Source organism: Mesoplodon densirostris, chromosome 4, assembly GCF_025265405.1.
Source record: "Mesoplodon densirostris isolate mMesDen1 chromosome 4, mMesDen1 primary haplotype, whole genome shotgun sequence".
Classification (NCBI taxonomy): Eukaryota; Metazoa; Chordata; class Mammalia; order Artiodactyla; family Ziphiidae; genus Mesoplodon; species Mesoplodon densirostris.
The window spans coordinates 85,884,323-85,955,109 of record NC_082664.1 but is presented as its reverse complement, the minus strand read 5'-3'; the positions used below and the strand labels follow the sequence as shown (position 1 = coordinate 85,955,109).

The 70,787-nt window shown below is 50.8% G+C and overlaps 2 protein-coding genes across 4 annotated transcripts; both read right to left on the bottom strand.

The window, feature by feature from the left end:
• Window positions 1-37,046: 37,046 nt before the first annotated feature.
• CHST14 (carbohydrate sulfotransferase 14) lies at window positions 37,047-39,171 on the bottom strand. Its single transcript, XM_060098299.1, has one exon. The coding sequence runs from the start codon at window positions 38,971-38,973 to the stop codon at window positions 37,843-37,845; it is 1,131 nt and encodes a 376-aa protein (XP_059954282.1). The 5' UTR covers window positions 38,974-39,171; the 3' UTR covers window positions 37,047-37,842.
• A 2,370-nt stretch (window positions 39,172-41,541) lies between these two features.
• On the bottom strand, window positions 41,542-64,837 carry BAHD1 (bromo adjacent homology domain containing 1). Of its 3 annotated transcripts, none has more exons than XM_060096611.1 (7): window positions 64,663-64,837; window positions 48,927-50,369; window positions 46,778-47,160; window positions 45,636-45,795; window positions 45,156-45,232; window positions 44,311-44,411; window positions 41,542-43,824 (listed from the first exon to the last, which is right to left on the bottom strand). In XM_060096611.1, exons 2-7 carry the CDS (start codon window positions 50,353-50,355, stop codon window positions 43,635-43,637), a joined length of 2,340 nt encoding a protein of 779 aa, XP_059952594.1. In that variant the 5' UTR covers window positions 50,356-50,369; window positions 64,663-64,837; the 3' UTR covers window positions 41,542-43,634. The 3 variants fall into 3 exon arrangements, with proteins under 3 accessions (XP_059952594.1, XP_059952595.1, XP_059952596.1); XM_060096612.1 differs by having other exon boundaries at window positions 46,778-47,157; XM_060096613.1 differs by having other exon boundaries at window positions 44,311-44,402; window positions 64,663-64,836.
• Between the last annotated feature and the right edge of the window lie 5,950 nt (window positions 64,838-70,787).

The following is a 70,787-nucleotide window of genomic DNA, read 5'->3' as shown; positions in this document are numbered from 1 at the left end:
TTAAGTCAATCTCCCAAGGCAATAGAAATAAAAGCAACAATAAACAAATGGGACCTAATGAAACTTACAAGCTTCTACAGCAAAGGAAACCATAAACAAAATGAAAAGACAACCTATGGACTAGGAGTAAATATTTGCAAATGATGTGACCGACAAAGGCTTAACTTCCAAAATACACAAACAGCTCATATAACTCAATAACAGAAAAACAACCCAATCTAAAAATGGGCAGAAGACCTAAATAGACATTTCTCCAAAGAAGACATACAGATGGCCAATAGGTACATGAAAAGATGCTCACATCACTAATTATTAGAGAAATGTAAATCAAAACTACAATGAGGTACCACCTCACACCAGTCAGAATTGCTGTTATTAAAAACTCTACAAATAATAAATGTTGGAGAGCGTGTGGAGAAAAGGTAACCCTCTTAACCGCTTTTGGGAATGAAAATTGGTGCAGCCATTATGGAAAACAGTATGGAGATTCCTCAAAAAACTAAAAATAGATTTGCCATATGATCCAGCAATCCCACTCCTGGGCATATTCCCAGACAAAACTGTAATTTGAAAAGATACATGCACCCCTATGTTCATAGTAGCACGATTTACAATAGCCAAGACATGGAAACAACCTAAATGTCCACTAACAGATGAATGGATAAAGAAGATGTGGTAAATGTATATACAATGGAATATTACTCAGCCATAAAAAAGAATGAAATAATGCCATTTGCAGGAACATGGATGGACCTAGAGATTGTCATATGAAGTGAAGTAAGTCAGGAAGAGAAAGACAAATACCATATGATATCACTTATATGTGGAATCCAAAATACGACACAAGTGAACATATCTACAAAACAAAAACAGACTCACAGACATAGAGAACAGACTAGCGGTTGCTAAGGGGGACAGAGGCTGGGGGAGGGAAGGACTGGGAGTTTGGGATTAGCAGATGCAAACTAGTATATATAGGATGGATAAACAACAAGGTCCTACTGTATAGCAAGGGAACTATATTCAATATACTGTGATAAACCATAATGGAAAAGAATGCGAAAAAGACTATATATATATGTAGAACTAAGTCACTTTGCTGTACGGCAGAAATTAACACAACATTGTAAATCAACTATACTTCAATAAAATTTTTAAAAATGAAAAAAGAAACAGGGCTTCAAACCTTTGGACAAAAAAAGCAGGAACCTGAATCTGCTCTGCGGACCCCAGCAGGCCTGCTGGACAAGAAGAATGGATCCAGCCAGACCTCCAGACGCCACTGATAGCTCTGTGAGCACAGGTGAGGATACAGCTGCGAATGGGGCCCAGGCCAGGACAGAAGCTGGAGTCTCACCTGGGGACACCAGTGGGTCACAGAAATTCATCAGGCTGGGTCAGAAGTTCCTGTGCTGAACTGGGACACTGATTCCAGATTCAAGGGAGGTGTGGCAGAGGCCTGAGTCAGAACCTTGATGACAACTGGGGGAGGGCATGGTTTGGGGCACATGTTAAGGATGGAGATTAGTGAGGTGGGGGAATAGGGAGCCAGAAATAGCCACAGAGTTGTGAAGACTGGGAAACAGGGATGAGAATGGGGATGGGAGTTGACTACCTACTAGGGTTATTGCTAAAGCTGCTGAGTGAGCTTGAGCTGTGATGAGGGTCAGGGGTGGGGCTGAGGAAAGATCTGGGGGAGACTGGGTCACTGGGGAAGACAAGGTGATGGGGGGGGAGGAGGAGGGCAGGGCAGGAGGACGAAGACCAAGAGGGCAAACCCCAGGTCCGTACAGATGGACACTCAACAGGTGAGGGTGTCAGAGCCAGGAGAGTTCATGACTAGCCCCAAAATAGAGGTCTGCGGGACAGAGGGGAAGGGCAGAGGCGGGTGGGTTGCGGACGTGGGGAGAGGTCAAGAACTCCTGACCTCCTTGGTGGGTTGGAGGGCTGCTCTGAGACTTGCTCGGAAGAAGCCTTGGCTCTCGTCACCAGCTGAGCTCACTGAAGCTGTTGACCCTATTTAACACACTGCTGTCCAATCCAAGCAACATCGGAGCGTCGTCTTAAAACTCGGGTCTAAAACATTCTGTTCCGACCTGGCAGAGCGCAGGCCCCAGGGGCGGCCCCGGGCGGCCACCCAGCCGGCGGCACCGCCCCTCCCGGCCGCCGGGTCCAAGCGGGCGCCCAGTCTCCGCCTAGTCGGTGGCGACGGAACAGGCAGTGCGAGATCCGCTTTGGAGCTTCAGGCACGTTCCCGCCGGCTCAGCACCAGAAGGCGGCGCTGCGAGCGGACAGAGCGGAGACCTTGACCCTGGCCCGGCCCCGGGGGAGAGCGCGCGGGGCCGGGGAACTTGTCCCGGCTCACTCTCAGGCTCTCGTGGTGGGGAGTCTGGGCGGCTGGCGGGCGTGAGGCCAGAGTCACGAGTAAGGGGCCGCAGCGCGGAAAGCTCGCGGAGCGCACAGGGTCCCGTCACCCGCCCGGGTTACGGGCCCCTGTGGCCAGATCCCGGAGGGGGACCTGGAGCTGCGCGGCGCACGCGAGTCACACCAGGCCGCGGCGGGGCGCGACAGCTGGGAGGCTGCTCGGTGATCCCTGCCCGGCGCCTCCCACCAGCATTGAAGCTAAGTGGGAGGGAGTAATTTGTACTCCAAGGAGGGGTTTTGCTGGTCCACTGGCGAGGCAGAACCGGTGCCTGCTGTAGCCACATCCCCACCGCACGCGCGCCCACCTGGAGGTGCAAAGACACCCTGATTGTTACAGAAACATTTGTGTTGGAGCACTAACCCGAGCCCACAGCGTGGAGTGAGGCAGGTTCTTCCGCCAGGCGTGTACACACGCGTAACACGACATAAAATGTGTCGTTTTTTTAAGCGCGTTACCTGAACCCAGGACTGTGCAAGGCACATGAGTAACCCAGATTTGGATGTTTGCAGCCTATCTTTCCTCCCTGTGTCACTCTTGAAGCAGGACTTAGCAATTCCTCTCACCCCTCTCCAAAAAAATCCACTTACACAAGAGCTTTAGTAAATCTTGTAGGTTTTTTTTTTTTTTGACGGCTTACAGGGGAGACCAAGGAAAGAGGGGATTTTATACATACAGCACAGGGTGCAGCGTTTCATTCTGTTAGACATCTCTTCCCTTAGTTGCCTTTTTGGCTGTTCCTCATCCACCCTTTCTCTGAGAGGCCTCTGAATCTTGCCCAACCCCAGGCACTCCCTCCAAGATCTTCCTCTGGGATTCTGCATCTCTCCCCCTTCCTCAGGCAGAGAACAGCTGGGTCATGCCTTCCTTAACTGCTCATGGGAACACACGCTCTCAACCACACCAGACAGCCTGCTCAACAAAGACCCTCTCATCACCAGCATTCACGCTCTGCAGAGATCAGCAACAGTTTTTATTTCTGAAACACATGTCTTCTCTCATCCAGTTGTTCCAAAAATCCACATGGGGTTGTTCCCATTCTACAGATAAGGAAACTGAGGCTTAGGAAGATTAAATAACTTCCTCAATAGGTAATAAAAGCTGAACCAGGACTTCCCTGGTGGCACAGTGGTTAAGAATCTACCTGCCAATGCAGGAGACACAGCCCAGAAATCTGTGCATCTTCATCTTTTGTATTTGGGGCAGTTTAAGGCTCAATTGGGAAAAGAGTAAAATGTATATTATTTTCTGAACCCTCAGAGGGAAGTTGACCTGACCGTAGATGCCACACTGATTTCCGAAGGATCTGGGGGCATGCTGATGCAATATTTGAGATAATGTAAGTGAAAATACTTTGCAAATTAAAAAATAAAATGTAACCATGAAGTTCTATTCACATACTGTCCATGATTTCAGCAGCAGTATCTTCATCTGATACCATGGGACTCTCAAAATCAGTGTTAACGCTATGATGTAAACTTAGGTTAAGTCATATTCTCCTTAGACCTTGTGTTAAAATTTAGGTTTTTATTTCCCTCATTGATTTTCATTTTGAATAATTTCTTACTGAATTTTAAAATTCTGTTAGGAAGAATAATATTAAGAATAGCTAACATACAGTACTGACCCTGCGCCAGGTACTGTTCTAAGTGCTTTATACATAGTAACTCATTTAATGCTCACAACAACCCTATAAGGTAAGAGGTATTACTCCTGCTTTACAGAGCAGGAAGCTGAGGCACACACAGGTTACTCACCCAGAAACATACAACCAGGAAGTGGCAGAGCTCCTATCCCCGGTGTCAAGCACCATCCTGCTCTTTGTGGCAGAATGCCCTCTCCTCCTTTCTGCATCCAGCCCATCTGCAGATACTGTTCTCCTTTGGTGCAAAACCAGACCCCAGAGGGAGCTCAACGGTCTTTCAACTCCTAAAGCACGTTGTCACTTCCACTCACCTGGCTCTTTTCTTATGCTGCCTCGCTTTGTTAGGTATGTCTACATATATATTTGTCAGCTCTCCCCACCTAGTTCTGAGGACCAAAAAAAGGCTCTAAAACGTCTTTACATCTCCCCTCCATGCCTATGACATCAAGCACAGTGCCTTCATAGTAGATGCTTAAGAAATTCATTCATTTGGTCTACACAAATTTGAGTGTCTACTCAAATTTGACAGAAATATGACAGAAACTCTGTAAGGCAGTGGAGATTCATAGGTAAGAAGACTTGGTTCCAGTTGTTGATTGATTACTACTTTCTCAAGCACAGTGTGTACTTAAAAATGAAGACAATAGTTTATTCTCAACTCTGTTCAACCTGTGATCAAGATGTAGGTGAGGGGACTTCCCTGGTGGCACAGTAGTTAAGAATCCGCCTGCCAACGCAGGGGACACGGGTTTGAGCCCTGGTCCAGGAAGATCCCACATGCCACGGAGCAGCTAAACCTGTGAGCCACAACTACTGACCCTGCGCTCTAGAGCACGCGAGCCACAACTACGGAGACCGCGCGCCTAGAGCCCATGCTCCGCAACAAAGAGAAGCCACCACAATGAGAAGCCCGCGTGCCACAACGAAGAGTAGCCCTCTCTCACCGCAATTAGAGAAAAGCCCAGGTGCAGCCACAAAGACCCAGCACAGCCAAAAATAAATAAATAAATAAATAATTTTTTTTAAAAGCTGAACCAGCCTTCAAACCTAGGCCGTCAAGCTCCTTCTTCTGTCACAAGCAGCCTCGTAGAGGGGCAGTTTAAATAGCCGCATCTGATGTGATGTCTTTTGGTGCATCTATGAGTATTTGTCATGGAATTTTTGCATGTGTGATGTCCCTTGCATCATTCTGTGGTTCTTTGATATGTGGACTTGAAGCAACATTTCTCAGATATAGAAATTACATCAGAAAGTTAAACTGGGTGACTTAACTATCCGTATTTATATTATTATTACTCAAATACAAATGTAGCTGAGATACACGGCCCCATTTAATCCTCACAACTCCCTACACGATTGGGACGGTGGTAAAGTGATTCCACCTCCTCCAGTGTGAATTCCTTTATAGAAAATTCTGTTGCCAAGTTTAACAGTCTCTTCTGGTGCTAAGGATGAATACCTGAATGAACATGATCTCCTGTACAACAGCTATTATCCACATTTGCCTGTCGAGCCCTTGAAACATGGCTAGTGTGACTGAGAAACCACATTTTAAATTTCATTTTATTATATTTAATTTACAGTTAAAAACTGATACTTGATACAACTCTTGGAGAAATTTTAAGCATCTTTGGAGCAACTTAGATATGTGGATCTACTTTGTTAATTGTACATTTTATAAAATCTAAATACAGATTAAGTATCTGTGATGAAAATTTAGCATCCAAATTGAGATAATGTGATGGCAAAATACACACAGAATTTTGAAGACTTATGAAAAAAGAATGTAAATAGCTCATTAATAAGTTGATGTTGATTACATATTGAAATGAAAATGTTTTGGATATATTGGGTTAAATAAAATATATTAATAAAGTAAAAAAAAGAAAATTCTGACATATAGTACTTTAAAATAAAATGTCTCTCCCCAAATGCCACAGATATCAGATTAATTATTAATACTATATATAAATGCTATATAAATGCTACGTGTATATACTACTATAAATACTATATAAATATTTATATGGTACTATCCATGTGCCAGGCATTGCTCTAAACACTTTACATATTCACTCATTTAATAATTACAACGACCCTGTAAGGTAGGTCCTATTATTTTTCCAAAGATATTTTTAACTTGAAGTTTAATTTACATAAAATACAACACACAAAATTTAAAGTACAATTATATGATTTTTGACTAATGTATATACTCATGTAACCTTCACCTCAATCAAGATATAGAACATTTCCATCATTCCAGAAAGTCCCTCTGCCCTTCTCAGTCTTTACCATCCAAAGAAACCACTGTTCTGATTCCTTAGACCATAGATCCACTTTGCTTTTTCTAGAAACTTCCTATAAATGGAATCATAGAGTCTGGCTTATTTAGTATAATCCTTTTGAGATTCGCTCATGCTGAAGCAAGTATCAGTAGTTGTTCCTTTTATTGCTGAGTAGTATTCTATTGCATGAATACATTACAATGTGTTTCCAGTTTACTCGCTGATGGACATTCGAGTTGTTTCTAGTCTTTGGCTATTGTGAATTAAGCTGCTATGATCATTTGTAGACAAGTGTTTCAGTGAACGCAGATTTTAGTTTCTCTTGAGTAAATACTTAGGAGTTGAATAGAGTAAGTGTATATTTAACTTTATAGGAAACTACCAAATAGTTTTCTAAAGGTTGTAAAGTTTGATATTACTATAAAAAACAGGAAACTGAGTCCCAGCCAGATTAATTAATTGACCCCAAATAGCTTGCCCAAGCATATGTGTTCTAGAGTTTCTCTAGTGGGGAATGAATTAGAAAAAGGGAACCCTGGGGCTGGGAAAAGAAAAGGTTGTGAAGTGGGAGGGAAGAGGGTGCTAAAACCTGGGGATCCAGCCCTGAGCGCCCTCTCTCTGCCCTGGGGGAGGGGCCATGTGCGGCCAGAGGACTGGGTTGTCCAGGCTGAGCCCTGAGGATCCAGCCTGGGGGGTGGCAGATGACATCCTTCTCACCACACTTCTCTGCCCCCCTGGCTCGCTACTGCTCGCCCAGACTCCCCCACCAGGAAGCAGCGGGCGGGCAGGGCTGTAAGCTGCCCTTTACACCCGGACTCCCGAGACACACGAGGCTAGAACGCTTTGCCTAGGACGATTCTCTGCGGATCCTGAGGGCGGGACCCACTCTCTCCACCAAAGGTAGAGGGCGGGTTTCCACCTCTTGGAGGGGATCCGGGAGCCCCCTCCGCCCGTGGCGGGAGTATTTCAGACTTGGCTGCCTCCGCCGCCGCCAAACCCAGCGGTCAGCACAGCACTTGCTGGATTCTTCGTGTCTTTTTCTCTTTGCTCTACTAAGTGATTTTTCAGGAAGCAGCTCACACGGAGGAGTGAGATCACATTTATATGGTAAAATCAAACATCTCAGCTGAATTATCTTTTGGCTGGAAAGACACCAACTTGCAGATTCTAACAATAGAGTTGTCGACATTGAAACAGGAGCGGAGGAAATAGGTTTTTTATTATAGCGAGGAAATAGATTTTTAAATGTTGGCATTTGATATAGACAGCCATTTGAACCAGAAAATACCATCCAACATACAATAGGTAATTGAATAGAAAGCAAACACATTTTCATCAGTGAGATGGAGACTGCCCTTATTTTTAACCTGAAGATATACACTGAGGAGGCCAAATTTACCTGGCAACTTTCTACCTCACTTGTCCTTTCATTCTAATATTTTGATTTACTTGAAAGGAAGAAGTGGAAATGCATAACAGGTGCTCATGATGAAAAGAGATGTAAGTCAGAGGCCTAATCAATGGACAAGTTGTCCTCAGACCCTGGACGGGTGCCTAGGTTAGACCCTGCAGAGGCTCCAGAAGAGGCAAGGGCCGTGGGTTTCACTGGGGAGACAAGATTTGAGCAGAAGAAGCAATCAGTGAGCCATACAAGACGGTCTGCACCATACAGTTATGTCACTAGTCATGAAAATTCACATTTTCCTTAGACCATCATCATCCCACCAAAGCTGAATTAAAAGTTCACTGAGATCTTGTTACTTCTAAAAATTTAACTTATTGCATAGACAATACATTAACAAGGCTAAAACATCAGGAGAAATTTGAAACATTTTCACAAAAGTCTCCCTTCTATGGCATCTCTTAGCCACCGGTTCCCATCTGTTCTCCTCCATTGTTATTAGTCTGAGTTTCTTTATGTGCCGATAAGCACAGAGGAATAATCTCTCTTTTACACAGTGTAGCATACAGTTCACACTGGTCTGCATCTTGCTTTTCCCCCTTAATATATAGGTTGAGGATCTTTCTATATCAGCTCACAGAGAGCTTCCTCATTAAAAATTTTTTTTTCATAATATGAGAGTGTTTCACTGTATGAATGAGCCATAAATTAATTATCCAGTCCTCTTATCTATGAACATTTAAGTTGTTTCCAACATTTTTGCTATTACAAACAATAATGCAATGAATAACCTAGTATACATGTCACTATGCACATAAGTTATATCTCTAAGGTAAATTCCTAGAAGTAGAATTGCTGGGTGGAAAGTTAAATGCATTTTCAGTTTTGAGAGATATTGTCAAGTTGCTCTCTGCAGAGGTTGTCCCACATTATCCTCCTAATTTTCTCCAAAGCCTCACCTACAGCATGTGTTATCATGTTTAAAAGTCTTAGTGAAATACGTTTTCAGTGTAGTTTTAATTTACACTTATTTGATGAATGAGATTGAACATCTTTTCATACATTTAAGGCCCACTGTATTTCTTTTCTCTGTGTGGTCTTTTATATTCTTTGCTCATGTTTCTATTGGGTTATTAGTGGGTTTTTGTTTTTGTTTTATTTCTAAGAGTTCTTTGTATAAGAGGAAAACTAGCTTTCAACAATGCAAGTTGCAAAAATTTCCCCCAATTTTACATTGTTTTCTGACTTTGCTTATAGTATTTTTGCCATGTGGGGATATTTTCTTTTTAATGTGGTTAAATATATCAATCTTTTTGGTGTGTGTGGCTGCTGGAATTTAGTTATAGATAAAAATATTTTCCCACTTTAAGAGAGGAGCTTATTAAAACAGCTCAACATATTATATTTTTATAAGACTATTTACAACAAGGCATTTATTACATAAAATTGATCCCTGCCCCACATTAGTACATTAGATAAATAAGAATGATATGATCAAAAGTGACTACTATTTAAAATAGATAATGTCTGTATTCAGATATTTTTAGACATTTTTATTTATTACAGTCTAGTCATATATAGAACAGAAATTTAGTACCTTAACTAATTGTCACATTCAGAGCTGGAGAGCAGATTCAAAACTAAAGACATGAGAAGACCTCAATTTAGGGTATATTTTCAAAAACCTATAATAATAAATTAAATTAAAAAATAAGTAAAAAGGGAATTCCCTGGTGGTCCAGTGGTTAGGACTGTGCGCGTTCACTGCCGAGGGCCCAGATTCAGTCCCTGGTTGGGGAACTAAGATCCCACAGGCCATGAAGCCTGGCCAAAAAAATAAAACTAAAATTAAAAAAAAATTTTTTTAGTTAAAAAATAGGGTACATTTTCACATCAAAGAAAGAGTGTCCATGAAGGGGATTGATGCCTATAATATATACAAAAGTATTAAGATAAATATTTTAGCACAGAATACTCAGGTAAGGCACAGTCATAACAAACTCTGGATCCACCTTAATCCATCAAAAATCAGTATATACTTAGCAGGGGCCTGCCGTGGCAAGGCACTGCCAGGCACTGTGGGGAATATAAAGAGATTGAGAGGCATTGTTCATGTTTACCCTTCAAATTTTCACATTATTTTTCACATATGTATATGATCATTTAGGTATTAAGGCATCTTTCTAAGGTATTTAGCTGGCAAGTCATCCAGAAACTTTGGCCAAAAGAGAACAAACGTGAGTAACCATGGGATTTTTGTTACTAAAATTAAAACAAGAAAACAGTTGACATTTCAATTCTTCTTTACCGACTTGAAGGGCCACAAGAAGGAGACCAGACTGCTGCCTCCCTCATATTGATTTATCTTGCCCTCTCTCTGTATCTGCCCCCCACAATGGAGTGAATAGAGGTGAAGGTTGGTCATCTTGCCACTCTCTATGGCCAACTCTTTCCATCTTATGGGTACAGTTTTATGCCATTGCCTTTGATGCAATAGTGTAGTATCCCTATAAAACACAAATGATTACACAGTCTTTTATTATTTCTATTATTTTATGCCATGCATTTTAAGTGTTATTTAATGTGTTTTGGGGGCAGTGATAATGGGTAAAGATTTGTGAAGTCTGAAAATACATCTAGATTATTTTGCATGCCTTTTTGCAGCCTTATGGAAATAATTACCATTTAGAAGATAACAGAGATAGAGAGCTATAGACCAGATTTCATGCTCCTCTTTCATAGTGTAATATATTTCTAGAAAGGGGCTTCCCATTCTGGATCTGTATTTCCAGCTCCCCTTATGGGAGGGACCACGTGCTAAATTTGTATTGGTAGAATATGAACAGAAGTCATTTTATACCATTTTCAGGCCAGGTTTAAGAAATGTGGGTGCCTTCTCCAAGTTCTTTCTTTGCTGATTGGCTGCAGAGAGTGACAAGGCCCTGGGAGATGGCAGAGCCATGTGAGGGAAGGAATCACCAGAGGAAAGACAGGTACCCACTGAGCAGGAACGTTAACACCAGACTGTTATATGAGGAAGAAATAAACTTCTGTTGTGTTCAACCTCTGAGATGTTGGGGTTTATGTGTTACAGCAGCTAGTGTTACCCTAAATAAAACAAAAATCCTTTCATTATAAGTTGCGTTTTTTTGTAATATAACTCCAATATGGAATGCAGATCACTCCTCTATTTCTGCTATGTAAGTTTGGTCCCTCTGTCCTTATGGAGGTTATAATTTAGTTGACTGTTCTGTCTTTAGCCATGTTCTCACTTAGTGACCTCAATGAACAATAGAGGGTCTAAAAAGAAATTTGCAGACAGACGCAAAGCTGAAAGGGATAGCATGATGTTCAATGAGAGAATCAAGATCAAAAAGTTATCTAGGGGCTTCCCTGGTGGCACAGTGGTTGAGAGTCCGTCTGCCGATGCAGGGGACACGGGCTCATGCCCCGGTCCGGGAGGATCCCACGTGCCGCGGGGTGTCTGGGTCCGTGGGCCATGGCCGCTGAGCCTGCGCTCCGCAACGGGAGAGGCCACAGCAGTGAGAGGCCCGCGTACCGAAAAAAAAAAAAAGTTATCTAGATTGATCAAAAGGAACAAGATGGAATTTAGGCATGCATTAAAATGATATGCTTTCATAGACAGTGGTTTGAAACAATTGTAATGATTCAGACATTACTATGAATTGGGATAGGGAACATTTGATAAGTAATGGAAGAAAAAAGGGATCAATTCTATTATGTGTAAGGAAAAAGCAGTTCTTGTGAGATGCAGCTTACTCTCCAGTTACCTGAATAAAAAATCTGGGGCAGAATGTTTTAAATTGTCATCTATATACTTTAAGTGTATATGGCTCAGACACAGAGACTTCCGTCCACTTGGAAGACCTTGTTTACTTGAAAAACAACAATAAAACACACATCAGAAAGACTGATTCAAAAGATTCAGAAGATTAAAACCTACAGTTTTTAAAATTCATTAGAACTCACGTTTGTAGAAAAAGGAGAACTCATTCTAAGTCAGACTCTGTCTAGGTGTCTAGGGGAAACGGAATAGAGTTCTGTGTGAAATTACCATAACAATAATCACTCATCTTGGGCTTCCCTGGTGGCGCAGTGGCTGAGAGTCCGCCTGCCGATGTAGGGGACACAGGTTCGTGCCCCGGTCCGGGAGGATCCCACATGCCGTGGAGTGGCTGGGCCCATGAGCCATGGCCGCTGAGCCTGAGCGTCCGGAGCCTGTGCTCCGCAACGGGAGAGGCCACAACAGTGAGAGGCCCGCGTACCGCAAACAACAACAACAACAACAACAACAAAATCACTCATCTTTATAGTGCTCTAGAGCAGGGGTTTCCAACCCTTGGGGACTGGTACCAGTCCGAGGCCTGTTAGGAACCAGGCCGCACAGCAGGAGCGAAGCTTCCTCTGCTGCTCCCCATCGCTCGCATCACCACCTGAACCATTCCCCCCATGCTCGCCTCCCAATCCGTGGAAAAATTGTCTTCCACGAAACCAGTCCCTGGTACCAAAAAGGTTGGGGACCGCTGCTCTAGAGCAGTTCTGTCCAGTAGAAATATAATGTGAGTCACATATGTAATTTTAATTTTTTTAGCAGCCACATTAAAAAAGTAATAGAAAGAGGTGAAATTAATTTTAGTGTTAGATCTTATCTAACTAGTCATTTCCACATATATTCCACATGCAAAATTATTAATGAGATATTTTGCATTCTTTTTTTCAGACAAAGCATTCAAAATCCAGTGTATATGTTGCACTAGCAGCACATCTCAGTTCAGACCAGCCACATTCCAAGTGTGAGTAGCTCCGTATGGCTAGTCACTGCTGTATTAGCACAGTTCTGAAGAGTTCATTGTCTTGTTTAATCTTCACAGAAACCCTCCACCATAGGTATTATTATTCACATTTTACAGATAATAAAACGTTTACAGAAGTGAAGTAATTACCCCAAGACACCCAGCCGTAAGGGAAGATTCACTTTCTGATGGGCAGTGTATCTCAGGGTTAAGTGGGCCAGTGTGGAGTCAAACAGAACTCTGGCTTCAAATCCTGGCTCTGACATTTTCTTAGATGTGTTACCTCAGGCACATTTTTTTCAACATGTGATTTCATTAATCGAAACCTGGTGATAATAAGAACCCTCAATAGCTATTGTGGGATTAAATGAGATAATGCCTGTAAGGTCCTCAGCACAGAACCCACCCATAGCAAGTGCTCCCTGGAAGTTAATGGTTATCACCTTGACAACAAGCCCAGTGCTCCTCCCACCTTCCCACACTGCTTCCTGGGAGCCTCATCTTCCATTCACCCAGGGTTCATTCTCCATGCGTGACTTTGACCAGGAACCAGGGAACTGAATGTTGGTTCTGACTCCAAGACTAGACTCATCCCAATACATCACAACTGCTTTTTTTGGTCAAACATATTGTTGTCATCTTCCAACAGCACAGGGTGTGATGACTTGACAAACCACAAAGTAAATCCGGAAGTGTTGAAAGGCAGCCATGGAGTCTCATTCTGAGACCCCTCCAAAGCGCCCCCTCACAACTGTGGGCATTGTAGGAATACCTGTCACTTGGTTCTGGGACTGTTCCACCCCTCTCATGCCCTTTGCAATCTGCACAGCTGAAGGGAGGAGATAGAATGTCTCTAGGCAGGAGCTGGGGCGTTCTCACAGCCTCCTCCCTGCCTGGCACCAGTATCCCCACTTATCTGCAGTGTCGTAACATGACCCCTTCCCCCAGAGCCAGGTTGAACTTCCCGCAAGCCAGTAACAGAGTGTTTTTTACCACCCTGAACGAAATACTTTAATAAAATATGGGGTTGGAGTATTGAACCCACAAGTAGTAATATGGTGGTGCTCACACATGCAATGCACGCTGGTTAGTGACTGCCCCCCAGAGTGCTTTCTTTGCCGTCATAGAGCAATGGTTTTACCGAAGACAGGCTCTCAAAAGATTGACACATAATGAAGTGAATCTTAGTTCATTCACTCATTCAACAGATATTTATTGAGCCCCTACCACGGACCAGGTGTCATGCAGGGTGCTGGGGACGCGATGGTGGGCAAAAAAGACAGAATTACCGCCTTCAATGAACTTATCTTCTAGAGGGGGATGTAGATAGAAATCAAATATAGAATTACAAACTGTAGTAAGAGCTGGAGGAGAGGGAGCAAACCGCAGAGAGATCTGATCTGGTCTGCAGGTCAGAGGAGGCTGCCCTGAGAAAGTAAGGACTGAGCTGAGGAGGCTTAGACTATGTGAGGGCCTGAGGGGATAGGGGAGGTATCTTGGCAGAGGGAAAAGTGTAGCAAGGATTGTGCTGGGGTCATCTCAGGTCTAGGATAATGGAGCTGGCTATCAAGAACCTCTTTTATACAAAGGCCCACTGTGTATCCTGCGGAAATGGCAGAGGGATTTTGGGGTTCAAGATTGGACTCCGGAGGTTCCAAAATCATCTCTCCTACGGAATTCTCTGGTGATTCAGTGGTTAGGACTCCACACTTCCACTGCAGGGGGCCGGGGTTCGATCCCTGGTCCGGGAACTAAAATCCTGCAAGCCACACAGCGTGGCCAAACAAAACAAAACAAAACACAAAATCAACTCTCTTAAATAAGAAAGAGAAAGATGCTGCCCCAAACTTCTGAGAGAAGGAAACTGGGTGGGCAGGTGTGAGAGGGTTAGGCCACTTGTACACACCATTCCAGGGCACTAGCTGGTGTCCCACTCACAGGCCAGACAGTTCAGGGTTTGCCCAGACTTGAGAAAGCTGAGCGTGGTGACAGTGGAGGAAACATCCTCCCACCCCTGCCTTGATGGCAGCAGTAGTTGAATGTCATGAGGTCCAGGGTGGTGGCCCTGGCTTCTTTTTGTCACCGGGTGGCTGGAGCAATAAGGAAATGGCAGCTACAGAATGTAGTAGGGTGGGAGAGGCAAGCACAGCGCGGGCAGCTTCAGCTGAGCTGAAGAGGTTGGATCAGGGGTGCTGGGATGTCACCCAGTGATGTCAATGTACTGGGGGCTTGGCACGAGAGATCATTGCATTTTTAATGCCTATGACTGACCTCCAGGTTGTCAGGTTGTGAGAACATAATGATAAAGCTCAAAAAATGTCCAGACTTGGGAGGTGTGTTCCCATTCTCCCCCCCTTCTCTCTTCCTCTTCTCTTCTTTTCCCTTCGCTTTTCTTTTCTTCCTCCTTCTCCTTTTTCTTAGGGTAAAACCATGAGTTTTGGACAAGTTGAGTTGGAAGTACCTTTGAGACATCCAAGTAGTGATGTTAATTACCAGCTGGACATGTAACTCTGTAACTTAGAGGGTGAGACCTGGGCTAGAGATCTGTGTGTGAGCTCATTGACATACATGGTACTTGAAACCCTAGGCATGAATGCATGGCTGGGGGTGAAAGCAAGAGAGAAAGGGGCCCAGGAAAGGTCTTGAAGAACCTCAACATGCCATGACTGAATGAAGATGAGTCCACAAAGCAGCCAGAGCAGTAGGGTCAGAGAGTGAGGAGGGACACCAGTAGAGGGGGTTGTCCAGAAATCTAAGGGAGGAGTGTGTTTCAGGAAAGAGTGTGGTCCACAGGGTTGAATGCTCCTGGGAGGTCAAGAATGGAGCCTGAAGATGCCCACTGGATCTAGTCAGTCAGAGGTCATTGGTGATCTTGGGGAAAGATGTTTCTATGGAGTTATGGGGGCTGGAGTTTAGGAATAAATAGGAAGTTCGGAAATGGAGACAACAGGTGTAAACAACTCTTTCTAGAAGCTTGATTATTCTGTTAGAGCATGCAGTTGTGACGTTGAAATCTGTGCATTAGGATTCACTGAAGGAGGTACCATATTTCAGTGGAAAGAGAGCCATCATTTGTCAATGGGAAATCACATACTAACAGAATTGGCACCCCCCTTAATGAATCTGTGGAGCATTGACTCTGGTGGGATTGCTACATATATCATGGCAGCAACAAGACAAATGTTCTTCATTTTGGGTATGCACCTGTAAACCTAAACAGCATGATCTGTACGTGCAGATGGTTTTGTAAACAATTACTGATATGGGGGCATTTTTAGCCCATTGATCTACTAGGAACAGGAAGTGACAGGAAAAGAGACTAATCACACGATGATGGATGTGTGCATCAGAATTCCTGACTCACAGCATGCATCAGCAGCCAGGTCTCAACACCATTGCCTGTGACACTTCAAACGGCACTGAGGCCACCTTAAAGCCAAGGGGGAGGGTCTGCCATGGCAACACAGGCATGTGGCATTCATTCAACTCTGACAAATGCGAACTGCGAAGGCGAGAGTGTGGGACCAGATTTTTGGAGACTGAAACATTTACTAACACCCACAGCTTTGATGCCCAAAGTCAAAGGCAGAGGAGTATTTCAGTCATTTTTGATCGCAATACTTCAGACATTTTGACCCATTTGAAGACACTGACAGCACTCACTTGGTTCTGAATAGGAATCAGCACTTTTTAAAAATCTGTGTGCATACGCCTCAAATCTCTTAACTCTAATTTCTGACACCCAAAGCGTCCATTTTAGAGGCGGATACTCCTCTTTCTATTTTATCCTTTTTACCTGGAAAGAAGTGGATCCTAAAAAGTTGAAATGCATGTCAGGAGAAGGGAGAATGTTTGAAACTTTCATATCAGTGTTCATTAAGGTAAGTATCTTGACGGCACATCATACTGATGGCAGAGACGCCATACACTGAGAGCGTTGGTACTCACTTAAAAATGGCTTCAGGCACATTTGAAATGTACTTATTCATAGACTGTGCATAAATTAAAGGGAAGGGTTTTCAGAAACAGTTATCTGATGGTGACAGTTATCTATGTTCAGACATCTGGTGCTTGTCTCTCCTCATGCCTGAGCTCCTCGTTGGGTTTAAGAAAGATGCCAAAGCTGCCGAAATATCTCTTTTGCGCCCAAATTCACTTTAATAAATACTTACGTCTCCATGTCTTCGGGAGGAAGAGAATGAAGCAGGTGGGCCGAGGCAGGACACCAACGTGGGCAGCACCAGTGGACCCCGGGGTCTCCTTATTACCAGGGAGAGAAGGTGACCTCCTGCCTGGGGTGATTTTAGAATGCCTGGAAAGGACCCTGGTGGGGGGTGGGGAACGATGACGAACTGCAACCACAAAACTCCTCCACCTGTAAGTCAGGAATCCCTCTAACAGGAGCTAGAGATAAAATGTAAATGCTTATGGCTCTGCAAGAGATAATTCAGAGATTTTAATTCACCCTCAGGTGTAAATGGTGCTTCCAGAAATCTGGTCAAGCCTGAAGGAAGGAGGGTGGGAGGAAGACCCAGGCAGTAGGGCAAGGGCTGCCTCAAGGGCCGAGGTGTCCTCCGGGGGCAGGCAGACAGGATCCCCATTTTGGCTTTGGTTCAGGGCTGGGTCTGACTGGGAGGGAGGTGGGGAGAGAAACTGTGAGAGATGGGAGTGGGTTCTTTGTACTCTTGGGAGCAGGGTGGTGGGTTGTCGGATAGTGGGCACATCAAAAAGATACCACCCTTTGGCTGCCTTCTCTGCAAGCCTCAGGCACTTCTTTCACAAGGACACCTCCAATGTCTTTTCATCAGTCCTGACAACTGCCATGTCAACACAGGACCTTAAAATTTGTTGCAAGACACCATTTTGGGGTATGCTCAGAAGAATCAATCCTGTCCACTACCTTCACTTTCTGAGAGAATCAAAGTGATAGTTGGTGGGGACCAAACCAGATTTAGGGGAAGGACCCCACTGAACTCTTTTATCCCTAGTTTAATATTATGGTTTTAGCATTTGCATATATATCTTCTTAAATAACATTGAGGATCGTAAGTGTTTGTGTCTGTGTATACACGGACTTACCATTATTAACTTATAACTTTTATTTCTTTAAAAAAACACTTTTTTATGAGAGGCAATATAACCTAGTGTTTAAGGGAGTAGGTCCTGGAGCCAGATGGCCAAGGTATAAATTCCAGCTCACGTATTTGCTAGCCGTGTGACCTCGAGCGAGTTACTAAACCTCTCTGTGCTTCACTTTCCTTATCAGCAAATTAGGCATGATAACTGTACCTGCTTCCTGGGGGTGTTATGAAGATGAAGTGAAATCATACGTGGAAAGTCAGGCCAATGCCTGGCATGTAGCAGCACCTAATAAACGTCAGCCACTTTTGTTGGTGGTTTAGGGTTTTGCTTCCTATATCCTTCCAGCTCCTTAAGCCATAGTTCAAGATGTTCCTCTGTCTTCTGTATTTCCTGCAAATTGGCAGCTGGTTATCTCAGGTTTTGTGATGTTAGTGGCTGTTGATGCTGAGTGCCTAGATCCATTAATTCATTGGGGATAGCGAAATGGTGATATTCTATAACTTATTTTTTATTTATTAATTGGGGTACTTTATTTTAAAAATGCTTCCCTTCAGATAATACTTGGTTACCCAGTGGTAAAAGTCAATAGAAAGGCAAAATAAATGCTTTATTCTTTCTTTTTATTTACCACTTTTGAAAATAACAACTATGATTTTCTGAAGATGACTTTTTTTAAATTTATTTTTTAAGGTTTTTTTTTTTTTTTTTTTTTTTTGCGGTATGCGGGCCTCTCACTGTTGTGGCCTCCCCCGTTGCGGAGCACAGGCTCCGGACGCGCAGGCTCCGGACGCGCAGGCTCAGCGGCCATGGCTCACGGGCCCAGCCGCTCCGCGGCATATGGGATCCTCCCAGACCGGGGCATGAACCCGTATCCCCTGCATCGGCAGGCGGACTCTCAACCACTTGCGCCACCAGGGAGGCCCTAAGGTTTTTTTGATGTGGACCATTTTTAAAGCCTTTATTGAATTTGTTACAACACTGCTTCTGTTTGGCTGTGAGGCATGTGGGATCCTAGCTTCCTGACCAGGGATCGAACCCACACCCCCTGCATTGGAAGGCGAAGCCTCAACCATTGGACTGCCAGGGAAGTCCCTAAGTTCATAGCAATATGAACTCAAGTTTGAACGTAGCTAAGTTTCAATCAGTTATAATTATTATCATTTTTGAAGTTAAAATTGTCCCATCTTTGGCTGGTGGGAGGCTTTTTAGGTTGGCTCCTGAGTCTTTTGACATGACTGAAGTAGACTTTGATCACTTCCTTGCTACCCAATAAAACAAGATGTCCAGGATGATCTTGTATACTTCTTACACCAGACTTGGAATCAACCATCTCTCCAAGAAACTGTGGTTTCTTTTAGTAGAAAATGGTATTTCAAGACTACAGTCTGGGTACTATAGATGCTCATTGCTCCTAGGTTGGTCACTGTTTCTAGGCCTCTTCAGTTGACAGAGTTAGGATGGATAGATCAATTGATAGATCAACCAATAGACAGATATAAACTATCTCATGAGTTCCTACTGATACTTCCAATTCAAATTCAGGACTAAAGGGGTTTTTTTTGTTTGCTTTTGTTTTTGTTTTTTGGCCCTACAGCTTGCAGGATCTCAGTTCCCTGACCAGGGATTGAACCTGGGTCAAGCAGTGAAAGCCCAGAATCCTAACCACTAGGTCACCAGGGAACTCCCCTGTTTTTTGTTTCTTTAATCTTAGGGGGTTTTATTAGTCATGTATACTTTAGTAAGAATTAGCTAGACTCTTTCCAAATTGACAGATGAGAACAAGTTCTCAAGCAAGCTTAGGAAGAAAAGGGAAATTTAGTATAAGGATACACAGAGCCCAAGGACAGAAATACAGACAGACCTCAGGAAAGTGGTGAAACCAGGGACAAGAAAGTTATCAGGGATCAGGACAACCCTGCTCTATGGGAAGCTTCTTGCTTTTCTTTCATCAGATCTACTTTCTCCACTTCATCATCCACGTGGTTGGTAAAAGGTGTCCAAACACTTCCAGGAGATGGGCATTTTCCTGTGTTACAAACATGGCTACTGGGGGTGGAGACTAGGGAAGAAAAAGGCAGGGCTGTTCCTAGGCAAGAGGGATTCTCAATCACCTGGAGTCCATGTCATGAGAGGTGTGAGTGCATAAAGGCTGTGGGCACAAGGGAAGGCAACCATGCTCACGAAAAGAATGCAGGACAGGGTTTTCACTTAACCTTTCCTGTATCACATCTGTATCTCTTTTCTTCCACTCCAAGAAGCCTGGTTCACAAGGATACAGGGCAGGATAAAATTAGAATATCACATAATTAATAATCTACTTTAGGACTTCCCTGGTGGCGCAGTGGTTAAGAATCCTCCTGCTAATGCAGGGGACATGGGTTCGAGCCCTGGTCCAGGAAGATCCCACATGCCTCGGAGCAACTAAGCCCGTGCGCCACAACTACTGAGCCTGTGCTGTAGAGCCCGCGAACAACAACTACTGAGCCCACCAGCCACAACTACTGAGCCTGCATGCCACAACTACTGAAGCCTGCTCGCCTAGAGCCCATGCTCCACAACAAGAAAAGCCATTGCAGTGAGAAGCCCACGCGCCGCAATGAAGAGTAGCCCCAGCTTGCCACAACTAGAGAAAGCCCGTGTGCAACAACGAAGACCAGCACAGCAAAAAATAAATAAATAAATAAATTTAAAAAAATAATAATAATCTACTTTATCCCACTTCACACACACAATAGTCTCAGAGTAACATTAATACCACCACTATCAATGTAATTACTGAGAACAGTTAAAACTCAGTTTTCATATGTGTTCTCCCCATTCTCCCATTTTTACAGTTGTCTGTAGCTACATTGTATGAGCATATGGCCTTTGTGCCCTATCTTTTCTGTTTAACCCTAACTCAGTCTTAGTTCTGTGAGTAACCCTTTATTTAATGCTCACACCAGTCCTTAGGTTGATGTTTTTCTGGTCATTTTTATTGTCTTAATTGTGAAAATTTAAGAATATCCATCAAAATTATATTAGTATGGTTCTCCAAAGAAATACAACCAATAGAATGTGTGTGTGTGTGTGTGTGTGTGTGTGTATTTATTATAAGGAATTGGCTCAGGCAATTATGAAAGCTGAGAAGTCCTAAGATCTGCAGTTGGCAAGCTGGAGACCTAGGGGAGATGATGGTGTAAGTTCCAGTCCAAAGCCAGCAGGCTCAAGTCTCAAGAAAAGCCAATGTTTCCGTTTGAATCCAAAGGCAGGAAAAGACCAATGTCCCAGCTTAAGGTAGTCAGGCAGGAGGAGCTCCCCCTTACTCTCAGGTGGGTTGGCCATTTTTTCATTCAGACCTTCAACTGATTGGATGTGGCACACCCACATTAGGGAATGTAATCTGCTTTAATCAGTCTACCAATTTAACTGTTAGTCTCATCCCCAAACACCCAGAATAATGTATGACCAAATAGCTGGGCACAGTGTGGCCCAGGCAAGATGACACACAAAATTACCCATCACAAAAGTAGAGGGCAGGAAGACTTTTTGCTGCCCCTAAAATCAACAACAAGTCATTCATTCTGCCTGCTAGTTCACAAGGCCAGACCTAGTAATGGTGCTGGTATTATATGAAAGGTTGCAATTTACAGAGCATTACATGTATTATACCATCTAAATCTCCAAACAAACCATAGTCTACAGATCCAGAAACTGAGGCTTCGAGAACTAAAGCAATTTACCTAATGTCATACAGATAAGTAATGAAGTGGGGATTTGAATACAGATCTCCTTGATTTCCAACCCTGTGCTCTTAACCACTATGCTAGATATCCTGGAAAGAACACAGGCTTATAAGGATAGAACGTGAAGTTTTTTACTCTGTGGCACACAGTTCAGCTGAGAGATATTTACATGTGTTCCAAGCCTCACAGTCTCTTTAAGTATCCTTGGAAAAAAACAGGTTTAAAATAGTAGATAACTGAGAAAGAAAAAACCTGTCATGACCATTTTTTTTTTAGCCATGCTGTGTGGCTTGTGGGATCTTAGTTCCCCAACCAGGGATTGAACCTAGTCCCTTGGCAGTGAACGCGCCAAGTCCTAACCACTGGACTGCCAGGGAATTCCCATGACCAATTTTTAAATTTGCTTACTACAGTTCAAAACTTCAGGAAGCTCATTTCTCCATTTCTAGAGTTCACACAGAATACCAAATAGTGGTATGTGGATTATAAAAGCTATGATACTTAGAACTAAAGCAAGAGAAAAATAGTTTTTGACAAAATATATATATAAAAGAGCATACATAAAATATATGTACAGTTCAAAGAGTAATAAAATAAACACTCATGGACGCATCTTTCTACCTGAATTATATCTACTAATTTCTACTACTTCTGGAAATTAGAAGTAGATGGAAACATTTAGTACATGTGTTTATCTGCAGGAGAGAGTCAAAATTGCAAAATTGATTTAAGAGCTGGTCTGAACCTCCTAGAGACTTGTCTTTCCCAAAGTGGATTCAGAGGAACCCCAGACCTGTGAAAAAAGGGATTCTATAGTCAAGTAAGTTTGGAAGAGAAGTGCATATTCCCCTGTCTCCACCTTCCACTCAGATCTACAAGGGACACATTAACATATCAGGAAAAAAAGCCCTGTAGTAATCTTTTAAATTCTGTGTAATGCTGGATTTTCCCAACATATTTGACCACCAAAACTTTTCAGGAGGCCTGTTACCACCTGAATGCAACTTGTATTCCCCTGGGGAAATGCCAGCACAGGTGCCCACTGGTGACAGGGGCATGATTGGAAGCTTTCCTGACCAGTGATGCTGATGAGAGCACAGTCTGAATGGTCAAATACCTCTAGACTCCTGAGAAAAGTTAGAGGTTCAGGAGTTAGTGGGGAATGGGAACAAAGTCACAGCCACTCTAGTCAAAGAGATGGGCAGAGACGGGAGCCAGCACAAGATGAGCAAATTTGCTTTGCTGCTCCAAGTCAACATTACCTTCAAGTTGGCAACTTAGGTGGTGGTTTCCAGGAGGCCTATGAAAAATAGTGCATAAGATCCTGTTATTGGACTTGTGTTTTAACCGGTAAGAGTCTCTGTCTTAGTTCAGGCTACTGTAACAGAAAACAATAGACCACAGGCTTAAACAACAAACTTTCATTCCTCACAGTTCTGGAGGCTGGGAAGTCCAAGTGCTGGCAGATTTGGTGTCTGCTGAGGGCCCTTTTCCTGGTTTGCAGATGGCCACCATCTCACTGTCTGCTCACATGACAGAGAGAGAGAGAGAGAGAAAACTCTGGTCTCCATCCCATCATGGGGGCTCCACCCTCATGACGTCAACTAAACCTAATTACTTCCCAAAGGCCCCACTTCCTAATACTATTACATTGGGGATTAGTGCTTCAACACTTGAATTTTGAGGGGAGTACAAACATTCAGTCTATAGCAGTCTCATTAGCAATGATTGCATTAGCAATTATTGTACAAAATTTTGGTGTCCCATTATGCAACAAAAGCAAAAGCAAAAATAGACAAATGGGACTACAGCAAACTTAAAAACTTCTGTGCAGCAAAGGAAACAATCAGTAGAGTAAAAAGGCAACTTATAGAATGTGAAAAAATATTTGCCAAGCATATACCTGATAAAGGGTTAATATCCAGAATATATAAAAGAACTCATACAACTCAACAAACAAACAAACAAAAAAACAAATGACCCTTTAAAATGGGGATAGGACTTGAGTAGATGTTTCTTCAAAGATGATATACAAATGGTCAACAAGCACACGAAAAGATGCTCAACATCACTAATCATCAGAGAAAGCAAGTCAAAACCACTATGAGATATCATCTCACATCCATTAGGATGACCACTATGAAAAAGGAAACTCAAACAAACAAACAGAAAATAACAAGTGTTGGCAAGGATGTGGAGATACTGGAATGCTTGCACACTGTTATTGGGATTGTAAAATGGTGCAACTGCTCTAGGAAACAGTATGGAGGTTCCACAAAAGAATAAAAATAGAACTACCACATGATTCAGCAATCCCACTTCTAGGTATATATCCAAAATAATTTAGAACAGAATCTTGGGACTTCTCTGGTGGTCCAGTGGCTAAGACTCCATGCTCCCAATGCAGGGGGCCTGGGTTCCATCCCTGGTCAGGGAACTAGATCCCACATGCCACAACTAAGAGTTCACACACCGCAACTAAAGATCCTGCATGCCGCAACTAAGACCTGACGCAGCCAAATAAATAAATAAATAAATATTTTTAAAAAAAATCAACAAAACCCCTCAGAATCATGAAGAGCAATTTGCACACCCACATCCATTTCAGTATTATTCACAATAACCCAAATGTGGAAGCAACCTAAATGTCCACCAATAGATGAATGGATAAACAAAATATGGTATATACATACAATGGAATATTATTCCACCTTACAAAAGAAGGAAATCCTGGCATATGCTACAACACAGACCTACCTTGAGGATATTATGTTATGTAAATAAGCCAACCACAAAAACACAAATGTTGCATGATTCCACTTATATGAGTTATCTAAAGTAGTCAAATTCATAGAAACAGAAAGTAGAATGGTGCTTACCGGGGGCTGGGGGGAAGGGAAACAGGGAGTAGTTTAATCAGCATAGTTTCAGTCATGCAAGATGAAAAAGCTGTAGGGATCTATTGTACAACAATGTGCATTTATTTGACAAGATTGTATTGTACACCTAAAAAATAAGAGGGTAAGTTTATGTTATGTGTTTTTTACCCACACACAAACAAAAAAAAACACGCCTTGTCTAGGAACCTCCTCAGATGCTGCTCTGAGTAATATTCCTCAAGCAGTATCCTCCAGCCAGGCCCCAGGAGACTTATTTTCCAAGTTTCTTCTAGAAAAGGAATGCAAAACTGAGTTTTCTGGGTACTTCAAGAGCCAGAATGATGGAAGAGAAACCGTCCTGACCTCAGGGAGTCAGGCAGGGCAGTACAGGGAGCTGTATTTGCAAGTACGGACATGACAGCCTAGGGTACACACTGCTGGGGTGGGGAGGAAGCCGCCCTGAGGAGGGGCAGAGCTGGGGCCAAGAGCCACTCTACAGACTGGTGTGCAGCCTGGAAGCAGAGGAGGGTCACCAGGACAACTGGAAAAGCCCCCGCAGCAGTGGAAAGGCAATGTGAGCAGCTGGGACTCTTAGAGAGGGAGCCTTTAGTTCTGGGAATGACACTGCTAGAATGAATGGGACTCAAGAGTCCAACAAGGGCTACACATCATTCTAAAATGCCAACACTGGTAAATTGCTTGATATTTAATCCTCAAGAGGGTCAAAGTTAATCATCATTTTTGACTCCTTTGAGACAGACCTTAAAGTTGAACCCTTTGACACTTTGTAGGTTTTCAAATTTTTAGGTCTTACTACAGGGAAAAAAAAAAGTATATATATATATATATATATATATATATGTATATATATATGTACACACACACACACATATATATATACACACACACAAACACTTTTTTCTGTAGCATATATATATACACATATATTATATATAATTTTTAAACTATGGCACTATAGAAAACATGACTTAAATGCCTTCCAAAGTAGATTGGGAAAGGAGGAATATTTCATGTATACCAGATGCTCAGCCCGGCCTACGCCCTTGACTCCATGACAGGAGGGCACCCCCAACTGCCACCCATGATTAGTGCTTACAACACGAGGAAGCCATATCTTGGAAAAGTCAAACTGTCCAAAGCGCTCACCGGAATAACACCACCCACACACTTCAGTCCTCACAGTATGGGAAAGTGACTTTGGACAAATCAAGGAATCATACACTTGACATTTCTAGAAATTACTAGATAATTTGCTGTTTAATCCTGTATCTGGGAAGCCTTTGAAATAGAGTCACTCTAAGGCTTGAGACCCTAACTCAGTTATTCTTCAAAAGAAAAAGGGGTAAGCTAGAGAGGGAAACATGAAGAGTTACCAGTAAGTGCCGGAGCCCAGCATTTCCCACCCTTGAGGAACATACCCCCCTTAAAGGAGAAGAAAAATTGCCCAGCTCTCTGGCGTCCACTTGTTACTCAAGTAAGTATAAAACCTGAAGCTGAGGAGACTTATGCTAATACTTACTATACTGCTGTAAAAAACAAAACAAAATTACAAGTTCAAACAAAATCACAACTAAAAACCATTCAAATTAAAGTCATTAATTTTATGTGATAAATGATATTGTGTTGCTACACTGAATTCTGCCCACCTGACTATGGTGCCGACCGCAGGACGCAGGTTCTTTGAGTTCACCTTACTTCCTTCTACCAACTTCCACACTATTTTTTTCTTTTTTCTTTTCTTTTTTGTACTGTCATCAGGGAACAGTTCTGGTGGAGCTGCTTGCGTCACCTCTGCTGTGAACGCAAACTTGGAAGCTGAGATGACGTGGCAATACTGGATTATAAGGTAGTCGTTCAAACCATCAGGAATGTTATATGATAATTTGTTTAGGTTAGCATCAAAGCTGAACATTCAAAATTAGAAGATGTCCCAGAATACATCCTTGTGTCTTAAATATTTTGACAAACAACTTCCAAAGCCTAAACCTGAGGCCCTTAACTTTTTTGTACCACAGCTCCCTTTGGTGATCTGGTGAAGCCTCAGAATAATATTTTGCATAAAAAATGATAGGATTGCAAAGGAAACCAATTATACTGAAATTTGGTTATCAACATATGAAAAAATGAAAATGTGGTATTGATATATGCTTCTTTATGAATATATTATTCACAGGATCTAGTGGCAGATCTGGTAACTCATAATTTCTAGGTAGTGATAAATGTAATTGATAGTTTGTGATATCTTCAATAACTGTAAAGTGGTATTAAAAAGTGATATAGGGCTTCCCTGGTGGCGCAGTGGTTGAGAGTCCGCCTGCCGATGCAGGGGACACGGGTTCGTGCCCCGGTCTGGGAAGATCCCACATGCCACGGAGCGGCTGGGCCCGTGAGCCATGGCCGCTGAGCCTGCGTGTCCGGAGCCTGTGCTCCGCAACGGGAGAGGCCACAACAATGAGAGACCCACGTACAGCAAAAAAAAGAAAAAAGATAGCTAGTGGGAAGCAGCATAGCACAGGGAGATCAGCTCTGTGTTTTGTGACCACCTAGAGGGGTGGGATAGGGAGGGTGGGAGGGAGACACAAGAGGGAGGAGATATGGGAACATATGTATATGTATAACTGATTCACTTTGTTATAAAGCAGAAACTAACACACCATTGTAAAGCAATTATACTCCAATAAAGATGTTAAAAAATAAAATAAAATGAGACCTCTTGGAAAGTTAAAAAAAAAGTGGTATTAAAAATATCTGTGATTTCTATAAATGACAAAGTACCAATTTTACTATTTTATAAAACTATGAATTTATAATATTTTATATATTTCAGAAGAAGTTAGAGAAAATAAAGATGTAACTTTCCCCCAAGTTCTTGAATTCTGTCCACAGACCTCTAAGGTCTGTGGGGTCCCAAGGACCCCAGACAAGGACGCTTGCTCTAAATCTTACCCAAATAAAATGGTTAAAATTATGCACACATATTCAAGATTCACTGCAGGCTTAGATGATTAAGGAGCTGCCCAGGTACATGGATTATCCATCTCTCTCCCTTCACAGAGCAACTGGCCAGGACCCAAACCCAGCAGACCTCTGAACCTCTGTGGCACCATACCATGAGAAACTGGACTGTCCTGGCATGATGATGTTCTTACCTGGATCTTCTCCTTTCACCCTCTTCTCTTCAAAGATTCACTGCAGGGTGAGACGTGTATCCTCCCCTTAGCTCTCAGGAACTCCTCCCTGGGAGGAGTCCCACATTCTATAGTGCACTTGTGTGGCTCCCAAAACAGCAGGAAAGGCCCTAAAGAGACTCTGATAATCTCCTATGAGGAAGGGAGTAACCACACAGAGCACAAGGACCTCCTTAGTCGTTAGGCAACTGGTCAAGAGGAAGTAGGGCCAGGAGACCTTCTGAGCAAGAGGCACCCAACCAGTCACGAGGTTGCCCTCGTTACACACCCTCTGGCTGGGAAGGGCTGAAATGCCCTAGGATTGCTAGGCAACAGGAAAGAATTCACTGATGATGGTACCCAGAAGACTGTTACATGCTTGGTAGTCAGTGGCATGTGGTATGTGTATGTATGATGTGCCCCATCACTTCCCCTGGAGGTCTAGAAGGGGGCAGAAAAAGTCAAATTTCTAAAACAGCTTAAAGGGGCTTTTGGGGGTTCCAGCCAGGCTATGAAGGCTAGGGTTCACCACAGTATGTTGAAGGCACCCCTCCCCTGGGATGTCCCTCTTCTTCCCATACTATTCTGACTTCCTGTCAAAATCTGCTCTCCATACATGGTCAAGGTGCTAAAAGGGACTGGTAAACAAATCCATCATAAGAACCCAAGTGATAAGACTTCCCAGCTGCTCCCTGCAATGTGGAGAACGAGCACAGACTGAGAACCAAGCTCTCTGCGTCAACCCCGGCTCAGCCTCTCCGTAGCTGTGTCGTGACAGCCCTCTCTGAGCCTCAGCCTCCATTTCTGTAAAACGGAGCAGTAAAATCCATCAGAGAGTCACTAGGAGCATCAAGCATGCAGGCCAACCTGAATCTAACCAGGAAGAGACCATCCGAAAGTCCAAATTGAGGGACATTCTGCAAACGACTGATTTGAATGCTTCAAGATGTCAATGGCATGAAAGACCAAAAAGGGGGAAAAAAGGTGGAAGACTGTTTTAGATGAAAGCAGACTAAGAAGTCATGACAACGAAATACAGGGAATGATCCTTGATTTGGTTCAAAAAAGAAAAAGTCAAAAGACATTATCCAGACAACTGGGAAAATTTGAATATGGATTTAATACTGTTGTATTAATGTAAAACAGCTTAGGTTTGTGGTATTGGGTTATGGAGCAGAATGCCCTTTTCCTTAGGAGATACATGCTGAAATATTTTGAGAGTGAAGTATTACGATGTCTGTAGTCTGTCCTGAAATGATTCAGCAAAACTTATATACACAGAGAGATAAAGCAAATGTGGCAAAATGTGAAATGATGAATCTAGGTCTATGGGTGCTAACTGTACTATGTTTTACAACTTTCATGTAGGTTTGAACATTTTCAAAATAAAAGATAGGAGAAGAGGTATACAGACATCTCTTCACAGAGGGCCTGGCACAAGGAAATAGTTAATCAGCTATGATTGTTTGACCTTTGCATCTACAAAGGGATGATTTCATAAACCAAAAGAATGACTATAGAAAATGGAATGACAGGCTCTGGCACGGGATGGTGGCAGGACTCCGTGTGCTGGGGCCTCCCTGCTCTGCCTGCCCCTCAAGGGGTGATGACAGTGTCCCTGACACAGAGCGAGAGCTCCTCCTCTCACCTCTGGGAGGAGGACATCCTGGCTGGCCCAGCCCAGGCCATCGGCCATGTTCACAGCCTGGCCTTGAGACTTCTCTGTGGAAGGTAAGAGATTAGAGCTGGAAAGGACACTTTTAATCCCAGGCTTGATGGCTGCAGCCTCCCAGGTGAGGAACTTGGAGAGCAGATGGTACCTTTGTGAGAAAGAGAAAGAGGTGCTCCTTCCTCTGGGAGACCCAGCCCGTGTCCAGGCACTGGCCATCCAGTCGCACACAGCAGCCCTGATTAATCCCGTGTACGTAATATTAGCTTCCATTAATTGAATGCCAGGCATGTTCTGTGACTTATTTTGTTTGTTTGTTTGTTTGTTTGTTTTGCAGTATGCGGGCCTCTCACTGTTGTGGCCTCTCCTGTTGCGGAGCACAGGCTCCGGACGCGCAGGATCAGCGGCCATGGCTCACGGGCCCAGCCGCTCAGCGGCATGTGGGATCTTCCCGGACCGGGGCACGAACCGCATTTCCCGCATCAGCAGGCGGACTCCCAACCACTGCGCCACCAGGGAAGCCCTCTGTGACTTATTTTGAAACCTCACTACTCTTCAGGACAGATGTTATTTTGCTCATTTCAATTGTGGGGGAAAAGGCTCAGAGGCTTGTTCGACTGGCCCAGCTAGTAAGTGTCTGAGCAAGAGAGCAAGCATCTGAATCTAGGACTACTGAGCTCTCATGCCACTGCCGCTCTCCAGCCTTCTGTTTGTGCAGAGTTTTATGCCATGTCGAACTTCGTTCCTCGTGTGGTCTGCAAGTCCCCATAACTCCACAAAGTAGAGAAGGTAACAAGTGAGGAAACTGAGAGAGAAGGGACTTGCTCCAGATCATCAGAGGCATGTGGCACAGTCTGGAATGTAGGAATCGGGTCACTCTGTGTCCTTAAGGGACTCCCTCCCAAATAACCATTGGAGGCTGTGACCCACCTCCTCCGGAAGCCTGAATGGGTTAGGAACAAATGAACACGGCCCTCTTTCACCTCTGCTTTAGGGAAGCCATTTGACGGTTGAAAGTTCCTCCCTTTGGGGAATTCACATGGTCATGCTTTGACTCCCAGGCTCCTCTCTTGGTTTTACTTTTCATGACATCTGTCTCTCACCTATGTTCCTGCCAGTCTGCATGGCACGCCTTCCCTCCTATATCTCAGCAAGCCCAGGACCCAGCCCTGCCTCAGCTGCTTCCTCCATCTCCCAAACCTGTGCTATTGCTTCCTTAGTGGAACATCTCTCCTTCCTTCCAGGCTTCTCCTTTTAAGAAGCAATATGCTAACCACCAGACAGATGTTCACTATGATTCTTGATTTCTCTTACTACAGAAGTTCTTCTTCCTCTATTCCCCTTGCAGCCCATCTATCCATCCATGTACTTCCTCATCCATCCATCCACCCATCCATCCATCCAACTACTTATCCATTTAGCCATTCATCCTCCCATTCATGTATGTACACACACACACACTTACTCACACATCTATCCATCCATCCATCCATCCATTCATACATCCATGTATTCATCCATCTAATCATCTGACCTTGACTTATTCAACCTTTATTGAGCACCTACTATGTGCTACAAATACAAAGAGAGACAAAGTCTGGCCCTTGTCTTTGGGAAACTCCCGGCCTATAGGGCCAGGGTAGACAAGTATCACCATGGGTTGAAAGCTCCCCTAGAAGTATGTACTAGGGACCATGGGACTTCAGAGGAGGAAGGGGCTAACTGGCCAGTGGCTGAGAAAAGCCTCAGGGAGGGCCAGGCACCTGAGCTGTGACCCTGAGTCCCCTTCTTTGTTCTGTTCCTCCTCTGTGCCCATCATTTCCCCAGTCCTCCATCTATTCACTTTGTTATCTGTATGTGCTTGGGCTGAGGGCAGTCTCAGTGGACAAAAATCGAAGACTCCTCCCCCAAAGTTGCACAGGTGCTGGCTTTTCCCTCCTGGCTTTCCTGCTTTAGTTAGGCCAGTCTTCTGTTTCATCTATCAGAGCAGGTTTCTTTTTATCACTGGACACTTGCACTCAGGCAGCAGGAGACCCCCCACCACCACCTTCCAGGGGATGAGCCTGCCACTGAATCCAGCAGTTTCTGTAGAAGAGGCTCATTATAGTTCCTCTCACTGGGAGGCGGGGAGGGGTGTGTGTGTGAGGGAGGCATGCCTGGACTTCCAGGGATCAGCTGGTGCCCAGTTTGGCTTAGCTCCTCAACCGGAAAGCCTTGCCCCATTCCCCCCACCCCTGCCTAGCCAAACCCACTGTTCTTGGGCCTTCCTACAGGGAGCCTGTGGTCCTCAGCAGCACTCAGGGGCCAGCCTGAACCCCAGCTCCCATGGACTCCTCTGTTCTGATGGCCCCTCTGGTCACAATGCCTGGACTCTTGGGACTCTGCTGGGGCTCTGGTGGGGGTTTCAGGGGCAGCTCAACTCGCCAGGGCTGCAGATGGAGAAATGATCCAGTGGATACTTGATGACTTCCTGCGCCCTGGGCTGCTGTGAGATTGAAACCTGGCTCCCTCTATCTGCAAACAGTCACTGAAGTAGTGGCCCAGCAGGTCTGGGGTCACTGCAGGGCCAGTGGTAGGAGTAACACAACAGGTTCCTCCTTCCTGAGCTCCTCAAGCCCCTCATGTTTTTCTGTCCCCCAAGCCCCACCCAAAGGCTGAGGCTGGCAAAGCTTTCCTGCTGGAGGGTTGAGGGGCAGAAGAAGACCTGGCGTGACCTTGGTTCTCCTTATCTCCTCACAATGGCATAATCAGGACTAATGCTGTGATTCTCTTTGTTTCTGTGGGGACTCCTGTGCAGAGGGGTCCAGGACCAGGCAGTATGAAGAGCTCAGTAGGGGGATTCTGCAGAACACCTGGTGCTCCTGGGCATGAAGATCCCTAGAAGTTCCCTTTAGGGGAATTTTGCTTCCCTCTCGGGCTGCCCCTGGCATTTAAGTCCAGCTGGATGATCATGTTGGGAGGAAGCCTAGACTGTATCCCCTGGGAATTCTGGGGCTCCAGCAGCCAGACTCAATTTTTGGGTGAATCTGCTCTCAGCTGAAAGGATGTGAGCCTATGAGAGATGGGAGCTAAGCTAAGGTGATCATCAATATCCACCCAATTAATGACAGTGACACAAACCAAAGATAATCAAAACCTGCAGTGAGTTAGGTAAACTGCAAAGAAAACGTCCTGAAAATTACAGTATGGGCATTTGGGCATGATGATGGCACATGTCTTCCAAAGCCCAAAAGAAGAGCAGGGCCAGCAGTCCTGCTATAAAGCCAAGGAATGGCCATGGGGAAGAGTTTAGTTCAAGATCCCCCAGACATCTAGAGGCTCTTGCTAGGCCAACAGCTGTTTTCTGTTTATTGAAAAGGTCGTTATGTCAACAGAACCTATGGGGACCAGTGCCCGTAAGCTGGAGTAGCCAAATTGGGTCTGTGAGGCAGCCGGGGAGGTGCCCTGCTCACATCTCCTTTCAAGAGAACCTGCTGTGAGAAGTGTAATTGGTGGATAGTCCCCAGCCGTTGCACCTTTCAGTCTGCTTCAATGTTCATGTCCCCCCATTTCTGCCCAGTGGAGGACTCCTCCAATAGGCAACCTTTGCCACTAGCCTTGCTGAGATTTTCTTAGAGCTGCACTGTAATCTGAGACTCTCCCCACCCAATTCTTCCTTCCCGCTCTCCTTTCACAAGTGTCAGGAGACACTTCCGGCCTATTCCTGCTCCCTTCCCCCTTTATCCTTCACAGCTGTTTTCTCCTATAAATCTCTTTTATTTTATTTTTGGCTACGTTGGGTCTTCGTTGCTGTGCAGGGGCTTTCTCTAGTTGTGGCGAGTGGAGGCTACGCTTCGTTGCGGAGCACCACCTCTAGGCTGCACGGTCTTCAGTAGTTGTGGCACACGGGCTCAGTACTTGTGGCTCATGGGCTCTAGAGCGCAGGCTCAGTAGTTGTGGCGCACGGGCTTAGTTGCTCCGCGGCATGTGGGATCTTCCTGGACCAGGGATCGAACCCGTGTCCCCTGCATAGGCTGGCGGAATCTTAACCACTGTGTCACCAAGGAAGCCCCTCTCCTGTAAATCGCTTGCACGTCTAATTCTGCCTTGGCATCTGCTTCTTGGAAGACCCGACTGAACATCTACTATATTCATGGTCTAGGGTTTCCCTGGTGGTGCAGTGGTTGAGAATCCACCTGCCAATGCAGGGGACACGGGTTCGATCCCTGGTCCGGGAAGATCCCACATGCCACAGAGTAACTAAGCCCGTGAGCCACAACTACTGACCCCACGTGCCACAACTACTGAAGCCCGTGCACCTAGAGCCCGTGCTCCACAATGAGAGAAGCCACCGCAATAAGAAGCCCGTGCACTATAACGAAGAGTGGCCCCCGCTCGCCGCAACTAGAGAAAGCCCGTGTGCAGCTACAAAGACCCAACACAGCCAAAAATAAATAAATAAATTAAATTAATTTAAAAAAAAAAGAAACAGAAATACTATATTCATGGCCTGGATCTACTGGAAAGTAGATTCTCAGGGTGGGCAAATCTGGAGGAGTTTATAATAGCTGGAGAGGTCTGTGGAGTGTTGGGAAAGAGGGTTGGAGAAGGACACAAAACTTAGAGAAAATGAACACAATGCTTATCAGCAAATGCAATGAGCTGGATAATTCGTGATGCATTCGACGGAGCTGGATTTTCATCTCAACGCCACCACCTCTTTGGGCAAGTCATTTAGGATTACTTTCTTCATCTATAAAATGGGAATACTTTTACTTACCTTGCTGGGTTGTTGTAAGAAGGAAGAGGATGATGCGTGTAAAGTACTTCACAGCACGGCTGGCACAGGTGCTCTCAATTCAGAGTACCAATCGTTAATTCTTATTTCCCTTTAGGAAGAGAAAGAATGTCTTTCCTCTTGTTTGAAGCCAGGCAGGGACTGGTTCGATAAATAAAAGCACTGGATCCATCCTGGGAGGGGGCCCGCAGGCTTGGTCCCCTTTCAGCCTCTGGGAAAGGTGAGGGCTCTGTATTTGCCCAGAGGGCAGGTCAGCGACTCCACTTGGACCTTGTTGCTTCCTGCAGAGGGTCCGTGCGGTGCGTGTGGGACAGAGGTGGGAGGGGGAAAGGGAGGGGAAAGGACCTTAGAATCTAAGAGGAGGTGGTCTCTGGGCGGTAGCTTCAGATGCCATGAAAGATGGACCAGAAGTGGAGCCTGGAGGTGGAGTCAGGACCCAGACCTGGAGGGCCGGGCCCCTCTGGGCTCCTCCCCTCTCCTTGTTCATCACCCTCAGCTGAGAGCAGTTAAGCTGCTAGCCTCATCCCCCTTGCCCAGGAGGACTCAGTTGTCTGGGGACTTCTTCAGAGTCACCAGGCAGTGGCGTAGGGCTTGGCTCCATGTGGGGATGAGGGCAGACCCAGTGAAAGGGAGAATCCCAAGAAGAAACAGCCCAGGCATCTAGTCCCGGGAATGCCCTTGCCCCGCTCCTGGTGACCCAGAGCCTGTCACACACCCCCAGCTCTGGCCCGGGTGTCCAGTGTAAGGCAAGCCTCACTAGGGCTAGCTGGACCCGGACAACTCCCTGCCACCTCCGTGGCAGCTTCTTTTAAGAAGTCCATTTTTCTGAAAGGAAAGGTAGATGACAAATTAAGTTCCTCAGGGGCTGATTCAAGGGAGAAGAATGACGGTAGGTGGCAGTTCACCTCAGGAGGCCCTCTCCCTCTTACCTCAGGCCTTCCTCCCCACACCACAGGTGTCTGGTTCTGGCTGTCAGGATGCTCTGTGGCCTGGCACCCTTTTCCACCTGGCAGAGAGTAGCCAAGAAGCTAACCACATCAAGGACTTCATCTGTCTCCCACTCCTCCAGTGCAGGGACTGGTAAATGTCAGCTGAGCTGAATTGGGTTCTCTGCAAATGAAGGAACGAAAGAACTGCAGAGGGAGAATGTGTGCAAACACCCCTAAATCCACCCCCATTCACCCTTCTCACCCTTCATCTTCCTTAACCTTCCCATCCCCTCTTCTCTCTCCCCCAACCTTCCATAATCTCTCCCTCTCTCTCTCTCTCTCTCTCTCTCTCTCTCTCTCTCTCTCTCTCTCTCTCTCTCTCGGTCACTCTCCACACACACCCCCATCCCCATAATTTGGGAGGCACACGGACCTGGGTTGCACCTGCTCCCATAATTGGGAGGCACACAGACCTGGGTGGGACTTCGGGCAGGATACTTAACTCTCTCTGTGCCAGTTTCCACGTCTGTAAAACAGGATAACACCTGTGGAACCGGGCTGTTGTGAGGTTGAAAGGAGACGAAGCAGACACAGCAGCTGGGCTCCAGGCTGCAGGGCTTTGGGAGGGGGACTGAGTAGCTGCTATGGGTCCAGAGTGGCAGTTCCCCGCCAAGGAGGAAGAAGCTGGGGGCAGGGTGGGGGTGGGAGGCTCCTGAGGGGCCAGAAGCTCAGAGAAGATCTGACTGGTTAGCAGAGGAAGTGGGTCATGGGTCAGAGGAGCCCTGCCCAGAGGCAGCTCTGCTCTCCAGTGCTGGGTGGATGCAGTGTCCTGGCTTCTCCCTTGTCCCCACAGGTCTCTGAGGGATCAGGTGTTCAACTAGCATTTCAGAGAACACCTATTGAGCCAGCTGCTGGGATGGGCCCTTTAACTCATTTTGTCTTCATTCTCACAGAGATCTACATAAGATAGGCATTATTATTCCCACAATACAGGGGAGCACATGGAGGCTCCGAGAGATAGGCAGCTGGTGAGGGGTAGAGGTGGGACTTGATCGGTCCAGATGACTCCAAGCACAGTGCCGTCTGTCCTGCAGCAAGATGTATACCTTGGTTCTGCTGGGTCATCGACCTCCTGTCGGCCCCTTGGGCTAGGTTCTGGGAATGTCACGTGAACAGGACAGACACAGTCTCAACTTCTCACAATTCACATTCTTGGTGGGAGAGAGTGACAAGTAACTGGACAGATACAGCAGCGCATGGTAGGTGCTATCTGAGGTGAAATCCCCAGGGCCAAATGTGAAATCCCAGGATTTCCCAGGACCTGAGGATCAGGTCCTGTACAGGGGATCAGTTAAGGCCTCCTGGTGAGTCATGGCAGAGAAACATGAATGACTATAGGAGCCCCCTCCCCCAAATTTGGGGAATATGGTTGGTTTACTCCTCCAAAGTCAGGCCAATAGCAAGGCTAGGTATAAGTGACATTGGCAAGGAGGCTCTTCCCACCTCCGTCCCTCACCCCCTCGGGCACCACTTCTCATCACAGCCCCAGGTCCCTGAAGTACAGCAGTTCCCACTGGGGATGTATGAAATAGGACTAACAGAGAAAAGCCAGCTCTGACCTTGAATCTCTCCCATGGGCATGGCTGGCCTAGCCTCCTATTCTCCATCCCCTGGTGGGTCTGGGATCTCTGGAGAGCAGTGGGGAACGGGTCACACTGAGGCCTGTCCTCTACTACCCTGACTGTATTCCTCCCACATTACCCACAACTTCCTCTGAATCTAAGTCAGCAAAAGACTGCCCCTCACTCAACCTCCTTGCCTTCCTTATAATTCTCAATGCCAGGAATAACCTCCCCTTGTTCACACAATGATCTCCCTTTTCATCTGAGGGCCTCCTCAGTCAAGAAGTATCCCTGCCTAAGAGGAGGAATATCTCTTACTTAGCTTCAGGGAATAATCGTGTAGATGTGCTCTAGACCTGGAGCCGTTCCTAATGGGGCTTGCCCTTTGGTGGCATCCCAGAAGCTGAGTTAGTGAACTGGTATGGCTTATGGGAAGCTCCCAAAGGCTCCATGGTATGATGATGGCCCACTGCACTAGCCCTAGCAAGTTACAACTTGTCTTACCTACTCTACCTTCAACCTCCCTCTCCTGACCTGGGGAAAGAGACATCAGGGGGACTTGGTGGACACACAGGAGCTCAGAAGGAGAATCAGAGATGTTGACTTTGTATACAAAATGGCTTTATTAAAAATTCAGCTATTAGGAAAACAAAGCCTTCTCAAAGGTTCTATCAGAAAGTACAAATTTTAAATAAATGCATCAGAAAAGTGGCAGCCAGATACACAGGCCACAGTCACAATCCTGGGGGATGGGAGAGAGTGCCCAGAGTCCCAAGAAGAGGCTGGGCACAGGGGTCTTTGGATGCTGCAGGGCCAGGTCCTGGAAGGGCCCTTTCAGTTTTTCTTTCCTTGGAAAAAAGGGAAAGAACCCGGCAAGTGCAGGAAATTCTAAGTCTGAAGCGGAAAGATACAAAAGTCATTTATAAGGCACGACTGCTGACTCCAGCCCTGAGGCAAATGGAGTGGATGAACGGGTGATCAGAGCCACAGGGCCCCCCGCTGTGGTCATCTCCTGATTGGTGCCTCCTCTGGGTTTGGCTACAGGTTAAGTTAAGCTGGCTCAAGCGGACTGCACAATCCCGGTAGGCAGGGCCGTGGAGCCAGTCTTGAGAAGAGTTGTGTTGCTACACTAGCAAACTGGTATCTAGCCCTGCCAGGGCAAGAAGGATCACACTGGCTCCCAAGTAATCCCCCTATGGAGAGCACCAGGCCAGCTGTCCAACCCTGGCCTCTGAACCACTGTGTGCACCCACCCTGGACAAGGAACTTCCAAGGGCAATTCTTTCCACCTAGGCATCTGGAGAAGCCCCAGGCCCCAGAGCCAGGGTTTCTCTGTATGGCAACACAGAAGGTGGCATTGTCAAAACCAGTCCCCAACAACTGCTGGCCCACACCCATGGTCACTTATGACAGGCCTCCCTGGTGACGTTAGGCAGTGGGTAGGCAAAGAGGGAGAAGTCCAGGATATACTTAGGCAGCACGTCCTGCAGCAGGGCCCGTGGGGCACTGCACAGGTGGTAGTGCAGGCTTTCGGGGCTAGCCGGCCGGTACCAGGCCTGGCGAGCTGGGAATCGGACATGGGGCGGTGCCCGCACCCACTCCAGCACCTGGTTGGCATCTGCCTCCAGTCTCTCATAGGAGCCCACAAAGTCGTAGCGCACGGCACAAGGCTGGCACAGGTGGTACACGGGCATCCAATGCTCGTTCATGCGCTCAGGGTCCTCGTCCACCAGGTATCTCAGAAACTCGGGGAAGGTGACATCGTCCCCCGCAGGGCTGGGCCCCGCTCCAGCCCTGTACCGCCTCACTATCTCAGCCCCATAGCGCTGCTGGTACTCTCGGATCTCGCCAAACTTGTTGCGGTAAGCAGAGAGAAGGCGTTCCAAGGGGTCCCGCACAAACAGGAACTTGAAGTAGTGCTGCAGGCGGTAGCGAATCTCATCAGGCCTTAGGTCTGCCAGGAACACCAGGTCGCTGCGGTGGTCCATCTTCAGGCGGACGTCCACGTTGTCCAGGACGCCCGCCAGCACTTTCAGCACCCGCTTCCAGTTCGAGCAGGCCACCTTGGGCACGTAGCAGTAGAGGAAGCGGTAGCGGTCATTCACGAGGATGTGGCGCAGCAGGGTGCGCCGCTGCCCCACCGGCAAGTCCCAGGGGTCCCGGGGCATGCCTGGTTGTCCGCACACTGCCCGCAAGGTCCGGTTACGGACGTCCTGCCTCACCTGTAAGTCCGAGTCCCCCGCATCCAGGGACAGCCTCCCAGGCCTGGGGACCGTCCCACGCCAGACCGCGTCCTCGCGGTTGGGAGGGTGCAGGGGAAGGGGCTTCATCTCGGCCAGGATGCCACGCTCGATCATAAGCAGCAGCCCGCTGGAGGCCACGATAACCGCGAACATTAGCATGGACGGCAGCAGCAGGGGCGGCCCGCCCAGCCCGGCCCGGGCCCTGCCCAGTGGGGCCCGCCTCAGCGCCCGGCCCAGGGGCTCGGCGCCATTTGGGGCCGCCAGCGGGGTCAGCGGGCGGGGGAACATCGTGCTCCCGGGGCGGGGGCCTGCGCCGGCCCGGCCGATCCGAGGGCTGCCCGGGAGGCGGGCTCGGGCTGGGGGCGGGCCCGAGGGCTTGGGCCCGCGGAGCCGGGATGGGGTAGGGGAGCGGAGGGCTGGCGGGAGGCCCCGGCGCGCGCGGGGTTGGCCGACTCCCGGGCTGCGGCGCCGGAGCGGGCGGCGGGCAGCGGGCGGGCGCGGCGAGGGACCTGGGCCGGATGTCCCGCCCGGGCGCTCTCCGCCCCCGGCCCCGCCGTGACACAGGCGCGGGGGCGGGCCCAGGCCGGGGGCGTGGAGAGGGGCGGGCGCCCCTGCTGCGAGGGGGCTGGGAGGGCGCGTGCGGACCCCCACCCTGGAGAGGGCGCCTGAGCCAGGGCCGTCCTGGTCCTCCGCGCTTCGGGTTCAAAAGCTGCCGAGGCCCCGAAGGCAGGAAAGACTCAGGCCGCGGTTCCCTCTCCCGCGCAGCGCGTGCCCTCAGGGAGCTGGAAGGAGAGGACCTGCACGCAACGCCCTGCCGCACACTCTGGCCCGGCCCAGCTCTTACTCCAACAGCGGGCCTGGAGGCAAGGGGCTCCCGCAGTGCTCTCCACCGACTCCCAAACTTGAGTCCCAAATTTCTGGAGGTCTTAATTGCTGGAAGCAGAGTCCCCAGTGTGCTCCTCCTACCCGCCGTGTCCTGGCCACTCCAATAAGGAGGAACTAGACGGTCAGGCACCGACAATGGCTCAGCTCGACGACGGTGACCCTTAGATTTAAGACTGTACCTAGTGGTTACAGTGTTTATCCACCGCGGAATGCTGAAATGTCTGGAAATGGAATCTTCTCTCCTCTGTCTTCCCTCTTCCAGGCCTGAAGAGGTGGGACACTCTCTGGTGAGGGGCCAGTGACAAGTTGGTGCCTCGTGACCACTGGTGTGGTCAGCACACATTTTGAAGGGTGAGGAGTTGGGGGGCACAGAGCAGCAGCCTCCTTGCCTGGAGTCAGACGTGCTCAGGGGCACCGGGCTGGCCACGTGGACTAGAGACAGACATGGGGAATGCCTCGGAAGTCAGTAGCCAGCCTTTACTGATCTGAACTGGGCACCTAGCTAAGTATCCAGACTTCACCCTGTTACATGCGGGGAGCCCGTGAGGCTCTGAAACAGTGCCCACATTATTGAGTCAGGTGTCATCTGTTGTGTTCATTACCTTCTTTAGTGGTCACAGTCACCCGGGGTGGTAGGTACTATGTGCATCCCCGCTGCACAGCTGAGGAAACAGGCTCAGGGAAGCTGAGACTCTGTGTGGGTTGGTCTGATTCTAAATCTTAAATCCCTAATCACGATCCTTCAGAGATGAATGGAGCACAAACACGGAGGGAGAAAGCAGCTGACCCCAGAACACACTGTACTGAGGAATTCAGAGGATGAGGACTCCTGAAGGATGAGATGAAGCTAAAAGACTCACGCATGGCCCGCCCAATCCTAGCAGTGTGATCACAGCAGATGCGCAAGGGGAAAGAATGGGAAACCTGGTGGGCTTCCAGCTCCTCAGGACAGGCTCCCTACTCTGAATGCTGGGGTGCATCTCAGGATGCACCAATTCACTGATTTAGAAGTCTGCATCAGGGTTTAGCCCTCACCGAACTGCTCCTTGCTTCCAATAGCACTGAAGGTAGATTTCTGGTTGTGGGATTATTTCTACTGAAATCTTTTTTCTTTTTCTTTTCTTTTAAACGGTAAATACGTCTTCTATACTAGGAGAGGAAAAAACCACTTTGAGAAAGTTTTCGGTAACTGCGTCACACGTGCTCATCTCTGAGCAGTTTTCTGTGTTAGCGGTCACAGTGAGGCAGTCTGAATACAGGAATAGCCACTTACTCTGGGGGAGTCCTTAGACAAAGTGCTTGTCTCCACACCAGTTTCTCGTCTGTAAAATGATGGGATACTGCCCATCTCATGGGACTCTTGTGGACAGCACACTGATGGCAGTGCTGCAGTATGTCCACGATGGTGTCTGTGCCACTAACAAGCTCTATGGAAGTGCAGCTGCCCAGACGTCCTTACAAAATGCAGGAGCGGGTTGGGCAGCATATCTGCCTCCTAGGAACCCCGACAGCCTTAGGTCCACACCACCTTGAACACAGTCAACACTGAGGCTTTGGGGTTAGGGCTAGGGCTAGGTTGACTGAACCAAGCGTCCAGGCGGTCTGAGCCCTTGGCCTCATGATGCAGCCTTCATTTCCTCAGCAAGGAGTGCCAGTTGCAAGATACCAAGGCCCTCGAACAGTTTCTGCTGGCCAGTTCTCCAGGGGCATGATCCAAGGTGATGAGGCGGTTATCTTCACCATGCAACCACTTGGGAGACCAGTTCCCAAGGATTTCACTCAGCCCACCACGATGCGAATAAGTCACCTCCAAGTTCCCATTCCCTCTGTCTCCTCTCCTCCCGCTGTTTCCCCACACATTCCTGTGCTCTTTGCTTACTGACCTCAGTAAGCCCCTGCACTGCAGTGGTTAAGAATGGTGAGCCCCTCTGCACCCACACACAAAAAGATGACACGACACACAGGAAATGGTCCTTTTCTAAATCAATACAATTTCTCAAATTTATTTTTTTTTTCTTAAAGAAGTACTTCTAATCTCTGTCAAAAGGGAGGTGAGGAAAGGTCCTCCCTCCCTTGTAAACACTGAAATACAGATCTGAGAAACCAGGGTCGACACACACAAAAAGTGCATTTTACAAAATATCAACTAAAATATATTTTACATGAATTATGCTTCCATTGAAATTCTACCAGCTGCATTTTCAGGTTCGAAAAAATATTTCCACATCTAAGAGATTTCAAAAGCATTTAAGTTGTGGGCAGTGGACCCTGCCTCCTGGGAGACGAGGGGCCTGATCTCCTGCTGGGTGAGGCTGGGCTCCTTGGCAGCAAGGGCCCAGCGCCCTGGGAAAGAGCAGGCTCCAAGGCTGGGTCTCCAGAGCCACCAGGGCCCCACCCCACGGCCACTCTGCCAACCCCTCTTACTGCCCCGCCCTCCTGGACTGATGATGCCTTCCTCCAAACAGCTTATTCAATACAAGGGGACCCAAGTTCCTTCCCTTCAGGTTTGGGGTTGGGCTTCCCATGTGTAAATTCACCTCTGAATGGTCCAGGGCTCACCCGAGCCCAGTGACCAATCAGGAGCAGCCATCTGCTCAGGGACAGCCCAGGGCTGGGGGATCGCTGGGAGTGCCCTCAGGATTCGCTTCCACCTCCCGCCCAACTGTCCTCACCCAGTGCCACCTCCTCAGCCTGCAGGGTCTGTGTCTGCCCCTCCCTAGGGGAGGGGGACCCAGTGCTGCCCTCCTTGGCTCCTGTCCCCAGGGTTGTGGCCTGTGGAATCACTCACGAGCATGTGCCCAGCGCCGGGCTCAAGCCACACTCCCTCTCCCCACCAGGCTCCTCTTTGGTACAAATGGGAAAGAACCAGACTGCTCCAGCCCCCACACGGAGTGCCCCAGGGCCAGGGCCAGGGCCAGGGCCTAGTTCTGGCAAGGATAGCAGGGGGCCGAGTCTCCTAATCTACTCTGGGGAGCAGCATGAGGTGAGAACAGGGCCCAGGGCAACAGGAACAAACTGAAAATGCAGGTCCTTAGCTCCTAGAGTGAGTGGCTGCAGCTCAGCAGGTCTGTGGACCGATACAGTGTTGATTCTCGCTGGGATGTAAATTAGTGCAATCTACAAAAGACTAGGGTAAGAGGTGGCAGGGCAAGGGGAGCCACAGCACTCCTTTGGTTTGATTTCAGGTGGGTGTGGCTTGAAAAGTCATGTGTGAAGTTCTGCAAGAGGTTTCCTAAACCTCCAAGTGTAAGGCAAGAGGAAAAGTCTTCAATAAATCAGGTAGCAATTTTCCTTGCCCCCTGCCCCCACCCCCTCCCAGCTCCCTTCTGCCCTCCCAGACATGACAAACCCCATGTTGATCAGTTAATTTCTGGGAGGCCAGACCTGCTGGGTGGCCTTCGCCAGGAGGTGGACAGGAAGCTGATTCCCACAAGGGGGCCACACCCATGACTGTGAGGGCTGGTAACTTGTCCCAGCACCAGGGGCTACTGCAGGGGCAAAGGAGGAATGCCAGAGAAAGGCCCCAAGTCCAGGAAGAGAAAAGTCAATGCTCTGGGAGCCAGACTTTGGCTCCCTAGGCCTCAAAGGAATGAGCTCGGAGCTGTGCTAGAATCTGAGAGAGCCTGGTCCCAGGCTAATGGGGAAGCAGCGGGTCACAGTGGGTGAGGTAAAGCTGGCTCCCACTCCCCCCTGAAGGGCCCAGGGGAGGATAAAGAAAGGGCCTGGTTCCTGAAGGACCTTCCCCCAATCCCCCCAGGGGCCACGCCCCTGAGGCTTGGCGCAGCCTCAGGGAAGACTGCTTCTTCAGGAGCCTCTGCCCAGGGGACCACAGAGAGGCGCCCTGGGCCAAGCTGAGGGCTCTGATGCTTTTCTTATACCCTGGCCTCCCCTTCCCTCCCGTGGGGCCCAAACCCATTGGGGCCCCTGCCCTCCCCCCACAAGAGAACCACAGGCCAGCCACCTCAGGCTCCTGTGGCCCCTTAACCAAGTGCTGTGCTTCAAGCAGTGCCCCCTGCCCTGAGCCCCACTTGCCCGTGGGCAGCCCCAGTGTGGGCGTGAGGGGGCTACTGGGGGTTCTTGAGGATGCGGCCATGGCGGAAGTCATAGACATGGCGGCAAAGAAACACCAGCTCAGGGTCCGTGTCCTCGGGCACTGTGCGGTGTGGCGGGGTGGAGTAGTCCGCAGAGGGGGGCACCAGTGCTGTCTTTCGGCTGGGGAGACCCTCGCCTCGACGCTTGGCCATGGCGCAGAATCTGCAGTGACACATCATTCGCTGTCTTTGCCACAGCTATCTTAGCAGGAAGACCAATTCCTTCCCCACCCTGCCCAGAAGGCTGGGACGCCCCCTCCCACCTCCGCAAGGGTAGGTGCTGCCTCTATCCCTGTGCTGGGGCCTATGCCCTCTCTGCCAACCATCTCCTCTGTCCCTGGGGGACCACACCTACCGGGGCCTCCCTCCCAATCACCTGTCGATTCTCCTTGATTTTTCCTGAGAGCAATACTGTAACCATCCCCGCCTCTGCAACTCTGCTCCAATCACTCTGCCTCAGAGGAGGAACAATTTTTCTTTCTTTCTTTTTTTTTCCATAAAAATTAGATGATAGAAGCAGACTGTGGGAAGAAAGTTCTAGGAGGTCAGGCCCAGTGAGTCAGATCCCCTTGGGGATCACAGGCAGCCCCCAAATAGCCCTGGGAAGTCTGAGGGGAGAGGCTAGCCAGAGGTACAGGGCACCACCCACCTGCAGTACTCAGCAAAGGTCAGCACGTAGCACTTCTCTTCAATGCAGGCCACACTATTCTGGTCCTGATGTCTCGATGCAAAGACTTCATTCTGCAAAGGCTCAAGGGGAGGGAGGAGGAGGTTGGCTACCAGGGTGGGAAGCACCTAGCTCCAGGAGCAAGGCAGACATTAACCACTCTGCTGGGACTCCTGACCTGAGACAGACAACTCCAGCTAGTGCCCAGGAAGCTAGGGAGCTTCCCTGGAATTTCAGCCTAACTACTCCTCATCAAGCAGCCCAAGGCATTCCTCCCAGGTCCTGTCCTACTCAGGGGCAGCCAAGTGCCTGCTCCAGCCTCTGACTGACATCAGCCTCCCGACCCCCACCCCAGCCCAGGGGAGGAGAGGGGAATTGGTGTGCATTCTCCCATTTAGATGAAAAGTCCCAGCGAGGGAAAAAAAAGTAAAAGGGAGCCCAGACAGGGGGTGCAGCAACCCACTCACGGCTTGGTAGACACCGAGGGGTGTCAGTAGAGTCTTTTCTCCCCTCCCTCTCCTGCTGCAGACAGTAAAGGTGTGCAGCTCCACCTCCCCTTTCCTGTCGCCAGGAAGACACAACTACTTGCTCCCATTCTGGCACCCCTGCTCTTGGGGGCTCCCTTTCTGCCCCACCTTTCAAGACAAAGGTTACTATTCCCTTCAAAACATGAATTGGGGCAGTGTTGGGACAAGAGGCTAAAACTCAGGCCTTTCCCCAGGTTCTCTGGTGTCCAAGGTGATGAGTCCAGGGACTTGAATGCCCAGGCTGCCACCCCCCATACCACATTCTCAGTGCCCCAGCCTCTCCCCCGCCAGGCAGCTCACCTCGTGCATGCTGGGACTGCGGCCTCCCTGTAAGTGCTCTGGTCTGTAATACCACAAGAGGCTCATCATCAGCTCTCCTAGGGGGGAAAGAGAAGCAATCAGGGCTTGAGCTGGCAGCTCCAGAGTTACTTAGATAGGCAGGCGGGCTGGCCACCTGCCCTGGAGGCTCATCCAACTTCAAAGCCTAGGCCAATTCTGCAGGCTCCAGCCACCCCTATCCCCTGCCTTGGGCCAAGTCTGGCAATTCAGTGGCCTAGAATGCTGTTAGGCATGGAGGAAGGAGGAGGAAAAGGCACTGACAGGTGAGGCAGGGTGACAGGCACCCAGGCCCCGATGGCTGGGAAGGTTAATGAGCTGATCCAACCCAAGCACAAGGCCGTCTGCAGCCCTGAACACCAGACAGACGCTGGCTTAGTGGAAGGCAGACTCTGCCAAGGGCGCAGGACACTAGTGCCAGGTCGAACTCTAGACAAGGGGTACCTGATTCCGGGTTCTCCCAGAGGGCAGAAATCTTGGCCACATAAGGTGTGGACGTCTTTCGAGGGCCTGACTTGAGCAGGACAGTGTCCCGGACTCGGATCGTCTCTCCATGCCGCTCCACCGCCTGGTAGCTCTTTCGGATGGCTGGTTCCGGTTCATCCTGAGCAACAAACCAATGACACAAACAAGGCTTGTGGGGCCGCACTCAGCATGGGGAGGGAGTGACATCCTCTCTGTGCTCTCCTCAGGGCAGTCAAACCGCTGAGGATGGGAGACTGCCAAAGTGGTTTGCACTCTGGCCCCTCCTCCCTGAGCCTGGCTTTCAGGGGCAGGAAAGGGAATCCTCATCGTTGGAGAAAGGATGAGAAATGGGAACAGGGGTAAGAAAGTGGCTTGAAACTTCTGGGCCTGCACTCTGACCATCACACCCATGACAGCCGGCTCTCATGCTCCAAGCCCCCAGCACCGGGTAGGTCCTCAAGCTTCCTAATGGACAGTCTGGGTTTGAGTCTTAAACCACCATGGTATAAGCAGCAAAGCCTTATCACGGGCAAATGACTTAATCTACTGCTAAGCCTGTTTCCTCGTCTGTGAAATGAGGGTAGTTCTAGGACCACGGGGTGCGTGCGTACCTCACGGGGCAGCGGTGATGATGAAAGCGGATAATGCATGTAAAGTGCTTAGTTCGGTTCTGGCACCTAAGACGTGCTCGATACATTTCAGTCTACATCCTTTTCATCATCCCAGATGTTCCGGTATCACCAATTTTCTCTGCCTATCCCAATTTCCCCTATACATACTTATCCAAAAAGCCTCCAGGGAAGTCCTCCACTTTATAATCCAGGATGAGAGGTGAAGACACTTCAGGAGGCTTCCCTAAGAGTCGGTGACAGAGATAGCAGCCACCAGCTGTGACTGACTGTGCGTTCCGTGACTCCCCAAGGCACAGGGCACAGGATCAGTAGGGGCTGGGGGAGCAGGCCGGGCCAGTGTGATCAGTTCCTGGGGTACAACTGAGCTAGAACCCCTTGTCACTTCTCAGAGTGGCTAGAGCCAGGGGTTCCTGGGACCCAACTCACTGCAGGTCCTATGTCCCTACCGCCACCCTCCCTTCTCCCCATCAGCTGAGAGCTGGCACTCACCAAGACATAGACGGCTTTCTCACAGGCAGCCCCAACGGGCACCCAGCCGTTAGTGCGGCGGCGGCGGCGGCGGCGGGGCCGTGGGCGCTGGACACGAGGCTGCTTGGGGTGGCTGGGCCTGCGGGCAGCCTTGCTCCGCGCAGTGTGCCTACAGCTGGAGCCCGTGCGCAGACCTGACTTGGAGCCGCTAGGAGGCTTGGCGCTCTGAGGGCACGCGCGAGCTACCGTCTGGGGCTCCGAGGTGGGTGTCTGAAGATGGGGGACAGGCTCTGCTGCAGGTGGCACGCTGGGCACAGGGCATCCCAAGAGGGGGTGGGCAGGTGAGGCAGGGTGGCCGGCTTCCGGGAGAGGAAATTCCAGCTGGCCCAGGGACCTGCAGCCTTCTGGGAAAAGGAGAGAGGGGGGTCAGGGCAGGTAAGGATAAGCAGGGAACCCCCGGCCCCTCTGCTTTCAGAGCCTGCTTCTTTAAATTCTAAGCGTGAACCCAAAGGCCACTGAGGTGGCAGGTGGGATCAGACGCTGTTAAGGGAGATAATCAGTGCCTGGCCAAGGGTTTTTCTTGACCTTGGAGACTGGCCCACAGACATCTCCTTCTCCTCTTCTAGCCTGAGAGAAGGGTAAGTAATAGGAATGGCATCTCTAAGCTCTGACCTAATCTTCCTTCTCTAAGGCTTCCACCGTACTTAGGAGCAGGGGATCTGGAGTGAGACCAGGATATGAGTCCCAGATCTGCCACTTACCAGCTGTGTGACTTCAGGCAAGTCACTTTACCTTTCCGTGCCTTCCAACAAAAGTAGTAGTTGTGAGTATCATACAGTGTGTCCTAGGTGTTTTCCTATCAACGTGTTAACTCTTCACATCCTTACAACAACCGTATGAGGTAGGTACCATTTACCCCCGTTTTACAATTAAGGAAACTGAGACACAGGGTGGTTATTGGTTTGTCCCACAGTCACGTGGCTGAGGAAGTGGGGAGAACATTTCAGTCTGGCTCCAGAGTCTGTGCTCAATTAACATGCCATATGGCCTCCCATATATAAAGCACTAAGAACAAGTGCCTGGCACATGGTGCTTACTGGTGTCCCAGGGCAAGGGGCTAAGGGTCTTGGGTCCCACAGGTTAAGTGACTAGACTTAGAGAGTGGTACGGAAGAAAAAGAAAAGCTTAAAAAGAAGCTAGTTCTCATTTCTTAGAGCTCCAACTCATGCGAGAACCTGAAACAACCAGTCTGGCCAGAGTCAACCGGTCTATAAAGTTGTTTTATGGACCCCTTCAAGAAGGGCTGTGCAGGGGAGGGGAGAGCCCTGAGAAGGCCTGGCCCCTCAGTTCACCAGCAGCAGGGCAGACCTGCTGGCTAGCATGGCTCTGGTCACCTCACTTCCACCCAGGAGCCAGGAAGGGAGCCTGGAGAGGTATGTGAGGACACTCCTGCCTGTTTGGGGAAAGAGAGATCACTTAGGGGTGTCTCATCAACTACGTCATGAGACTCTCAGGTGTCTGGATCTTGCCAAGAAGGTAGACACCAAAGCCCAGGCCCTGATGGCAGCCTGTCTGTTCTCAGAGAGTGCCCACCCGGTCTGTACCTAGCAAGGTGATTCTAAGTCTGAGCATTACTTCTCTTTCAAGGCCTGTATGGCCAGGACGAAGCTGTCCTATTGCAGCTGGTACCACCTACCGGGCCTGGTACCCACCACCCCTCCCGTGAATGCTGAACTCGGTTGGCATGCAGATGGTCTGGGTTCCCGGGAAGTAAGGAATTCCAGTTTTCCTCGAGGAAGGCAGAAGGACATGGGAACAACTTGGCAAAAGTGCTAATTTCAGCATCTAACTTGCTACTCAGAGTCTAAGAATGGGCATCCCAGTGGAGAGGGAGGAGAGACACGCCCTGCCCACTTCATCACCACAAAGCTACCTAACTGCCATGCCGAGAAACCTCCATAGACAGTGGGGATGGAGCAGGGCTGCTAAGAGCTAAACACGGGCCTCTTTCCTGGGAATCTCCTAGGCTGGGGGCACAAAACTAGAGGAATCCTCCCTTCTCAAAACCCCCGACTCTCCCACGCGGTAGACAGACACCAGTGCGCCCCACCCTCCTGGGACACTGCCTCTCAGAGACTCCCTGGTGTACCCCACCTCCAGGAAGGCATACCTGCTGCAAAAGGCATTTTGTAGGGGCAGCCGCCACAGGTAGTGCCGATGTGGGTAAGAGACGGGGGCAACATTTCACAGATGCTGTAGCCATTCACTCCAGTATCCTCACTGGAGCAGTAGCGAGAACCCCACGGAGGGTGCTGGAAGTGGGTGCCCGCGGCGGGCACTGAGCTCGGGGCCAAGAGGAGCCCCGCGTTAGCTGCAGCCACTGGGGACAGCTTGCCCTCGGGGAGCACGGAGCAGGAGGGGTAGCCCCCACACCGCAGCCCGGCCTGGCTGCAGTACAGGTAGAAGCTGCCTAGCGCGGTGAGCTCAGGCCCACCACACAGGCCACTGTAGTCGGCAGGGTTGCCAGGCATCGGTAGCGGGGAGAGCTGGGGTGCGGGGAAAGAGGGCTGGTGCAGTTCTTGCTTGGGGGCAGGTGACTCCTCGCCTGGGCGCCCGGGCTCCGGCTTCAAGGCTGCTTGCCCACCCATCAGCAGGGGCAGGTGAGGGCGCAGCCCCAAGGGGCTCTCCAGAGCCTCGCTCAGGGGCTGGTAAGGGGGCTGGCTGGACGGCCCACGAGGGGTGGCAGATGGCCATGGCTCCTCAGGGTGTCCTTGCCAGCCAGGTGGGCCTGCAGTCTCCCCAGAGCCAGCCCCTTGCCGGGCCTTGGGATAGTTCTTGCCATTGACCTTGGCCCACTTTGGCCTCGGGGCCCTCAGCGCTGGTGGCTCAGTGGAGTGCCCATCTGCTTCTGGGTGGGCACGAGGCGGCCGCAGGGGTAGCTCCCGCTCCTGGCTCAGCTTTAGGAAGGCAGCTGCATTCAGGCTGGCCAGTCTCTTGGGAGCTGGATCGCCATCTCGGCGGGCCCCTTCATCTGGTGCTGGCTCTGGGGACAGGTCCCGACTTCCTCCTCCGAGGTCCCCCAGCCGGGGCCGCTTCTTGGAGGAGGCCCAGCCTCCAGTGGCCCGGTCACGGTCCCGGCTGCGGTGGGGGTCTCCCCCTCGGCTGCGGCGGGTGCCCATCAGGCTGCTGGTCTCTTCCCGCTCCAGCAGCAGGTTATTGAGGGCCTCGGCGTTGAGGGAGGCCAGGCGCCGCTTGCGGGGCTGGGGGAGGCCAGTGTCCTCACTGGATGGGGCCGGGCTAGGGGGCTTGGGCAGGTCAGGGGGCAGCTCATCAGCCTCATCTGCGCTCCGTGGACCAGCCACATTCTCCAGGCGGGTCAGCAGCACTTTGCAGGCCTTGGGCTTCTCGGGAATTAATGGGCGCTTCCGCAGTGGGTAGTTCTTGCGGCGCCCCGTGAGGTGCCCTGGGCTCTCAGGAGGACCTGGCTCCACACCCTCTGCCCCCTGCTCCATACTGCTGCCTTCCATCTGCAGGGGCTCCTGGCGGCCCGTGGGGCCCGAACTCAACATGGAAAGAGACTTCCTCCGAGTGTGTGTCATGGAGTACCTCCAAGCTGCAGGACATAAGGCAGGAAATGAGAGAAGCCTGCCCTGGCCTGCTTTCTCCCCCACTGCAGCCCATCCCGCATCCCCTGCAGTAACTCTGGCCTGCCCTCACCCCATCTCCAGCTTGGATGTTCCCGGGACCGCCCCCCCTTCCAGAGTGCAAAGGTCTAGCGGGGTCAGGCTACCAGCAGCTGTGCAAGGACTGGCTGCCCCACTCTCCTCTGAACCAAGCCCCTGGAGACCCTATGGAGCAATGCAAACCCCAGAGCTGGAAGACAGAAGGAGCTGGGGGCAAAGCTCTCGGTTGTCTCCACGTGTTCTTCTCCCACTAGATACTCATCGTAGGACAGGAGGAGACTGTCCTGAGGACATGGAACCAGGATAGGGGCTTGGGTGGTGGGAGCCCACCAATTCCTTCAAAGACATTATCAGCCCCCTCTCCCTTCTTGAGGCTTCTGAGATTGGCCACAGGAGGATAAGGAGACGGACAGCGAGGAGCTGAGATGAAGAACCTGCCTGCTGGGCTGTGGAGGAGGCCAAGTCCACCTGTGAGGACACCTGCCTGGCACATACAGCAGGACAGCCATAACCTGGGTATTGCTGGAAAGCCCCTCAAGAGTGAAGGCCTGGCTGTGAGGAGCCTGTGGGGGGAGGTCTCAGCCAGCCCGTGGAGCCAACCCCACCTTAGTTCAGATTCCAAACAGCCCAGTGCCAGTGCCTGGGGGAGGGATGTCAGTAAGGCTGGGGCCAGCATTCCCAGGTAGGAAACCCAGGGACCGCACTCTAGACCTGTGGTACAGCTTTAAAGGCCCACCAGTCACTAAGAGCTGGGGAAAGAAAGTACCAAATAGAAGAACTAACTCAGGCGACAAACCCAGGCAGCCCTGTTAGTCCTGCCTTACTCCTCAGGACTCCCTCCTTGTAGGCAAGACGCCAGGCAGGGGGCAGGATGGGGGTGAGTCACAGGAAACCCAGAGCCCCAGACAGAAAATGCCTGCGACCAGGCATCATCCCTTAACTTTGCTTAGCAGACACCCCCCCAACCTCCAACATACCTGGGCCCCCCAGGCACTCCCCTAAATGAAAAAGGCAGCAGGCTGTGTGCAGGAAGCTGGCACAGCCCAGGCAATGGAGAGCTGAGGGGCAGGGTGGGGGGGACGGACACTGCCGGCATCGGTGGTCAGAGACTACTATGCTGTTCACGCCCTACCTACACCCCAACAAAGCAAGATGCTTCCGAGTAAGGTGTCAGACGGAGCTCTGCCCTCCCCAGCACTCTGGGACCCCTCCGGCCCAGCAAGCTTTTCAGCTAGATTTCGCCGCTGCTATTGTTATTCACTCTCGCTCCACCAGAGGAGCTGGGAGCAGTCCCTGCAGGGCCAGGATTTAACCCTGAACGTCCCAAGCCTGAGGACTCCCAGGGAATCCAGAGCCCTTCCAGTAGCTCCTGTAGCCTTGGGCCGGTAGCTGGGGTCACTGGATCCCCTCTACCCTCTCTCCAGAGACATGCCACACTAGTTGAGAAAGAGTGCTCCAAAAACCAGGCTGAGGGCAGCGGGGGTGTCCCTCACCCCTGAGAAAGAACTTGGAAAACTGGAAAAGGGAGGCGGGGTGCCAGGCATTGCTCTGGCCACGTGCGGGGACCTGAATACCCAGAGACCAGGCCCCAGGGCAGGACAGAGAGTCACAGAGGCAAATCCATTCATTCCTGAAGCACAGACTGGAGTGCTCCTGAAAAACCCCAGGCATCTGCTAGGCTACCTAAGACTCTTTCTTTCTTCTAATCAGAGTGTCCACCCATCCCTGAGTGCTCAGCACGCTTATTAACCCTCAGAAGAATCCCAGTTGCTTATAACCCCAGGCCCTTCCCTCAAGGGCAGGGCACCCCTGTGCCAGAGGTGAAGGAGCAGGAACAAGGAGAAGCACATCCGTATTTCCTAGGGAAGCCTGCGCCCAGCCTTCCCCCACCCCCAAAGGGCCTGGAGAAGGAGGACAGTGAATAGACCACACAGCTGAGCAGGGGCCAAAGCCCCTCAACAGGCCCCAAGTTACCAGAGGAGTCAGGCCTGGGAATGGCCGGTGGCCAAGGCTGAGGTCACCTGGGTTTATGGCCTTTAAGGACATGGACACCAAGCAGAGTAAGGAGGGGTGGATGGGAAAGGGAAAGAGAAAGCGAACACGGGAGGTGTTTCCAAGCCTAGCCAATGAAGAGCTCTTAGCGGACCATGGTCCTTGGTCTGCCCTCGCTTCCCCCCACCCTCAATTTGCTGGTAGACTTGCTACATGGATGGATGGCCCAGGGATTCTGGGATACTTGGTCCCACTCAGTCTTTCCCTTGCAATATGAAAAAGATTTGGAGGAAAGCCTTCCACTTTTGGGAGCCTGTCCCCAGAACCTGGGAATTTGTTCCCGGCAGAGTATCTCGCTCTTTCACCTCCCTCTTCATCCCTCAGGGACACCCACTGTCCCTGAGGCTGATGATCCCAGGAAGCTTCTAAGTCACAGGGTGCAAGTCACATTTTCAAATCAAGCATATGGGCCTCCTGCTAGCCTCCCCTGAATCTGCCAAATCCCATCACCCGCAGAACTCCTAGCTTTCACGTGGTGCCTAAGGCAGCAACGTCACTCACGCTCCTGAGGAGAGGCTGGGGACTCTGCTGCCTACTGCACTGCACTCCAGGCTGAAGAGAGTCAGTGAGTCATGCTTTGAAGCCAGATGGACGTGTGAGAACTTCGGCAGCAGCTTTTCCCTGGGGTGGGGCTGGGTGGAGGGGTGCCCAGACTGCCAGGGCCCCTCCAACCTGCAGGGGTGGCCCAGCTCAATGGGGCAAGAAGATCCCGGGAAAGCAGGAGGCCTGGTTCCCATTCCAACTCCACCAACCATCCTGCTGTCCTGTCCCTCCCACTTACACACCAGCTCAACCAGGAACTTTCTACCACTACCAACAGACAAGGGTGCCTTGCTTCTCTCAGACTACCCTCCTCTTCTCTGGGAAGCCCTGTCCTCCCAGGGGCAAGTAGTTCAGGCACCCTCGGGAGAAGGCTCCTAGGAGGGACTCCCCAGGGCATCTTAGAGCTCACCTAGACCATGTCAAGCGAGCCCTCACTGAAGAAAACCAGTCTGAAGCACAGTGGCCGGCTGGTGGTCCTCCGAGCCAAAGACCCAATGAATCACAAGTTGAATCCAAAATCACAAGCCTGACCAGGGCTGGGAGGAGTCATCTCCACAGAAACAGAAAAGGAGGGAGACCTTGTCTTTTGCCCTCAAGCTGCAGCAGCACCTTATATGTAGCCCCCACGGCCCACCAGGGCAGGTGGAGGACACCCAAGGTACTGTGAACAAGGGCAGGTCAAAGGCCTGGAGGAGATGGGCTGTGGGCCCCAGAGGGGAAACGAGGGCAAGGGTGGGGGCCTGGATGAGCAGGTCGAGACCAGATCACTCCCCCAAGCAGAGGCTGCCCTGGGGCAGAAAGAGGCCCTCAGCCTTGGCCATGGCTCTCCCTAACTTACCCAGCTCTAGGCCACACCCACACCCTCATCGTTAGGGGTTCAGGACCCAGGGCTCTGCCCCACTGCTCTTCCTGAAACCTCTCTTACCCACTGCACTTGAAATTTTGCTTTTCAGGCTTTTTGGTTTATTTGTAATGGGAGGGAGTACTTGGGGTGGCGGGAGCGGTCCTAGGTAAGAGCAGACCAGGTGGCCCCCTGGGTGAGGGTCAGGAAGAGCCCTGACCCAAGCCACCTCCCTCCAATTACACCTAAAGCCACACAGTGGGCACTGAGTTAAGTAAGCACTGCCCACTTCTGCAATGTGTCTTGGAAAAAATAACCCCCTCCGCCACCCCTCAACGGAATAATACTTTTTCACAAACACTAAGTTTCTCGAATCTGCTATCAGAGAAGAAAAGCAGCAAGAGCACAAAGGCAAGCTCCTGTTCTTTTAAATTTAGTTGTTGTCACTTCATGGAAAAACAGAGAGGTGAAGCTGCTGAAATTCTTGTGATAAAGCCAGATAAAGATGCGGCCGGTATCTCTTGAACCCCCCAGAGCTGGTAAAATGGAAACAGCCAGAGCTTTAAGTCAGCCAGACCTGGATCCAGCTCTGGCCCTCATGAGCAACTTACCTAACTTTGTTGAACTTCAGATGCCTCATCTCAAAGAGACACATCAGAAAGAACTTTACTTCAGAGTGGTGGTGAGAATGACACCAGGGACCACGCAGGAGCCTAGCAGAGTAGGAGCCGGGCGGGCCAACATCCTGGGGATCTCCCTCTTTCAGACCCACAGACAGAGGAGGGCGGCCTGCCCTCGGCCCTTGAATCTCCACACTAGGAGTCCAGAACCACCAGGGATGGTGAGAAATCTGAAAACGCAGCCTGTACCTGACCCCTGCTCTGCTACCGTTCCACTGAAAACACCCGAGTGTCCACCCCGGGAAACGCACCAGTGCCACCCCTCTCCCACTTGGGACCCAGTCTGGGGTGAACTCTGGGGGGCTCGGTTTACAATGCAGCGAAGAGGGCAGGGGCAGAAACTGTATCCCACAGACCCTGAATAACAGCTCCACGCCTCCAAGAAACAAGAAAGGCGAGATCTTCAGATGCTAAAGGCCCAGGGGATGGGGTCAGAGGGCACTCGCTCTGCCTGCTGCTGCCATCTGACTGTAGCTTCAGTGCAGGTTCCCAGAGAGAGCAGAGGCCTTGGCTCCAGCAGCTCAGAGCTCAAGCCCCAGGGTACTGCCCCGAAGAGAGGGCCTCCCAGGTGCCCATTCAGCCTCACTTGCTGTGGGTACTCAATTCACTCTGCAGTCAGGCTGGGACCCTACAAACACCTGGGCAGGAAGCACGGCGCCTGACCAAAGGGAACTGGCCTGACCCGTCTGGATGCGGCTTGTTTTATAGACTGCCCTCGGGTCGTGGCCATCTGAGGAGCTGGGCCCGCCTGCCCTGGAGGCACCAAGCCTACCTCTGGCCTGTCGACCACCTGCTCCTCACACTTCACACGGGGGCCTCCCAGGAGCCCAGAGAGGCAGGAGCAGCAGTGCAGGGGAAGGCCCACCCCCACCCCACACAGGGTCCGGTGCGGCCACCGGCCCAGCCCCACAGCCGGGCCCCACCTTTGGCTACTCCTGTCCACGCTGAGCATCCCAGCGGGAGCGCCCAGACACACGGGCCCAGAGCTACACCCGAGCGTCCAGAACCTCCACGTACTGCTGGCTCTGGACCCAAGGCCAGATATCACATCTCTTGTTAACTGTAAAAGAACATGAATCTCTGTGGGGAGGGAGGGGACTCAGACTATGAAATGGACCTCTCCATTTTTACATTAGAAGTGCAATTAAGTATAGGAATATAGTAACAGTAGAGTTGGTGGAATCTCCTTCACCTTCTCACTGGAAACAGCCAGTTTCTAGTCTCAGGGCAAGGCTCTTCTTCCTGCACGTAGGGGGCTGAGAGTGAGGGAGACAAGACTTACCCCTGGGACCTATAAGTCACTATGTACACACAGACCCGAGTGAGGACAGCGGGCAGAGAACACTGTATTTTAGTCAGACCACGGTGCTCTGCTCTAAGAAACTCAGACCTGACAAATTAGAAGGTAATCACATGCAATACAAAACGAGTCTGTAGAGGCTTTCTCTAAAGGCACATGTCCCTACTGAAGGCAACCTATCTTCCCCTAGCTTTTTCCCAGTGCCCAGCTCCTGTGTGCACGAGGCAGACCTCTATGTGCAGGTGTCGGTCCAGCTAAGCCAGAGCACCCGTCGCTCACTCCCAGGCACACGGCACCTCTTGTGACCTTTGCTCATTCAGCCAACGTTTGCTGGCCCCTCGCCACAGCTCAGCAAGACGAGACCCACACGGGGCTGGAAGCCACTTCGTGCCACTGCTAATCCTAAGTGGGCTTGGTCAATGGCTTGAACTTCTCTGAGCCTTGGTTTCCTTACCTACACAGCAGGGTTGTTATATGAGGATCAAGTTAAATAAGAATGTGTGTCAAGTGCCTAGCAGAGTGCCTGGTATACAGCAGGTGCTCAACACAAGCTCATTCTTTCCCCATACATGTCAAGTATCAGGCTAAGTGCTGAAGCAAAATGCAAAGCAGACTGAGGAACTGGAGCTTGGGCTGGTAGGAAGACAGAGGACAAGACAGTGTGACAGGGCTGTGACTGAGGGCTCGGAGCTCGGTGCAGAGAGCTTGGCTCCATGGCAGCTTCCCAGAGGGCACATTTGAGCCAGGACTTTCAGACTGTTACTGAGGGTCTACGGTCTACTTCTTGCCAGGTGTACTAAGCCCAATGCGAAATGGGCAGCACTTTGAGAAATGTGCTTCCTGAACATTTGGAAAGGGCGGGAGACAAATGCAGCTTTCCCCGGACTCACCACCATAAGCTCTATACAGGATTACTCCAGGCTGGGGGACAGGGAGCGCCAGGCTAAGGCCCCCTCAGACCCTCCCACCCAGACTCCACAGTGCACAGACCAGGCCAGAAGCAAATCTCCTCCTGGAGCAGGACCCATTTGCTCCCGGCAGTTAAAGTGTGGAAAAAATAAAGCAGGAACAGGGACAGGGAACCTCAAGGCTCAGCAACAGGTCAACCAGGAGGAAACCTCGTGTACTGATGCACCGTTCTTCAAAAAACACAACAGCTCACCAGCCTGCTCCGGGCACCTGCCCACGAGTGGCAAAGGATATGTGCTGGTTGAACCACCAGGACACTCCAGGAACCAGTAACTTAGATTTCTAAGATGGCTTGCCGAGACTGGAGGTGCAATCTCTTGTCCTGAACACAAGAAACTGGCCAGCCAAGCCAACATGGGAGCTCTGCCCTTAGCCTCCCCAGCAAAGTGCTGATGTCCTGAATGAAACAGCCATGAGGAACAAGACCCAAGACCAGGGCTTCCCAATACTCCCACAGCACGAACAGAAACACAGGCAGCCAACCTGAATATCTCACGCCTAACCAATTAACTGTTTAGTAACACCCCCATTATGCAAGCTCTGCAGGGACAGGCGGGCTCTGCCTTCCTTACCAATAAATCTTATCCACAGGGCTTAGTAAGAGCTTACTGAACAAATGAAGATCTGGGTGCCCACCTGCTCCATCCCATATAACATTTCCACCCTAGACTGATGGCACAACTTACAGCCCAGAGAAACCCTAACCTCCAAACTATCCCTCATCCCCAGGAGTCCACCTTGCCTCTTCAATATAATCTACAGCTCAATAGGCTACTTTAGGAATTCTCTTATATTACACAGCACAACCTTCTTCCACTACTGTCCTCTTTCTTCTCTCTCCCAACCTGCCCAGCTATCTAAGGAGAATATTCCTCTCGTTCCACTTACTTCTTACAGTCACCGTCACTCTCTTTCATCCTTGCCACCCCCCACTCCCGGTGGCTGATATCACCTCACCCTAACATGGAGAAAACAGAGGCACAGAGAGGCAGAAGAACTTGCCCACACTCCCACACCATCGAGGGCAGAGGCGGGGCGGCTGGTGTCAGTCCCCAAGCCCACGCCCCAAACCGCAACACAGGACGGCTGCTGAGTCACAGACCAACATTCGAGATCAACTTGCATGTGCAATTCTGCTTCTCTGTGCTCTTTTAATTATTGGCATTAACACATTATTCATTTTTCCTGATTTTTCACCACAAAAGAATTGAAAATGTACTATGATTAAAAGCCATCTATATACTGGCCAGAGAACATAAACATAATTTTACAAACTGTTTCTACAGAAAAGTCTGCTCAAAGTTCCCAATATGCTCTTAGATGCACTTCTGAAACAAACCCATTTTATACCCTCGAAAGGGGTAAGGGCTACAAAGACATGTTTTCTTGATTTTTAACAGTCAATCCAGGAAAGGAGTCTACAGACTGCCCCCCCCCCAACCCCATGCATCTAACCACGTCTCGAATCAGATGAAATCTCCATCACGGACTGCAATGAAGACTGAAGTTTGGTCATCACACTCCAAACAGCCATCTTAATATCTGAAGACACATTACCTGACCTCTTGGCTACCTCTTTGGGCCGAATAAGTCCAAGTCCTTCCAATTTTCTCTGACGATTATCTCTTACAGTCACTTCATCTGTTTTACAATACTTTTCTACTCTTTGTCCCAACTGTGTGAACGCCTCCAGGCACAGAGTAGGGGACACCCCTCACTACTGAGGAGGGCCTGCTGACCCTGACTATAGCAGAATCGTGACTCCATCTTCCATTTTGGAATACACGTCAGGATATCCTGGCATCAAGCAACACCCTAATACCTTTGCTGTGATATCTGCAAAGATCCTCTAAAAACTAATAATTCACCTCTAGGGAATTCCCCGACCATCCAGTGGTTAGGACTTGGCGCTTTCACTGCTGAGGCCTGGTGGGTTCAATCCCTGGTAGGGCAACTAAGATCCCACAAGCTACAAGACACAGCCAAAAAAACAGTAATAATAATAAATCACCTCTAAACCTCCTGGCCGGATGAGAATGTGATTAACAAACTGAATTTTCCCCAAACATTTAGACAGGCAGCTGCCGCTGGAGAAGGGCCACCCCTCTCCTCTGCAGGTAGGAAACTGAAAGAGCTGCATGTAAGGAGGGCTGGGGCCCAAACAGGCACTGAAGATGGAAGGGAAGTATGGGGTGGTCACTACCACTCCAGGTGAGACCCTGGGGTCACAAGAGGCAGAGACACACCAGGTGTCTTAACACACCAAGTGTGTTAAATCCCCCACCCCCATCCCGCAAACCTACTGGAACAGAAACATAAGAAAAAAGATGAAGACCTCAAGTTTCTGCCTGGCATTAATCCTGTTAACTAAGACGAGTCACTTGTCATTTTTTCATTCAGGTAACTTGGTTATGGTGCCTCAAAAATAAGTTCCTATTTCAAACCTCAGAGAGGCTGAGAGACAAACCCATTCTCTTATTCCTGGTGCCTGCAGAGGGCCTCAAGGGCAATGTTATTATTATTGTTGTTATTACTGGTTGGACGCTGAGACAGGTTAATAACCAACCATCTTTGCAGGTGTTTCCCACTGGGAAAAATGGAATCTGGATGAAAATGCTTCCCGGGACATCACACGAAGTCCTGGATGTGACTTTGCCCTGAGGCCTGCTCACCAAACCCACCACAGTCAGATCCCCAGCCGCTAGACCAAGTCGCCTAGGGCAGGACACCAATCCCTCCACTGCAACCCCAGTGCCAGGCTAGTACTCAGCCACTCTGCAAAGCCAGCTCAGTGGAGCCAAGGGCACTTGTCTGGCCCTGAGCAGGCCGCCTGCAGCCTCAGCCTCACGGCCACTGCTGCCGCTACTCCTCCCTATTAGCCAGTTTACTGCTCATTAGTGGCAGTACCAGGAGGTGAGCAGGGGAAACATAAAGGAGCTGAAATTCAAACCAGTCTATTTTACTCCAGTTAGCTGCCTCCCCTAAAAACAGGCAGGATTTCATCATCCAGGACCTCCCTATCCCCTTCTCCGGGGAGGTCGAAGCAGCCTGAAGGGTGAGGTGCTGCAGAATCTCAGGACCCCAGGTGCCAGGAGCCTATGCTTCTAGTCATCACAGGCTCTTGACTACACGCTGTATTGTCCACCTTTTCAGGGTTAGCAGGCACTTCCAGCCATGAGGTGGCCCATCACGTCAAGGCCGGGGACCTGCAGAGCAGGAGTGCTGGGGCTGCCCTCCGTGTCAAAGCACACTCTTCTTGTCCCTCCAAAGTCCCCAGCACAATGGCAAGTTCACAAAGGAAGTGAGTCCTGCCAGACTATGCTAGCAAATTCCCATAAATACTCGGGCTGGGGTAGTACTGCTTATGTAAAATGCTTCCCCATTGAGAGATGCTGCTTTATTTACATTCTTCACAACCCATTCATAAAAAGGAGGCCCTTTAATGTTGGGGCTGTTCGTATAATGCTCCATAAACCCGGCAGCTTCAACTGGCGGCCTTAGTTCAACACAGGCAACTTCTCAACTCCAGAGACATTTTCCCCTTAAGCTTTTTTTTTCCTCTTTAATGACACCTTGCGACAGGGCGCTGAGGCCAGATGTTGCCGGAGCAAGGCCAAGAGGAGTAAGAACAGATAAAATGAAAACACACGAGTCCTCCTGAATGCTGGGACAGAGGTGGGGAGGAATGAAAATAAAGAAATTGAAAATCCCCACAGAACTCCAATGTGAACTCTGTATGCTTGGAGGCTTAATCCCTTCCAGGTTTACTGAAACTTCCTTTATGGATGTCAAAACGCTCCCCAACTTACACCTCTATGTACCAGAGACAGTGTGGAGGGGATTTTTTTTTTTAACCCTTAGAAAAAGGTTCTTTTTGGTTTTTAATCTGCATTGTGGGTGAATAAAAAAAGCAGAAATTTTCTCTGCTTCTTTGTAAAAGTGTTCCAGGGGCTGCTAGATCCAAGAGGGGCACAATTTGCTTAGAGTGGAGAAACTCAGACCATCCTCAGAAAGAGAGGAAGGGCTGTGTTCTAGGACACACAGCACAAACAGCCCAAGCAGCTGAGAAGAGAGGCCAGGAGATGCATTCTGAGGTAACCTGTCTCCTGCTACTGTAGAAGCAAGGCGAGAAGTAGTGCTGATTTTTTTTTTTTTTTAATTGACGGGGGAGCGGTCTGCATTGCCATGGCAACTGTGAGGGGTGGCATTCCTGCTTGGAAGGGAAATGCTGGTCCATTAATCATCAAACTGGGGCACAAAAGGGAGGTTTGGGGGAAAGGGGATGGATGCGGAATTTATTTTTTCAATGTCTAGACTCAAACCAGTCACCAGTCCTCTCTCCCATTTCTCCCATGGCCCAGGGTTGGTGGTAAACAAAAATGGAAGTTCCAAGAGAGCTGGGATCATAAGCTGTCCTTTCTGATGGGTCAAGTGTGGGACTGATGGTGCCTCCCATATCAGCGATGCCTCTATAAACAACTCCTCCAACATCAGTCCCCAAAGCCCTGTCCACACGCCAGACACAGGAATCTTCCTTTTCTGTTATCAGAACCGTGTTTTCTCCCCCATTTACACCCAGGATTGAGAAGGGATAAAACATATGGATTCATTTAGCATGGACAACAAGGAAAATTGCATAAGAGCAGCAAAGCCGGGTAGCGAGAATGGCCTGGTAAGGTAGGAGGAAAACAGGATTACAGTCCTTTTCCAATTCATGTCTATATCATATCATGTGGGCAATCCACAGCACAGACTCTTCACCAGCTGGAATATCAGAAGCAATCATTTGCTCCCCATGCTAAAGCACCCCAAACACACCCTATGTATATGCCTTAAAAAGGTCAGAAACCACCAAGAGCTCCTATACTAGCATTTCTAAGGAAACAGAAGGGAACGCTTCCCTTCCGCTCCCACTCAACTAAGCAGCCAACTGCATTTATTCATTCAATAAAAACGATGTGCACAGCACTATACCAGAAATCCTAGAATACTCACACTCACACAAAGGTTTAATACTCACACTGTCCTTGTCCTTAAGAAACTTCCAACTGACAAAAGCACTCAAGAAGATACCATGTTATAAAATCCAGGGTCACAATCTCAGAGGCAAGCAACGCTGGCCTGGAGTGGTCTGAGATGAAGGATGAGAGTAGGGTTCAGGCAGGAGAAGAAGAAGGCAAGGGGCTCCTAACTGGGGACAACTGGCGAAGTCAGCAGGAGCAAAGATGCAGGGAGATAAACATGCACAGCGCAGCATGGCTAGGGGAGAGCCTTAAGGGACACTGTCTAGGATGAAACTGCAGGAAGAGGGGAGTCACTGCAAGTTTGTGGGTAGGGGAGTGACATGGGGAAAGGAGTGCTTTACAAAGAGTGATCTACCAGCTGTGTACAGACTGGATCAGAAGGGCCAGAGGAAGCAGGAGGGACAGGGAGGTCATGACAACAACATAGGCCTGACATGGGAACAGCAGGGCAACAGAAAGGAAGAAAGGGAGGGAGATATAAAAAAGAGAGAAACTCTTCACTGGCTAAACTCTCCAGAGCAAACCCTCTTAAACACTTGATCTGACTGACATGAGTCTCCTGCCAGGTAAGAGCCTGTCAAAGAGGGAATCATTGTTTTGGCCATTCTCCTTTACGTTCTGGTGGCCAGACAGGTCACCCCCTTCTGACTGCCACCAAAAGAAATCACATACATACTGGAGAGCCCCTCAGGAGACACAAAGACCTTGAGATGCTGCATCATCCTCTGGATCTTAGACATACAATTAAATTCTCTCAGAAAAAACTTTAGTCTCCTGCATGAGGTAATACCTCCCTTTCCCACAAGCCTCAACTCCACCCAGGCTGGGGTCTAGACCCTCTTGGGGAGGGGGATGGAAGGTGGCCATGAATTAACTCCATGCTCAGACTAAGCAAGGGTGACAGGCGGTTTTCCCAAGGAGGGATTACAGTCAACCACAGCTGGGAGCAGCTCATAACCAAAACCTTCCTGGGGTGGGACCCAGATTTTAGCAAATATCTACATTCTAAACACCCTAAGTCTCCCTGTTTTTGTGGTCCCAACTCTTCCATTAAGTATGGGATCACAGGAGAGGGCACAGGAGCTCTGAGTGGGTTTTTATATATGCAAAAACAGCATCCAGCTTAGAGCTGGTAACTGGTGGGGTCAGAAGCACTCATGGCTTAAGCCACTGGTTCCCAAATGTCCTCTATTTGGCCAAGGACAGTGGTGTTCCTCCAGGACATGTTGTCTCTCTGGGGCCCTTTTCTCCTTTTTGCAGAAGGCACGGGGGTGGAAAAGGTGGGAGGAAAGTCTCTCAGGTGGTAGAAAGGAAACCTTTTTTATTTAATAATTAAATTCCTGCCTGGGTTTATAAACTCAGCTTCTCATTTCTCTATGTGAGTACCTTCTTTCACTAAAGAAAAGTGCTGAAGCCAGTTGTCCATGGATTGCTGGAGCACTTCTGGGATATATTTCCTAGTCCCCAGTCCAACTGGTCTTCTGCCCTCTTAAGACTAATGACAATGGGCGACTGGGAGATGTCCCAGGTGGGATTAACCCTCTGCCTGTGGACAGAGTCTTCTTGCTGAAACCCCTCAATCCTGGCAGGCTCTAGAGCTGCTCACCGGACTCTCTCCTGGTGAGTCCAGCAACCCGGTCGCCACCGGCCAGGCCCACCATGTGTACACCCCCACCTCTGCCCCTATGCCCCACTGGGTCGACCCACTCTTCCCAGAACAGCGAGGTGATCCGGGGCTGGAGCCGTGAGCCAGTGCCGCAGCTCCTCCCGGCGGTCGTCCCGGCCCCCGCAATCCCCAGGGCAGAGTCCGGCCCGGTCGCCCTCCCCTCGGGGTGGGTGGCTCGGACCCGCTCCCCTCCCCGACGCCACCACCTGCGCCCGCTCCGGCGCCGCCTTTGTCCAGCGCTTCGCCGCCAAGCGGGCCCCTCGGGCCCGACCTGACCCGGCCCCCGGCCCTGGAGGAGAGGCGACGAGGCAGGCAGGGCCAGGCCCGGCCGCGAGCAATGGGTCCCGCTGTCACTTAGAGGCGGTCTGACAACTTCGATCCCCCCGCCCCACCTCGGACTCGGCCGCTGCTCCGCACGGTCCCCGCCGGGCCTCCCGCGGCCCACACTCGCTTCTCGAACCGGTTCCCTTCCCTCTTCGGCGCCTCCCTTCCTTCCAGTCCGATCGGGTCTGGTCTACACTACCCCCCGCCCCGGTGTGGCCCCCATCCTCTGCCCCCCATCCAGCAATAACCGGTCAGCTCCCTGCGCGGGAGGGCGCCCCCCACCCTGTGCTGGCGATCCCGCGGCGCCGCCCCCAGCCGCGGCCCCTTGCCTCGGGGACCGCGATGGGGGGAGGGGGCACGGGGGGGCGGGGGCCTCGCCGCCCGCGCACTCGGAGGCGAGCCGGCTCTGCCTCGGCGGAGAAACGACCGGCGTCCTCCCGCCCTCCGCCGCCCGGGACGCCCGCGCCGCCGCCGCCTGGCCAAGCTGCCACCCTGCGGCCCCCACCCACCCCGCCCCCGGCCTGCGAAGCGGGCGGCCCCCGGGGGCTGTCACCTCGAGGCGCTCCGCACTCCCCGATGGCGGGACCGTGGCGCCGGACCCGGGGGAGAGAGGCGGCACGAGCAAGCGGGCGGCCGCACCTGCTTCGCGTCGTCCGTCCGTTCGTCCGTCCCTTCCCGGGCTGGCGGGGGCGGTGGCGCGGCGCGCTCGGTGGGGCGCGCTGACGGGCGACCGGTCCTCTCCCCTTCACTCGTCTGCCTCCCTCGCTCGCTCCCTCCCGCCCGCTCGCCCCTTCCCCCCTCCTCGACTGCGGCCCCTAGCTCACCGGGACGGCGGCGCGGACGGCGCGGCTCTGGGCTCCCGCAGGCCCCGGCCGGGCTGGAATCCGGCGGCTGGAACCCCCCGGGGGCGCTCAATTCCCGGGCTCCACGCTGCTGCGTCAGCGCCTCCTCCTGGGGGCCGGGGCCGGGCGGGCGGAGCGGGGGCCGCGGTCGGGCGGGGCCGTCGGGGGGGCGGGCGCGCCTGGCCGGGGCGGGCGGACGGCGGGGGCCGGACGGGCGGGGCAGGCAGCCGGACGGGCGGGCGGCGGGGGCCGGGCTCCGGGATCCGCTACGCCGCTCGCGGTTCCCCCACAAACTCCCCGAGAGCGGAGCCTCCGCCGCCCTCCTTCCTGCTTCCTCGTCCCCAGCCAATCAGCAGCGCGCCCCTCAGCCAGCTCCGCCAATCAGCCGCCCCGCCCTGCGCTGGCCCTGCCAGCCAATCCGGCCCTCGGCTCCCCCTCCCGGTCTCCAACCAATCAGAACCGTGGGTCGGTCGTCCCAACGCAGGGGGCAGCACGAGGCGGCCGCGGGAGGCGGTGCGGGGAGTGGTGGGGCCTGGGGGGAGGGGTACGGTGCCAAGGGTGGTGGAGGGGGTGGTTTTCTTAGCCGGCTTCTTGGATTTTCTCCTCGTCTCCAGAACATGAGCTCGTATCCCATGGTGACCCGACCCTGGAGCCCCAATCCCCTAGCTGCTACCCGCCCCCCCCGAGAAATCTAATCTCACCCCCGCCCTGGCCGTCACCTCTCTACATCCCTCGTCCCCCTTCTCCTCTCCAGCACCCAGTGGAGAGAACTGCGAGCCAAGGAACACCCCCACGCTCGCCAGCGGCTTCTGCCCCCAGGGCAAGGCTTCGGGAAGACCAGCCGAAAATCAAGCGAGGACAACCCCCCTTTCCTGCAGAAAGGGCCCCAGACTCCAACGAAAGGGCCCCGACTGCTGAGAAGCCCCTCCCGCCCTTGCCTCATCTTTCCGACTTCCCTGCCTGCCACGTCTCCTTTCCTTTCAAGCAAGGTCGGTCCTGGCTCGGTAACCCCTCACCCGCATCTCTTTTTCCTCTTTCTCCCCTTCACCTACCGCCCCCCACTCCAGCTCCTAATTCACCCTTCTCAGAAGCAGAGTGTGGAACCCTCATCCATTTCCAGCCGACAGCAGAGCCTGGTCTGTGAGTCCTTGACACCCACACACCCTCTTCCACCACCGCGGGGAACATCAGAGCTCTCCGGGGGAGGGAGGAGGGGGTGGGCAGCCTGACAGCCCAGGCTGGACTCCCTCTCTCGCGTCCCCAAGCCAGGATGGGACCAAGTGTGGACACTTACCTGGTTTCCCCCTAGTCACCGAATGCTGTGGCTCCGTCTCACACCCACAGACGTGCCTTTCCAAGCCCGAGCACGCTCGCGGGGTCAGCGGGGTGGGTGGGCACAGCAGGCTGAGGTCACACGGAGGTGTGGGAGGTCCCTGTGAGGTGCGGGAAGGGGCTGTGTCTTCGGCACCTTGTATCGCCAGAGCCGGCAAAGGGCTTCACTTCAACAAGCACTGGATGCGCACATAGTAGGTTCTTGAGAAATGCTGAGTCCACCCTAGAACAAAGCCTCATTCCCAATTCAGGCGGGGGAGGGGAGCTTTGGGAAGTAAAAGGAGGAGCGGCAAAAAGGGTAGTGTCAAGTCACCAGAGCCTGGGAGCAGCCCAGGGAGGGGCTGAGTGGAGGAACACCTCTGGCAGAGAGAAGCACCCCCAGTGCTGGGGCTGCCTAGGCAAGAGGAGAAACCCAGCCTTGGAGTGTGGCTGAGGGACTCCCCCTGCACCACACATAATGCCTACCCTTTCCTAGACCTTGAGACTCAGCACTTTAAGAAAATCAGGGCTGCGAGCCCCTATGGCTGGGAAATAGAACCCTAAAAGACGGTTTGCCATCTGTCTCTGGAGCTGTCAGTGGGGCCCAGACAGTCTTAGCTGTGTTGGGGGACATGTTTAAAGGAGAGGGCCACCCAGGAGGGTGTGAATGGAAGCTGAAAACTAAGACTGTGGCACAGCAACTTCTCAAAGGGCCAGGGTCTCCGAAGACAACTGCCCCTACTTCTCCCACCTCCCACCCTTAGGGAAAGCAAAATCCCCAGACCTATAAAAGAACACTAAAGGATTTCTCCCCTCCCTGAGCCTCCCAGGACAAAGATTCCTAGCAGTACCCCACCACCATCAGGCCACCCCTACCCCCACCTCACAAAATACCCCCTCCACCTGTCTGTCCCGTGAGCTGATGTCCCCCACCCCTCATCAAGAGACTGGTGGTAGAGGGTAACAGCAGAGGTGGCTGCTGGTGCTGAGCCATGCCATCTGGCAGACTAGAGCCAAGGCAGAAGAGGGGAAGGGGCCCCTGTCAGCAGCCCAGCCTATGGTGACCTTGGCTTCATGCCCACTAATGGGCAGGGATTGAGGCCAAGAGGGTCAAAAAAGAAATGTACCTAGTCACAGGAAAAGGAGACCCAAAGGGCAGGAAGCCCGTGCTCGGCCTAGGAAGTGGCTGCAGGGTGAGGTTGGAGGACTGGACTTCTCCCCAGCATCCAGGAGTGAAGATCCAATGGCCCTAGGCTGGGGGAGTGGGGAAAGAGTTGTCTTTATTTGGGGCCCTGGTGGGAGGAAAAAAAGGGAACATTGAATGGAGAGGAGGCAGAGTGGTCATGAGAGCCCATTCCAGCCTACCCAGCCTGCCCAGCCTGCCCAGCAGCTGGAGGAATTCTACTCTCAGAGCCTCCCCCATGTGAGTGGCTGTCTCCTTTGCCCCAGGAAGCTCTCACTATGGTTTGGAGACAGAGGCCGGCTGAAGGCACTTGATGTTCCTCCTATGCCAGCCCACTAATCTACCTCTGTTCCCCATCCATTTTGTCAGTGCTGGTCAATGAGCCAGCAAAGAGACCAGGGGCTGCACACCCTGCCTGTTCCCCAAGGGACCTTTTGGTCTCTCTTCTTCACCCCACTTCCAGGGACCTCTTCACCTGGGCTTCCTTCCTTTCCAGTCCAGAGCCGATTCCAGGTGTGGAAGGGCTCCACCTCTTCCTCTAAACCTTTCCTGAATGAATGCTGCCCCCCACCCCACTCCACCAAGGCAGCTGTGCCAACGCCTGGGGCCCCTCACCTTTCCTCACCCTGGCACACCCAGTAGCCCAGAGGTCCCCCACTGAAAAGGATTTGCTGCTTCATCTGGAGAGAGGAATGGATTCATCAGGTCTCCAGAGCCACCCCTTCTCTGCCTCCAGGCAGGGGGCTCTCTCTACCCAGTCGCCTCCAGACCCATCAGGAAGGGTTAACTGCCTCAGAACGGGAGAGCAGAGAAAGAGAGATGCGGAGAGGAAAACATCCAGGGCTGAGAGAAAACACGCTGCACACCCCTCCCCCACCACATACGACCAGACTGACAGCCGGGACAGACTGGCTGCTCCGTCATCTCCAGTCCAGCCGCCAGGCACCTCCCCCACTGCCCGCCGCAGTCCCTGCAGATCGCCTGCCCTCGGGTCCAGCCACCTGGCACAGGGCAGGGCACCACATCGGGGCAGCGCAGTCCTTGCAGTGGTGGCGGTAACCACTTTCCCCTTCCTCCATTCCACGCCCTGGTCCTGCCTTTCCTGGGAGTGGGGGGCAGCTGTTTCCTTGCCTCCCCCCGAAAGAGTGCCTGAACTCTAGGTGTCAGGATCACTGACTGAGCTACCTGGTCCCTCATCCCCACTGGACAAACTGGAGGTCATGGTGCCTTGGGGCAGGGATACCAGGACACCAATTAAATGCGGCTGCAGCACTTGCCCCCCTCCCCCGTCGCAGGAAGGGGGGGGTGTTGGTGAATAAAGAAAGCTGGACTTTTATAGTCCTTTTATCTGACCCACTCCCTCTTAAAGGGATCGAAACCCCCTGCTTAAAGGGATCTCCAGAAATTATTTGCCCCCAGGCAAATCCAAGTGCAGCCGTCTGTTTGGTCTTTACCTGCTGGGGCCCCTTTCCCTAGGGATGGGGGAAGCAGAAGTGCTCTCCCTGTGACTCTGAGCTGGAGGGGCAAAGCCCCCTCCTGCCGCCAAGGAGCCAGCTGTTGAGCGCCCAGCACGGAACAGGACCTCTCTTTCCTCTAATGGCACCCACTGCCACAGGAATGAGGGGGAGGTCAAGGTGAGGCAGGAGCCTGTGTGGGCCCAGTCTCTGCATAAGAGGGAACAAGGGGGGCTACATGTACTCAGACCTTGGGGAACACATGTCCATGGCGCGGTGTCCAAAACCCCCATCTGTCCAGTGCTAGCCTCCAGATTGCTGGCCAGGGGAAGTCTTTGCAGGCTGCCTGCCTCCCGCCGCCCCCCGAAAAAGCTGTTTCTACGTTCTCCTTCCTTTTCACAACTCCCAACTCCCACCCTTCTTAGGGCCTCAGGCCTTCCCCTTGGGGTGCCCTCTCTAACCCTTACCCAAGGTTCCTCCACCGAGGCCCCAACAACTGCAGACTAAACCCCATTTCAGGCTCTTTCCTGTCCTTGTCGTTGAGTCCCCGGGGTTCGTCTCACCCCCGTGGGCCCTCCAACCCCCCTCCCAGCCAAGAGGGTGGGGGATGGGCACACCTCGGCTCCCGGGAGCCCGGCGGAGCTGCATCCTCGCCCTCCTACTAACGCGGCACCTCAGTCCCACCCGGCCCTTGCGGCCGCAGGGTTCGAGTAGGGTGGGTGTGAAGGGGGGAGGTGGTTACGAGGACACTCCAGACCGAGGAGAGTCGGAAGCAGGCTTCCAATGAAGCCACCCCTTCTGCCCCTCCTCCCTTCGCCCGTGGAGGGTCGAGGCTGCCGCCGGTGGGCTTCCCGGGCGCTTGGGAACCCGCCAAGGCCCCCACCCGTGCCACTCCCTGGAGGAGAGGCTCCCCCAAGGACGGGAGCTGCGAGCCCTCCCCCCGCACCTCCCGCAGCTGCTGCAGCCTCCGGCTGAGGTCAGGCTCCACCTCCTTTCTCCGGAGGGAGAGCGCGAGGGTTGTTTGTTGTTGGGGTGTGAGAGGGAGAAGGTTCGAGATCACCTGGCCCAGTGGGCACCGGCCCCGGGAGCGGGAGCGGGGCCGGGTGGGCTGGGTTCGGCGGGAGCCGGCTGCAGAAGGTCGAGGACTCACCTCACCCACCCCCACCCGCTCGGGTTCTGCAAAAGCGGCCCCATCCGCCGCTCTAGTTCTTCCATCCAGCCGCCCACTCGCCCTTGCCCCCGCCCAGCTGTCCATCCCCGGAGGGATTCTGGAGGGACCAGAATGCCCCCGGCCAAAGGGCCAGCCCTTGGGTTACCACGAGGAACCAGACTGGGTTTTTTTTTGTTTTTTGTTTTTTTTTTTTGCTCTCAAGAAGCTTCCAGTCGGGGGCTGGAATGTGTTCGGGGTAGAAGGACAAGTAGACAGAAAACAGCTTGACAAACATAACTTCTTGACAGGAACACGCAATGGCTGCTGAGGAAGCCAAAGGAGGGGTGCCAAGGTCTGCCCCTGGAGTGGAGCTGGGGTGAGGTGCGAGAACGTTCGAGAAAGGGCTAAGCAGTGAGCAAAGTCTTTATGAAGGAGCAGGCATTCTCCACGCAGACCTGCCATCTGTAGGGGCAAAGTTAAGTACGCCCCGGGCAGGGGTCCTGACTTGAGCAAAGGCGAAGTGCTGTGAAGTAGGGGGTGAGTCGGGAGTTGAGGCTGGAGCGGGACTGGAGCCACCCGGGTTTGTAAGCCCTGCCAGGGGTCTTCATCCCAAGGCATCGCTTACCGAAGGCTTTTAAGGGAAGGAAGGTCCTGGTCAGATCTGGGCGTGACAGAGATCTGGGGGGGCGAGTTGGGGGAGCAGAGGGGTATGCTCATGCAGGGGGCATGTTGCCCCTTGGTTTCCACCCAACGCTGGCTTCTCGGAGGGACGGTTTACCTCCGGTCTCCGCCCTCCCTTCCAGGTGGTTTGGGCAGAAAGGATCTATCCTTGGGGAAGAGTCCTCTCTCAGCGCGGCTCCCACCGCCAAGTACGGGTTCTACCTTCTCTCTCCCCGGGGAAGGGATGGGGAGGGTCCAATTCCTCCACCTCCTCCCTCGCCCTTTCTAAGCAGTCCTGCCATTTCCCGGAGCAGTGGCAAGAAAGAAGTCGGCAAGCAGGGGGACCAGC

Bases quoted from the DNA above. Each gene is read 5' to 3' on its own strand.
- BAHD1 (XM_060096611.1), bottom strand. From the start codon at position 50,355: ATGACACACACTCGGAGGAAGTCTCTTTCCATGTTGAGTTCGGGCCCC. The intron at 47,161-48,926 runs GTATGCCTTCCT...TCCTTTTCCCAG, and splicing joins CAAAATGCCTTTTGCAGCAG to AAGGCTGCAGGTCCCTGGGC. The intron at 45,233-45,635 runs GTACCCCTTGTC...TTTCCCCCCTAG, and splicing joins CTGGGAGAACCCGGAATCAG to GAGAGCTGATGATGAGCCTC.
- CHST14 (XM_060098299.1), bottom strand. From the start codon at position 38,973: ATGTTCCCCCGCCCGCTGACCCCGCTGGCGGCCCCAAATGGCGCCGAG.